Source organism: Gymnodraco acuticeps, unplaced genomic scaffold, assembly GCF_902827175.1.
Source record: "Gymnodraco acuticeps unplaced genomic scaffold, fGymAcu1.1, whole genome shotgun sequence".
NCBI classification, from domain to species: Eukaryota; Metazoa; Chordata; class Actinopteri; order Perciformes; family Bathydraconidae; genus Gymnodraco; species Gymnodraco acuticeps.
Genome location: NW_022991937.1, coordinates 133,556 through 188,755, shown reverse-complemented (window position 1 = coordinate 188,755; position 55,200 = coordinate 133,556). Strand labels below are relative to the sequence as shown.

Genomic DNA, 55,200 nt, shown 5'->3' with positions numbered 1-55,200 from the left:
TGATAAATTAGACAGAACTGGCCTGTCTGTGAGCACATTTTATGTTGGTTTGGTTCTTCTGATAAAGGTGTGAATATCTAAATAATATACCAACATATGCTATTGTCATTAGTTGTGTCCCTGTTCTTAAAGCTAAGGCATTGCTAAATTAACAACTCTTGGCTTACAGAGTGGTAACATGAGACCGATTTTTATATATAAAATATAAATGTATTTTAATTTTATAATTTATTTTAAATATTAACAATATAATAAAATAAATGGAAATATATACACCGGCAAATATTTTAATATAAATACCTTGTGTGTGTGTGTGTGTGTGTGTATAGCTATTGCTTTATCTGATTAATGTTATTTTCATATGAAAGTCCATGATTATAAGTATGGAATATCATAACTACATCTTTGATGTTTATAAAAAACCAAACCGTTTGAAAATTGGTTGAAAATTGAGCAAGCTATGGTTATTTAAATAGTAAACCATAATGTTATGAATGAGAGAACTCCCTGTATCAAGATGGCGGCCAAGGCAACGTCGGTCTCCATTGGCCAGCAGCGCGAGTGAGTCATCTAGTGTTTATATATATATCTATGTGTCCGACGATCAGCTGTGCAGCGTCATCACAAACGGACGTCGCTTCACGTGACTCCGGAGGAAAGGACGTCCCATTGCTCTTAAAACTCATTTCCCTGCTTCTCGTGGTTTCCTTGCATCCCTCCGGTCCCTCAATGCTTCCCTGGTGGGAGGGACTAGTCACAGGGAAACGACGCAAGTGAGGGAAGCAAGGATTCCATTTAACCGAAGTGAGAAGAGCCCTGGCTCGACTGCGTTTTCCCAAGTGGAGGCTGGCTTGACCGCAGTCAGTTTTTCCATTCTCCCTTTAAGAGCTGACAGTAGCTCTGCTCAGATGGCGTAGGATGACCGTGCTATGATTACATCCAGGATGTTACTCACATGATCGACGGACAAATATTGTGTTAACTTTAACGGGAATCTATGGAGGCGTCATAATGCACGGTGTTTCTCCAGCAGTGTCAGTATTCTTATCGGTGTTTACGTTGATTCAGAGCCCAGTCGAAGGTAAGCTTTGCAAGCTAATAGCTAATAATCTCGATGTTTCTTCAAAGAAAATGACTTACCGAGGTCCAAACATGCTAGGGGGGTTCAGGGGATACCCCCCGAGATTTTTGGTATTTTCATGATCTAGTTAGGTGCTTTTTAAGTCCTGGGGGGGGGGTCACAAATTGGATAATATATTGATTTCAACCCATGTCAGTGGGCTGACAATGTCAGCATCAATTATTTTTAAAGTGTAATACATAAGAATCAGTTGATTGTTACTATTAATGATCTGGACATGCAGAAGAGGCTAAAATGATCACAACACATTGTCAACATTCATTTTCCATGTCTCTCTCCTTTCCATAACCTGCAGCCTCTCTTCCATTGTCTTTAGTCTCTCTGTCTTCTTCCTGTTCATTACTCTCTCTGTCCTCTACTCTTTCTCTTTGTTCAATCTCTCCCTCGTTGTTCACTTGTTGCTCCTCCTCACTTGTTGCTCCTGCCAGTGAATTAAAAGCAATTCAGCTATTTAGTTCATTTCACTCGTTTGTTTGCATTCTTTTTTTAAATTTAAATCTGTTTTGTTTGATTCTCAAAAGAGAACAAAGATGTAAGGAAATGGTGTTTTATACAATTGTATGTTATTATGACATCATAACTGCAATAGAAGTATGTTTTAAAAGTATGCCTATTGTTATAGATAAATAGATGAGCTTATTAAGCCTACATTATTTTGGTGTGACCTCAATGGTAGATACGGCCATGTCTACACGTTACGCTATAGGTACGGTAGAATAAAATACAGAGCTGCTTACACAAAAACAGTTCAAACACGATAGCAGAGCGCATCTTACATATCGAAGGAGAGAACAAAGAGGAGCTGCTTTTAACCTGCTGTATTGGACCACACTTTAATTAATCAGTAAACACCTTGTGGAGCACATGCCTTGTAACAATAGAGATGAGAAAACACGAGGAGCAGAGGTGGGAGCTGGGAAGTAACTGGTACATTTACTCAATCTGTACTTGAGTACAATTTAGAATTACTTTTACTTATTGTACTTTAAGTTTATTTTGATGCGTATGCTTTTGTACCTTTTACTTGAGTGACTTTTTTAATGCAGGACTTTTACTTGTCACTGAGTATTCCTACACTCTGGTACTTTCTACTTTTACTCAAGTACAAGTTCTGAGTAGGCTACTCCTCCCAGAGAAGTATTTATTTAAGCAAATTCAACCACATACCGTGATGAGGTGTAGTGAGTATTTACTTTAGTACTTTACATTTTCTTAAAAGATACATGTTCAAACAAAGGCTCTATCACTTCTCCCACCTTTTTATATATAATGGCTCTGCATGTTGTCCCATCATATGAACTTTTAAAAAAGCAAAAACTAGGAGAAAAGAGAAAGAGGCACAATAAACGCAAAACAATGCATCTACATCTTTGTTCAATAATGTTACGTTACAGCTGACACGTTTTCATATTTAACTTATTCTTTCAGCTGGGAATCTGTATTGTTCATATTGACTGAAATATGATTTCTTTTTTAAAGTAACTAGTTTAAATGCCTCTTTTTAGCCCATTTCAATTATACTATTATTATGACATTTAAATGAGTACTAGGTCAGCAGCATACATTGCTATAGAAATATAGCCAGGTTAAAAAGAGCCCCCTCATACCATGGAAAACTCTGGCTTCCGGCTCATCACGGAGCTGCCATCCATGGAGGATCTTTACTCCCAGCGGCTCAGGAAGAAAGCCCTGATCAAAGACCCCATCACCCCAGCCACAAACTGTTCTGTCTGCTGCCATCTGGCAGGCGGTACCGCAGCATCCGGACTAAAACCACCAGACTCAGGGACAGTTACATCCCACAGGCCATAAGACTATTAAACACCTGAACTTTGAAACAACATCCATAACATTAATCTACTTAGAAACTATTTATCTAATATATCATATTCCAATAATTTGTATATAGACTCTTATTGCACTATTTCACTTTTTTTTTTACAATTTGTCTTTTTGTATTTACTTGCACTATTTTGTTCTGTTTTATTGTGTTGCACTGTTGGAGGAGCCTGTGACCTAAGATTTTCATCCTCATAACTACACTGTAGCTATGTTCGTATGACCAATAAAAGCCTTGAACTTGAACCTTGAACCAATGTACCACACAATCCTGCTCACCTTGCTTCATAGGAGAGCCCTATGGTTTGTACCTTCTGTTTTATTTTTTGCCTAATGAGATTTTATGCATCTTGCAGCGCTTCAGGTGATTGGAGGAAACGTCACCGTTGTGCAAGGAGGGACTGCCAACTTTCCCTGCCAACTTATCGGCGCTACGGAAACACTCAGCCAAATTTCCTGGCAGAAGAAGACCAGAGAAAAACCTCAGAACTATAACTTCCTTACAATTTTGAAGACAGGACCAAATTATTTCAATGGACATGATGACCGTTTTACATTTATTGGGGACTTAAAAGCCAAGAATGGATCCCTGCAGTTATTTGGAGTCACATTGATGGACGAAGGCACCTACACCTGCATCTTCACGCTGTTTCCCAGCGGAATTCACAAGACTGAGATACCTCTAAATTTGCTTGGTAGGCTATAATACACTGCATACAAACATTACTGAGAGAATACAAATGTGACTAATGTTTATACCTCTATGGTTTTATGCTGACTTATTTGTGTATTCTTACCCTCCTAGTGCCTCCGGTGATAATCCTGAAGGATGATCATCCTATTTTGGGTAATGAAGAGGTTTCTCTTGTTACCTGCACGGCTGTTGGTTCAAAGCCTCCTGCAGAAATAAGCTGGCTCACTGGTGCTCTGGCAGGAAAAGTGAGAGAATCAACCACCTCCACCCTGAACGCTAACAGTACTACAACCACAATCAGCTCGGTGCTTGGAGTACCTACCAGAGAATTAGACGGTCAATTGGTCAAGTGTGTTGTCACCAGTGCAGCCATGATGAATGAAGAAACCCTACCCATCACCATACAGCTCTACTGTGGGTATACAAATACTGTCTTACATTTCTAATTCTTTATCATATTACCATTTTCAATCTAAGGATTCATTAATTAATAATATGAAAACCAGGATGTTGTCAGTGGCTTTTGCAGATTGGGCCTCTGACTTGGTTGAAGGCCCAATCTCCAGCAATGCTGGAGATTAGATTTTTAAAGGACATAGAGTATTACGCTCATTTTCAGGTTCACGTTTGTATTGTGTGCTTCTAATTAGGGCTGCACGATTTGGGGAAATAATCTAATTGCGATTTTTCTGACAGATATTGCGATTGCGATTCGATTTGCGATATTTGTTTTTAAGCGACCAAACGGAAGTGTATTGTAAAATGCGGCCATATCTCCGGCTAGGAAGGTCGTATCAACGTGCTCCCGTCTCTAGCACCCCTGCAGCCCGCACTATGAGTGAAATAACTAAACTTACATGAAACTTCCGTTGGGTTGCTTTAAAGTCAAGCTTCAGTTTAAGATTCACCCTGTAATAGATGTAAAACATGTGATGGAGCATTACTAACCTGACTCAGATGGTTTGTTTCACCAAACCATCTAGGAAAGCTCCATTGGAAGCCATTTGGAAAGGGCAGGCACTTTCAAAACTACTTGGCAGGTGATTGGATCAATCTGTCTATCACCTTCTATCATGGGCCACTTCTGATTGGTTAACAATGGCTGGAACATGTGGACCACAGCACTTCTGATTGGTGTGGATGACTGACACACAAGAAGAACAAAAAAAAAAAATGTAAAAAAAAATCGCAGGCTTCGCGATTTGATAATCGCATCATTTCAAATTGCGATTTCAAATCGATTAATCGTTCAGCCCTACTTCTAATGTGACATGTTTTTTTGTTTAGTTTTTTCCCATACTGTGCTGCAATACCTCTTTTCACCCTCTGTCTGTCACCAGAGCCCGGTCTACTCTGATTGGTTAGCTGGCTGGCTCTGATGTAATTGGTCAAGAGATGTCCCACCCCTTAGCCTTAATGTCTTGGAGCGCTAGCCAATAGAAGCATATAGTGATGTGATGACTACTGTATGTGCTTAGGTCAAAAAAGAAACTCTGGAGATAACTTAAATATTTGAGCCTTTACAGACCATTCACATGCACAAAAATGCAAATATATATATATATATAACTTCAGTATATGGATAACCCCAAAAAACACAATAGGGCCTCTTTAACAAGACTCTACCTTCTCAAAAGTAATATCATTTGTTTGTGCACCCTAATGATTCCACAAGAGAGTCATTTAATACTGCTTCTATACTTGGCCATTAAACATTTAAAAGCTTTTCAAATAATGGCTTTTCTGGCATGGGTGTGTTTCGTTTTAATGTTCCCTCTGGCTTCATTAAGACATGTCAAGACATGAAGTGGTAGCCACAGAACTCGTGCAATACTTGGCCCCTGAGGTGTGAGGGAAATGGAGACTACATCATCCACAGGCTGCATCAGTGAATTCTACACTTATTTTGCAGCTGAAGCCTTAATAAATGACCATCATGTCCGCTTCTCATTATAATTGTTTTTTATTTTATTTACATGATATACTCAACAAGCTTAAATTGGATATTTCACTGTCTATTTGTCTTGTCTTCTTTCCATTAGTCAGGCCTCATGGACAGGTAACATTAATTAAGCTCAAACAAGCGCTTTGTGGAAAGTTTGTGTAGTTGAAGGACTTTGCTAAAGTAAGACTTAAATTATAAAAATGTTCAAATCATTAGGTCAGAGTTGGTGCAGGTGTTTTTTCTTCAGTGCTTTTTCCAAATTGCCTTCCTGATGATGATGTTTAGATACAATTTTCTATTTAAAAAAGAAGACACAATGTGAACTGCTTTGAACCATCCACATGTCTAAATTATGTATTACTCTTTCATTGTGACATCCCTGCAGTATGAACTCTGCCCTTGTCTCCTGGTTTCTGAAAATCCCACAAAGCTGTATTTTTCCAGTCTTGAGCAAAGCTACTTTACTTTGAAAATGTAATAACTGCGGGTTTTAAACTTGGTTTCTTAACATGTAATAATGCTTGCACAACTGCTTGCTCTCTACAATACATTTTCAAGTAAATTATGGCATGTCTCTTCATTTGCAAAGCTTTCTATCAGGCCTTGTAGTTTGCTGTTCTACTGGCAATTATTTCTACAATGGAAGAACTAAAGTGACACATACTCTATAATGGCACATATTGTGTTCAACTAATCAAATTAGTCAACTGCAGTATTTTGAGCGGTTAGATTTCACATAATGTACAGACTGAAAGACAACTGAACATACCATACTTCTTCTTTTTTTGGCTGCTTCTTTAAGGGGTCTCCATCTTCATCTGCTCTGCCAGCCACTTGCATGTCTTTCCTTACCACAGATATAAACCTTATCTTTGGCCTTCCCATTTCCTCTTGCCTGTCAGCTCCATCTCCAGCATCCTTCTCCCAATGACCCAAGAATGTTTTCAATGCATGTTTCCAAACCATCTCAATCTTGCCTCTTTGGCTTTGTCTCCAAAATGTCTAATCTGAGCTGTCCCTCTGATCATTCCTAATCATGCCAATCCTCGTTATTCATCTTCAACTCTGTCACCTCCCCCTCTGCTTCCTGTCTCTTGGTAAGTGCCTCTTCCATCAAACCATACAACATATCCTTCACCTTTTCCCAACTTCCTCTTAAAATATCCCACTTTTTCATTCGGATATCAATGCTTTCTCCAATAAAGACACAATGCAACTCCTTCTGACCCTCTACAATTCTCCATAAACATTCTCAAAGCAAACTTGCATCTGTAGCGCTCTTTCCTGACATGAAAACATGCTGCTGTTTTCTGATCGACTTTTCATTTCATTTAATCGTTTATTTGAATCGGGACAGTGCACATTGATGAACACTTTAAAACAAAATAATGCTTACAAATGTAAATGAGCCGGATTTTAGCTTTGAGCTAATTTCCATCCATAGTCCCGTCACATACAACATATAAGAACATGACATTTATATACATAGCAAAAATAAATACATGATATGCAGGAAGAGCATAAGCAGCATACAAGCACTTACCACATGGCAGTACAATGTAGCAGCTCCGACATAAAGTGCAAGATAAGATCAAAGTGCCACATAGAGTGCAAGAGGAAATACCCCTGTAGTGCATTTAGCGGTGATTACACGTCTGTTTGTTGTTCAACCATTCTTTAAGTTGACCTTTAAAACTATTGAGAGTGGGACAATCCCGTATCTCAGTTGGGAGGCTAATCCACAATGAGCTGCCTTTAATGGAGAGTACATTTTGTCCAAAAGTGGTCCGTCTGCGGTGGACTTCACAGTCTCCTCTGGTTTCTGACCTAGTGCAGCGTCAAGTGTGTTTTTTGTGGATGAATTCCCCTAAGGGAGGGGGGGCCAGTCCATGTAAACATTTATTAAAAAAACTCAAGAAATTGTGTTTTTCAAGGATGGTACAGTGGTGGTATGAATGTGGCTTTCTGTCAAACACCTTGATAGCTCTCTTGTACAGCTGTTCTATGGGTTTCAGGTTTGTGGCACAAGCAAAACAACTAAGCTTCCTAAACACATTATATCTTAACCTTCCCTTTCTCTTCTGAATGATCAACTTTATACCGCTGCAGTTTCTACTGGTCATATTTCCATTGTTGAGGTCTACTAGAATAGATTTAAATTGTGCAATTTTCCAAAATCACATTGGTTTCTCATACAGCATCTCTGTATAGTATGTGTATTCACTCACAAGTCCTAAACGGCTTGTTGGAGCTCCTGCCCCCCCCTTCCCTGTGAGCCCAGTGTGCTCTGATTGGTCGGAACGTTGCGAGGCTCATTGCTGCTCGCCGCTGCTGTGAGCTGCTGCGAGCTGCTGTGAGGAGCGGGACAGGCTTCCGGGTCGGCGATACAGCGAAAACAAGCAAAACTCATCCTGAGCACACACAAACACTCACAGCCGAAGTAAAAACAATAAGTGTGGCTTGATATTGAGTAAGAAAAAGGTTTATAACGCTGTGAGAATGGGTCTGCGGAGAGAATGGGTCTGCGGAGAGAATGGGTCTGCGGAGAGAATGTCTCTGCGATCCCAACTCGTCTATTACCAGCGTTCAGGGAGCTCTATGCAAGTCAATGGGGACTCCCTGTTAGTTAGCCAAGGGATCCTGGTGTGTGAGGTGCTCCGCGGATTGGTCCATTCAATAAAATAAAAAATACATATATGCTCCAAAGTCAATATGCTTTTGAAGTGCATCACATCAGCTTCATTTAGCTGAGGTAAAGTGTTGTTACAAAACCAGAGTGTAACATCCATTGGAGCCCTTTAGGGGATTTATCTTTGAATCATAATATGTTCTATTAATTTCCTGAAAAATGTAAGGATATTTTAGTTCATGTCAAATGATAAAATCACCTCACTTGTCTTTTCAAGCCAAGAACTTTTTTTTGTTTTGACAAAAGAGCAAGATGGCGCAGACAATTGGAAAGACAGGGACACAAATAGGTTAAAGAAGGTGTTTAGAAAAATATCACTCGTCACCGGCTTGAGCTTCAATATCAGAATTAGGGCTGCACGATATTGAAAAAAACTGACATTGCGATTTCCCCCCCCCCTGCGATATAAAAAATACAGGAATTGAAGAAAAGACGGGTTTTTTTTGTCCGCAAACCATCCTTTCTTGAACTTTAATGCTATACAATTAGTATTTTTTTAACAATATTTAACCGGATGAAGGATTTTAGTCACGGACGTCTGGATCTTAAATTATCAGAGCAACAAGCTGAGCTAGCTCCGTTAGCAGCGCCGAACTGCCCTGGAGAAACACATGAAACTACTTTATTCAGTGTTTTGTAGTGCCGTGAAAAGAGAGTCGGAGGCGGTGTATTAAGAATGGAGTTCCAATCTTTATTATCCATTACTTTCAGAGAGGTTAACACATGCACTGCTCTGCCTGATGAGCTAGCAGGAATGGCAGCTAAAGCTACAGGTGTTCCCCACTAAAGGGTCCGTGTGGCAACACAATAAGCAAGGTGAATTATGTCCAATAACGTGTCACCACAGTTTTTACTTTTAATCACCAGGTCCGTTTGCTTTGGAGATTTGATTGTGATTGGTGGTTTGCTGTGCATGCAGACCCTGCATGTCACTTACTCAAGTACCCCTGACATGAGCCACACAAGTTTCCTTTTGTAGAAAGCAGCAGAAGGATTGTAACATGACGTGTTTGAGTTCATTTGCTTACTTAACATCGCACGTCCTAAAAAAAAAAAATTATTGCATTTTTTATTTATTTTTTAATCGCACGTCCTGCCATATAAATATCGTGCATGCCCATATCGTTGCGATTATCGTCACGACTTGATATATCGTGCAGCCCTAGGATACATGTATTTATTATCCTTGCAAGAATGGAAGTAGTCATCACACACAGAGCTGCATGGGACAAAGTTCCCAGAACAGTGTCCTTCACATGCTTTATATACAAGACAGGGTGTTATTCAGTCACAAGATACATGTATACCGGTTCAAAGCAGTATTCGCTTAGTTCAGATTAGCTAAGGCCCACGTAAGCAATAAACATGACAGTTATATGCCTATCTCCCTAGGGGCTGTGCCGTCATGTTTAATCATTGGAACATAGTTATCGTATGTTCAACAGTGTCTCATGAGCTTCATCCATGTAATCATGCATCCGGTTACGTACACAGCTACGTAGGGCCTTTGTTATCATGTTCCCAACAGAAGGTTATCAAAAGAGAAAATAATAATGTGTATTAAAACAGCTAATGGAGAAGATGAGTCGATGCAAACAACAAAACAACTTTAAAGTGTTATTTGTCGAACAGTTCCGTGTACAAGGATTTACTGTCTCAGTGGAATTCCCCCACCCACATCTCTATTTACCAGTGGCGGCGGGTCATTAGGGGCAGGTGGGGCACAGCCCCACCTAGTGTCAGAAGAAAGTATTACAAATAATGATTACAAAAAAATACTAAAAAATAAATAAAAAAACATATAAAATATATTTTAAGGTCATGTTTAATAATCTGATTCGTCTGTACATTTCTGTTTTAGTCTGTGTTCTTCTAACTAGTGTCTAGAGTGCCGTTTTGAGCTGTTTAGAGCCATGTGGGACAAAACCCGATCCTGCCCCTCCCTCTCACAGTCTAAGTGAACGGTGATTGTAAAAACTACACTGCGCATGCTCAGAGTATTTTTCTATTTAATGTGTGTGGCAAAAAAATAATGACCGTAGGGGCATAGTGCTCCCATCCCCACCATACGTCATCTCACATAATTCAGAATTGATTGGCTGTAAGTACTCACGTGTACAGTGCTGCGAAACGTCACGTGTAGTTTGAAGAGGAGACGAGAGAGCAGCATATAGCTAACATCACCAGCGATTAAAAGAAGTAAAAAACTGAAAGAAAATGAATGAAGTTGACCATTTACTGGAGCACACATTTGAGACACTTAGTCTCGGAGAGAAACTGGAGGTAAAGCGCCTCGGTGCCCACCATCCACCGGATTTCCAAATGGTCCAGACTGCGGGCAAAGTTAAACGTGGGTTTAACGCTGAGTGGTTTGCTAAAAAGAAATGGCTAACGGCGAGCATCCAGAAGAATTCCCTCTTTTGCTTTCCTTGCCTGCTTTTTGGTGAAGATCAAGGTACTTGGTCGAGGACAGGTTACAAGGACTTAAAGCATCTTTCGGAGAGGACAATGAAGCATGAGAGCAGCAACAGTCATTTGGAAAATGCCGTAAAATTGGGATTACTTGGAAGGGTGAATGTTGCAGCTCAGATTGACAGCGCCTACAGACGCGGCATTGATTCTCATAATAGGAAGGTGGAAGAAAACAGGTACGTGCTTGGTCGGATCATCACCTGTATTAAACTGTGTGGGAAATGTGAGACAGTACTGCGGGGCCACAACGAGTCGGCGGACTCTCTGAATCCAGGGATATTCAGGTCAATTTTCGAGACAATGTGTGAGGGCGATTCCAGGCTTCAACGGCACTACGAAGCTCAGCTTGTTTTCAAAGGGACATCAAGCACCATACAGAATGAACTCTTGGACTGCATGTATGATGTGTACAGGGAGGAAATAGCCAAGCAAGTGGACAACACATCATTTGTTGCCGTTCAGGCCGACGAGACAACCGATGTCTCCTGTAAATCGCAAATGGTGATTGTGCTGCGATACATTATGCCTGACCTCACAGTTACAGAGCGTTTTTTGGAGTTTGTGGAATGTCCAGGGGGTGCATGGGCACCTGGTGGTATCCACGCACCAGGTCCACCTTGGAAAACACCCCCGTACCGGCCAGATGCGCCGAAAAGTCCTGAATGTGCGGCACCGGATAGCGGTCAGGCGTAGTGGCGTCGTTGAGTCGGCGGTAATCCCCGCACGGGCGGAACCCGCCGTTCGATTTGGGAACGACTTGCAGGGGGGAAGCCCAAGGACTGTCTGAGCGGCGGACAATGCCCAGGCGCTCCATGGTTGCGAACTCCGCCCTCGCTACAGCCAGCTTAGAAGGGTTCAACCGCCGGGCCCTGGCGTAGACAGGAGGCCCTCCGGTAGTGACGTGGTGTTCCACGCCATGCTTAGTGGTAAGCGCAGAGAAGGTGGGTAGCGACAGGTCTGGAAACTCGGCCAACAGTCTGAGAAACGTGTCTGCACCTGACAGCGAGCCTGACAGCTGCGCTGCGCTGCCAAGTGTGCACACGAGGGAAGAAAACGTTAAGGCATCAACCAAACGCCTATTCTTAACGTCCACTAAGAGTCCATGAGCACACAAAAAATCCGCTCCGAGGAGGGGAAAAGAAATGTCCGCTGTCACAAAATCCCAGCTGAAACGCTGTCCTCCGATGCACAAACACATAGGCCTCACGCCGTACGTGCGAATGGGACTGCCGTTAGCCGTCGTCAATCGCGGTCCGTGCCCCCCACGGGCGACGTCTTCACTCGACGCTGGAACTACGCTCCGTTGAGCGCCCGTGTCACACAGAAACAAGCTCCCCGAAACATTGTCGCTGACGAAGAGGAGCCTGCACGTGCCGCCGACGCTCAGAGCCACTACTGAGCGCCGGCCCCTCCGTTTCCCGGGGGTTTGTAGCTGCACGGAGCGATGCATCTCTTCGCCCTTGTCCCAGTGCTGGAATTGGGCCGGTACTCACCGGTACGCAGTACCGGCACTTCTGGTTCTGACCCATGGAGTACCGGCACTTCTTGCTCAGTACCGGCATGCTGGCGGTACTCCGGTACTCATGCACCGTGCCAGTACTCAACACTCTCCCGCCGTTCTTATTATACATCCATATATATATATACAGCCGCCCGGTACTCAGTAGATGCGTCATGAGGTGCCGAACGGACATTCTCATCGCTCTAACCGCTGGAGTTTCACAGCGGCTGTCAGCTGTTTACTCCTGTCATTCAAACAGAACGTGCTGGAGAGGGGGCGGGGCTTATCTTCTCCATGTAAATACTGTGGTGGAAACGACTATGTCAAAATTAACCTATTTGACCGTGATTTAATAGTAATACACGTTTCAAAATAATAATAATAATAATGCCGAAGTAACAACATACGGAAAACTGTTAGTAAAACCATGTTTTAATGCTTTACAATTTACATACCTAGATGCACGTGTGTTGTGTTTATGCAGTGCAACTCCCACCCAGTGGGTGGCTATGTAGAGTGATAGAACAGAGCAGGCACGCCCCAGAGAGAAAGAAAGCAAGTCACGTCACAAATTAGCATTTCTAAAATGTTAGCGTGGATTAATAAAAGTGCAAAAAGACAGCGGTTGTCCCCGGAAGAAACTTCAAATACAGAGAATGCTGTGCCTGTGTTGGAAATTGTGTCTGATGGGGAGCTTTCTTTGGTTGATCCTCCTGCTCCAAGTTCTAGTGCATTAGCATTAGCACTAGCTCCGCCGCCTCCTCCAGAGCCTCTAACGTTAGCTGCTGCTGGCTCAACTGCCACCACCAACACCGGGCAAAGCGATGCACCTGACTGCTGGACAACGGACAAGGTGCAATATTTTTGCAAGACCAATGCATGGCTCCTTCTTAAAGATAAGAAGCTAGGATGTCGGATATGCAGAGATGTCAAATCTTTGGGAATACACACTGGACAAGGACTGAAACTGTCAACTGAATGGGGTGAGTGTGCAGTGTCTCATTTCGGTGTTGACAAGGGCAAACAACAAGCTAGCCTGAGAAAAAAAATCAAAGAACATAAAGAATCACAAGCCAAAGCTGCTGACATCCTTACATCTGCTTCATGTGAAACTATTCAACATCAAGTGCAGTCTATGCATAAATCTGAATTAGACACCACTATCAGAGTTGTTCGAACGGCATATCAAATTGGCAAACATAGCCGGCCATTCACAGACATGCCAATTGATTTGAATGTACAGAAACTGAATGGGCTGAACGTGGGCAGGGTTTTGCACTCCAATAAAACCTGTGGCGAAATCATCGACCACATAGCTCATGAGCTGAAGAAAAAAATGGCAAAAGACATTACAGAAAACCAAAGAAAACTCTGTTTTGGTCGATGAATCTACCACTATTAGTGGTAAAACGGTGCTTGTTGTGTGTCTACGCTCAGCATTAGCTGATGCTGAGCCCGAAACGTTTTTTTGGGAGCTGATCGAGTTGGATGGAACAACGGCTGATGACATCACAAAGGCGTTAATGGAGTGTCTTGGAAGAGATTTTAACGAGGACTTTTTAGGTCAGTGTTTCGTTTCTTTTGCATGTGATGGGGCTTCAGTCATGCTAGGGAAGAGAACAGGCGTTGCTACCCAGTTGTGTAGTAAATTCCCAAGCCTGTTTGTGTGGCACTGCTCCAATCATCGTCTAGAGCTGGCAGTTGGGGATGTGGTCAAGGAGGTCTCAGGGCTCAATCATTTCCAGATCTTTTTTGACAAACTCTATTCCTTGTTCCATGCCTCCCCCAAAAATCAGAGGCAGTTAGCGCAGTGTGCGCAAGCAGTCGGACAGCGTCTCCTGGTGATAGGGCGTGTTTTGTCCATCCGCTGGGTGGCTTCAAGTGAAAGGAGCGTCAGAGCAGTCTGGGAAAACTACCGAGTGCTTCATGATCACTTCACAAATGCTGCAAACGACACGAGCAGGGATTCCAGAGACAGAGCAAAGTACAAGGGCCTGGATGATGTGCTCACATCTGCAACGTTTGTCAGCAATCTGGGACTGATGTACGATGCGCTCACAGAGCTCAGCGACCTCTCTCGGCAACTCCAAAAAAGAGAGATGACACTGCCTACAGCAGATAGGCTCTTAACTCGATAAATACGAGTTTTTGAATCCATGGTCACCATGCCTGGCCCACACATGACTACAGTTCATACAGCTCTAGCTGAGAAGTCCTTCAAGGGTGTTGCCCTGCGTGAGAATGGCAGGCTTGTACAGATTCATGCAGGTCAGTTTTTCCGCAGTATGGTAGAGAATCGGAGACACAGAATGACTTCCACAACCTCCTCTCATGTCAGCACAAGAGAAATCCCATTACATGGCCGGGAGGCCCGGGACAATCAGCTAATCCAGGACATGAAAGTTATCCATCCTGGAAGTTGGCCTGAAGAGGAGTTAGACGTACAGTATGGGGACGTAGAGGTGCTACGTTTGTGCGAAGTGCTGAAAGTGGACAGAAGAGAGACTGTTCAGGGCTTTCGCGAATACAAGGAAACCAGGGCATCCCGTACACCTGCTGCCATGGAGCCTCTACTGAAAGCAGTCCGAACCATCGCTGTCTCCACTAGTGAGTGTGAGCGGGCATTCAGCTGCATGAACGATATCCTTACTGCAAAAAGGAATGCTCTCTCTGTCAGCCGACTGTCCAGCCTGGTTTTCATTAAATGTAATTGACCATCACTAGGACAGTTCAATCCGGAACAGTATGTGAGGTCCTGGCTGGCAAAGGGAAGGAGAAGTGCTGATGAAAGAGCCTGTCCAGCTCCAGCCCCTGATACTGATGTCCCCAAGGCCTTCTGGAGCCTTTTCTAACAATGTGAAGTATATTGCAAAGCAGCTCACCCAGTGAGAAGACTTTTGGCATAATGTGCCGATTTGTACAGATCCTGGAGATAGAAGGACTTCAGACCAACCAGGGAGTTATCTAATCAGCTTGGTGTTCAATGTAACTCTTTACCATGGCTCAGACTTTGTTACTTGCAGTTACAGTTTCTCATTTTAGATTGTGCAAATTTTGCATTTGTTTTTACATGTTCTTTGTTCATGCTCTTTATCATTTTTCTGAGTTGGAAAGTTAGATTGCATCATAGTTTACTTTATACATATTTGTATTCTTCAGTGGTGAAGTATATTGCAAAGCAGCTCAGCCATGTGAGAAGACTTTTGGCACTTTTTCGTTTTTCGTTTTCTGAGTTGGAAAGTTAGATTGCATTCAAAATGTACAGAAATACTTAATTTTGTTAAAGCTTTTTATAAAAAATGCTTCTGACCAGAGCTTTGTTTCCTTGTCATTAATGTTGAACACCACCAGAGGGGCTCTCACCTGAAAGGTCTCTGCTTCATGTGTCTTCAGCAGAAGATCTAGACTTTGATTGCTATATTTTCAGTTAATATTGACCTTACTGAGCTTTAGCCATATCCGCTGCCTATCATAAAAAATGTTAAGTACAGTGAACCTTTCTAAAATATACAGTAGTAAAGAGACAAACCCACCAGCATTATAGTAGCCAAATTCTTGTTTGTGGGCTGTATATATAAAATTGACTTGAAAAAGTTGCTGATTTTAGAGTACTGGCACCTTTTTCATTCCAATTCAAGCACTGCCTTGTCCCAAAACGTAAGTGGTATACGCACTCTCCGGCGTCTCCACGCCGGCTAGCCACAGCCGTGTCCGGCCTCCGTCACGCTTTCTTGACTGCCGGTGGGCCGCTGAGCGTCGCGGCTAACATCTCTGCCCCGGGCTGTTGCGTAGCCAGGAAAAAACGATCCGCTTCCTCAGCCAAAGCACGGGGCTCCGTGACAGGCGTGTTGGCCAGCGCCGTCTGTACCCGGGGAGGCAAGTGACGCAGGAAAATCTCCGTGAATAAAATCCGGGGATCTTCCCCCCCTAGCAGATTTAGCATTTTCTCCATTAGCTGGGATGGCTTGCTGTCTCCTAGGCCTTGAATGTCAAGTATCTGGCGGGCCCTCTCCTTAGCAGATAAGCTAAATGTCTTAAGGAGAAGGGCCTTAATCGCCTCATATTTGCCATGATGTGGGGGGGGCTGCGATGAATCCCACCAACCTGGACGACGTGGAGCTCCCCAGCGCTGCTACCACATGGTAGTATTTTAGGTCCCCGTCACGGACCTGTCGGCAGGCGAAATGTGCCTCCACGTGTGCGAACCATGCCTCCGCGGCGTGCTCCCAGAATTCCGGCAGCTTTATGAAAACATCGCGCTCAGCCATGTTCGTTAATTTTCCGGAAACTTTCTCGGAAAAGTCGGGGTCACCAGTGTAGTGCCGTGAAAAAAGAGTCGGAGGCGGTGTATTAAGAATGGAGTTCCAATCTTTATTATCCATTACTTTCAGAGAGGTTAACACATGCACTGCTCTGCCTGATGAGCTAGCAGGAATGGCAGCTAAAGCTACAGGTGTTCCCCACTAAAGGGTCCGTGTGGCAACACAATAAGCAAGGTGAATTATGTCCAATAACGTGTCACCACAGTTTTTACTTTTAATCACCAGGTCCGTTTGCTTTGGAGATTTGATTGTGATTGGTGGTTTGCTGTGCATGCAGACCCTGCATGTCACTTACTCAAGTACCCCTGACATGAGCCACACAAGTTTTCCTTTTGTAGAAAGCAGCAGAAGGATTGTAACATGACGTGTTTGAGTTCATTTGCTTACTTAACATCGCACGTCCTAAAAAAAAAAAATGATTGCATTTTTATTTATTTTTTTAATCGCACGTCCTGCCATATAATATCGCGCATGCGCATATCGTTGCGATTATCGTCACGACTTGATATATCGTGCAGCCCTAGGATACATGTATTTATTATCCTTGCAAGAATGGAAGTAGTCATCACACACAGAGCTGCATGGGACAAAGTTCCCAGAACAGTGTCCTTCACATGCTTTATATACAAGACAGGGTGTTATTCAGTCACAAGATACATGTATACCGGTTCAAAGCAGTATTCGCTTAGTTCAGATTAGCTAAGGCCCACATAAGCAATAAACATGACAGTTATATGCCTATCTCCCTAGGGGCTGTGCCGTCATGTTTAATCATTGGAACATAGTTATCGTATGTTCAACAGTGTCTCATGAGCTTCATCCATGTAATCATGCATCCGGTTACGTACACAGCTACGTAGGGCCTTTGTTATCATGTTCCCAACAGAAGGTTATCAAAAGAGAAAATAATAATGTGTATTAAAACAGCTAAGATGAGTCGATGCAAACAACAAAACAACTTTAAAGTGTTATTTTTCGAACAGTTCCGTGTACAAGGATTTACTGTCTCAGTGGAATTCCCCCACCCACATCTCTATTTACACAAAACACTCCTGCAAGCCTGCAGCTTCCTCTGTCTATTGTTAGATACTTGGCTTGCTTGCTCGGTATCACGGTGAGACGTGAACATGTGACGCTTTACCATTGCTGGGAGACGTGAAGATGTCACGGTTTCGTCTTTTCAAAACGTGAAAAGCGTGACAGCTACACGGTATTGTTAACCCATGTTAACCAGTGGAGAAATAACCGGAAATACCAAGCAAATGCTACCCCGACGTAATGATTTATTTTTTAATAGTTACACTCGATTACAGCGATTTTCTTGTTGCCCCAGCTGGTCGACACCTCTTTTAGCATAAACAAAGGCTACATTAATGTATTAAATCGATGTTAATCCATGCGTGTGGATGTGGAATTAACGGACGTGACGTTGTGTGATTGAGTTGCCAAGCAACAGCTTCGGTTCATGTTAATATACAAACTATTCAACTACAACCGTAGTTATATTTAAAAACATGTTAGAAGGCCTCACGAAATACTTTAATGCACATTAAAATGTAAATGTGAAGGAATGTGTGTATAACAAAATACATCGGTCATTAAACGAAACCGGAAACAGAGGTAGGCAAGATCCTCAGCTCGATGATTGGATGGTTATCCGCAATGCATGCTGGGATTTGGTGTTTATGTGATGTGAAATCTGAAAACGTTTTTAAAAAATACAATAATACTTTATTCCGAGTGTGCTTGCTTTTCTCTTTGAAAGTCATCACATAACGGCATTGTAATACACGGTTCGGCTGCATTAAATATTACATATCTGCCGTAATTCTCTATTTATAGAGCCCTGCTGAGAAGACTTCTGGACAAACAGGAGAACTGCCGCCAAAACTGAATACGTGACGTTGATCATAAATATATAAGCAATTATACAACATCTTACATTTATTTTCACACAATACGTCTCCTTGCAGTATCAACACTAATTCGGCTGACTTTTATATTTGATCCAATTGGTAGATAGGCTGTATTTACACCATAACCGTGCAGAGCTGATAGAAAGGGACACCTGGTGGTCAAAGCACGTTATTGAATTGTATTATTTTATTATTAGATATTAATAGGAGGATGTGCAAAACAGACAAACTAATAAGGCTTAATTTAAACATTAAAGAGTACTTTAGGTTAAGGTCTTATTTTGAATAAGAAAAAAGCTTTAAGAAGAATATGGAGGGATGAAACCCTCTTGAAACCGCAGGTCCTTCCTTCCTGCAGCGGTCAGACTTTACAACCAGCACTGCCCCTTGTAGACCCTCCTAGACACACCACAACACAGACTATAACACCCCTTGCTGCTAAATACAAACCAACTTTGTGCAATATGTGCAATATATATGTGCCATTAATAACTGTGTAATTTATACCTGGCCACTAAATCAATATATATGCCGTTTTGTTTTTGATCTGTATTTTTGAAAATGTTGTAACTTTTTATCTTTTTTTTAGCATATTGTTTAATATATTATAACTTAGTACTTTTTTAGCATATTGTTTATTTTATTCTAACTTAGTACTTTTTTAACGCATGTAAGATATGCAACACTAAGCTGTCTGTGGCTCTTTCCTGCTGTAACGCTGCACATTTCCCCTCTGTGGAACTAATAAAGGTATTCTGATTCTGATTCTTTAATGGTCACACATGCAGAGCACACAGCACACACAGTGACATTTGTATCTACAGATAAATATTAAGCCTGACAAAGTACTTAACGTCTAATATATTGCTTTCCTGCAATGTTAACTATGTTTAAGCACTTATTTGTTTATTATTTGTTTATTATTAAACTGATATTATACATATGTATTATACTCTTATAAGATGTATGTAGATAGTATAAGAAATGTGCAGAATGACAGTTTAATGGTGGAGTATAAACACATATTGATAGATGTCTTGTAATGCACTGTTGAGGAACCTGCGACCCAAGTTTTTCATTCATTGCATAACTACACAGTAGTTGTGTATAATATGATATGTCAATAAACCTTAGCTTATAAAATCTTGAAATCTTGAAAGGGATGTTCAAACTAGTCATTATATACAGCCTTTAATGAACTATTAGTAGAGAATAACGAGTAATGAATATACTTTATAGAGATCCTATTAATATCTAATAATAAAATGCAATAACGTGCTTTGACCACCAGGTGTCCCTTTCTATCAGCTCTGCACGGTTATGGTTTAAATACAGCCTATCTACTAGGGGTGTAATGGTACACGTACCGAAATTATTCGGTACGGGCCCTTCGGTTCGGTACAGGTGTGTACCGAAGTGTACCGAACGAATATAACGTTAAACGTAAAAAATTGAGAACGTGAATAACTTTTTGGAAGTAATCTCAGGTGCTGCGTCGCAGCATTCAGAGTAATTTGCTCACATTGGGTTCAACGCGTCATAGAGCGAGCAAGTCATTTCATTGGATGAGAGGCATACTATGAGAGCTGGTCAGAGGGATGCGTTCACATGTAGTCAGTAATTTGAGGAACTGTCAAAAATTAATGGCGAACGCAGATAAAGTTGAGCTCGAAAATCATCCAGCATCATTGAAGTCTCCGGTTTGGGAACATTTTGGTTTCGCAGTTACGTACAAGGATGACGGACAAAGACAGGTGAACCGAACCAAAGCTGTTTGTCGGCATTGTTCAACTAAAATTGGTTACGCGGCTGGCAATACATCAAACTTGCACACTCTTGAAAAGGCATCACCCGAACGTGAATATCACCGGTACCAAAAGAAAAAAGACTGAAGTGCAAACCCAACTCCCAATAGCATTTAAGCCTCCACCACTCACAAAAAGTTCAGACCGAGCCAAAGCTATTACAAACGCCAAATATCCTTATGTTGCCATGTTAGCAAAGCGCTACCTGGCTGTATCTGCTCCCTCTGTCCCTAGCGAGAGGGTTTTCTCCACAGCAGGAGACATTGTTAGTGCCAGCAGATCTGCCCTTTCGGCAAGTAATGTGGACAAGATAATTTTTATTTAAAAAAACATGAAAATACAATGACAAGCAAGTCCTAATGTCAAACTGGCTGCTTAGGTGCTAGTACAGTACAGTTCAAATACAGATTATTTCAGTTCATCGAAATGCTGCACCTTAATGTTCATTTTATTATATTTTGTATTTATTTGAGTGAATATTCACAGTTTAATAATAATTAAAAACCCAAAACTAATAGTTTATGTTTTGTGAGTACTAGTACAGTAAAGTTCAAATACAGATTATTTCAGTTCATCGAAATGCTGCACCTTAATGTTTATTTTATTATATTTTGTATTTATTTGAGTGAATACATTATTCACAGTTTAATAATAATAATAAAAAAAAATATATATATGTTTTGTTTTGTGAAAAAAAATTCTGCTGTACCGAAAACGTACCGAACCGAACCGTGACCAAAAAACCGAGGTATGTACCGAACCGAAATGTTTGTGAACCGTTACACCCCTACTATCTACCAATTGGATCAAATATAAAAGTCAGCCGAATTAGTGTTGATACTGCAAGGAGACGCATTGTGTGAAAAGAAATGTAAGATGTTGTATAATTGCTTATATATTTATGATCAACGTCACGTGTTCAGTTTTGGCGGCAGTTCTCCTGTTTGTCCAGAAGTCTTCTCAGCAGGGCTCTATAAATAGAGAACTACGGCAGTTATGTAATATTTAATGCAGCCGAACCGTGTATTACAATGCCGTTATGTGATGACTTTCAAAGAGTAAAGCAAGCACACTCGGAATAAAGTATTATTGTATTTTTAAAAAACGTTTTCAGATTTCACATCACATAAACACCAAATCCCAGCATGCATTACGGATAACCATCCAATCATCGAGCTGAGGATCTTGCCTACGTCTGTTTCCGGTTTCGTTTAATGACCGATGTATTTTGTTATACACACATTCCTTCACATTTACATTTTAATGTGCATTAAAGTATTTCGTGAGGCCTTCTAACATGTTTTTAAATATAACTACGGTTGTAGTTGAATAGTTTGTAAATTAACATGAACCGAAGCTGTTGCTTGGCAACTCAATCACACAACGTCACGTCCGTTAATTCCACATCCACACGCATGGATTAACATCGATTTAATACATTAATGTAGCCTTTGTTTATGCTAAAAGAGATGTCGACCAGCTGGCGCAACAAGAACATCGCTGTAATCGAGTGTGACTATTAAAAAATAAATCATTACGTCGGGGTAGCATTTGCTTGGTATTTCCGGTTATTTCTCCATGGGTTAACAATACCGTGTAGCTGTCACGCTTTTCACGTTTTGAAAAGACGAAACCGTGACATCTTCACGTCTCCCAGCAATGGTAAAGCGTCACATGTTCACGTCTCACCGTGATACCGGGTTGAATGTATCACCTTGACCAGGGGCGGCGGGTGCTGTAGGCTAGGGAAGGCTAAGCCTTCCCAAATATTTGTGTAACTGCATCCTGGTAAAATAAAAATATAATGTCTTTTACATTAGCGCTGCTATGCAGCCACCTGTGCCCTGTACCACGAAGCCAGTTCAACAGACCCTGGATATGCTTGAGTTATCTTAACTAACCCTAACAAACGAGATCTCGCTAAACGGTCCTACGGCGCTGGTTATCAACTCGGTAAATCAAGCCAGGGTTTCTCTCTCCAGCTGAGAACGCGTTCACGTGAAAGGGGCGGGGTTAGCTACATTTGACCAATCACAAACAGGGACAAGTGTACTGACAGCGCAACATCATACTTCATTAATGAAAAGTAAACTAATATTAGACAAATATGAACTTTAAACATCCATGATGACTTAAACATATAATCCAGGATACAAGCCACATAGTTGCTGCAAGGAGAATACAGAACAACTCGTTAAAAAATAAACTACCGAGTGTTTGAAAGCGTACAACAGTTTTATGATACTGCCCCATCTAAAACACGAGGGGATCTGACTTTATTACATTTGAGTTGAGTGTTTCGTCAACTTAATGTGTTGCTTAAAATAATACGTCTGCATACAGTATATGTGACAATGTAACTAAGTGTTGCACGGCCAGATACGGCTCGAGAAGCTGACTCAGATAAGGAAATATTGTGATATCGATGATCTGATTGATGATGTGATGTCAGTGTGATATGAATGATAAGTGCGACACGTCGGCGTCTTCTCTGCATACGGCAGTTTAAACTGCATTTCCTTTTTCCTGTAATATGACTTGATATATTTAAACTCCGCACACTGAGCTCTGATCGGTTAGCAGGTGGTGCTTTCACTGAGTTGATCTCTTTTCTATAGACGCCGGAGGCGGGCAGCGTAAGATGAAAAAAAAAGTTATGTAGCCTTCCCAAACCTGAGCCTCACGCGCCGCCTATGACCTTGACCTTGATTTGCACAGCAGCCTCTCTGTGAAAAGTCAACAATAATCTCTCACTGCAGCTAAAGTAGTGTAGATAAGAGGATTCAGCAGTTTAGAGATCCATGAGGTTTAGGTTTTTTAAATCCCTTAAATCAGGTGCCTTAGAAAGCATGATAACAGTGTAATGGTTCAGCTGCAATTAGTACGTTAAAGTTAAAACAATGACCGCTTATTCTCTCTCCCTGTTTCTTCCAGTTCCACCGATGGAAGTGACCATTCTTGAGAATTCTGAAGGCTCCTTTATATGTGAGGCTGAAGCAAATCCACCTGCAAACATCACCTGGAGCAGGTACTGTCGTCTGAATAAACTGGTTTCGTTAACAGGATCTTAATCAAACAATATATTGTAATATGTTTAACCTTGAAGAACTGTGTGGTTTGTTGTTCTCACAATCTATGGTCGGATGGTAAGAGTTGTGCAACTAGCCAAATGTATTTATAAATAGTGTGTTGTAAAATTTACATTTTGGATTATTGTTTTAGCTGTATTGAACCTCCATGGTGCTCCAATAAAAAGCATTGTCTAAAGAATTCAAAACTCTAGAGACATATCCCAAAATGTTTGAATGGCAGTAAAAGTACATTTTAAAAGGTTAATTATAATGTGTAGATAGATATATGCTTGCAGCTGGTCAATAATGCGCTCTCCTTTCAGCTCTTGTTTCTCGTTTCTAACCCGAGGCAATATTTGTTTCCAGAAAGACGACACATTGTTTGCATATGGTTCACAGGTGGCTCCACTGTCCATATGTTGACTCCATAAAACCATTATCAGTGCAGACTCGTTGTCTCGGAAACGGAGCTTATCATCATGTCCTGTTGAAAGGATTAGTTCAGGAGAAGATTGAAGCGTCATGGAAATTATTTTGTCAGCAAAGAAATTAGTTTTGTTTTCCAGCAAACTCCACCGGCTGATGAATTTATGTGATATCAGCAGCATCAGCCTTGGTTATAAGGTTGTTGCTAAACTAAACTATAATCTGTGCTGGTCAGGAGTGAACTTGGAGCCTCAGACTTTGAGCCAACATGTTTTTAGCCAACATGGGTATCAGTCCTTAAAAAATAGACGAGCCAAACTACACGAGACGGAGTACAGAGAGGAGGTCCGAACCCTGACATTAGTGGGGGAGAGAAGGCTGCGGCTGTAACACTCGGTGCCAGGATAACAACCTTCATCTCACAGCAGCAACACACAGGAGCTGATTGTGGAGGTTCAACATAGACTCTAGAGGCCTGTACGACGAAGCCGGATTTTTACCTGAGCTAACTTCAGGTAAAACTCTGGGTTTCCGGTCCTACGACGCTGGTTCTCTTTTTAGCGGGCTAGATCTCCTCATCTCATCATAATATCATATATTTCCTTATCTGAGTCAGCTTCTTGAGCCGTATATGGCCGTGCAACACTTACAGTGTCACATACTGTATGCAGAAGTATTATTTTAAGCAACACATTAAGTTGACGAAACACTTTAGTCAAATGTAATTAAAGTCAGATCGTGTCTGAGACAGACGGGGCAGTGATATCATAAACCTGTTAATGTATGCATTCAAACACTTTTTCTTTTACCAGCTGTATTCACCTTGCAGGTGCAGCTGTGGCTTTGATTCTGGATAAAGTGTTTAAGTCATGGATGTTTAAAGTTTAACGTCTTCATATTTGTCTAATATTATAGTTGACTTTTGTTAGAGATTTGGAGGGATAACTGGTCCGCTTTTCAAATCTCCGCGCGTTCCTATGAAGCTGGTTATAATACAGGAAGGAATCCATAGCTACAAAGTAACCGTTAACAATAATCTACTTTAATGGCAATATGACAATGCAATACAATCATTACAATACAACATGATATATTACAGTTATATTGCAATGCTTAAGGAGTAATGCCGGCTTACTCCTGCTCCAGTCCGCATACTACAGAGCTACTTTCACCCGAGGGCAGCATGTGAAGAAGAGGCCGAACGCCAGGGATCCACCGGAGATATACCAGAGTAAGAAGGAGGGGTTTGGTGTTAGGTCAGCTGGTCATCTTTTCAGGTCATCTCATTGGGAGACGCAACGCAGCAGGAAACCAAACAGGCTCACTTTACAACAAAAGGTCTCAAGGCCTGCATACCTACACCTCCCCCACAGAGCCATAAAACCCTGTTTACTCCAACCAGCCCAGAATGTTTATAGCCATTTGTAGTCCTTACATTTATGAAAGGATAAAACAGAGAAATCAATATAAAACACAAACACAGGTATTGTTTGAACAGTATTCACTTAACTGCTACTATTGATAACCACCAGAGAAACCCAAGAGACCTCTCTTAATATCACAAACACTGCAGCTAGATCTAAGTTGAATGCAAATCAGGACATGCTCTCACCTTCCCCCATCTTCCTTTGTCCTCAAAAACACATGTCAACAGGCCCCAAATGCAGCTCACAGTTTTACCCAAATTATTCTCATTTTAAGCTTATCCATAGTTTGCTAACATGAATAAATACAAATATAACTCTACAAATCCCCCTTTTTATCTCCTTCTCCAGAGATAAACTTAGACAAGGCATTTTGAAATATACCCACGGTCATTCTTTTCTACTGTGTCCGTAAATCCATCCGAAGCTGGTATTCAGAGTACTTGAAACCTTCATGGAGACCGAACACCACTTTCCATGGCAGTGAAGGAACCATGAGGGGGTAGCTGAGTGCTAGAATCATCAGCCCCCCCCCCCCCCGAGGAATAGCCCACAAGGACAGCTAATAGGGAGGGGGAGATGCAGCTTTCCCTTCACGGGTAGAACTGATCAGAGCAAAGTAGACTCCTCTGCTGCGCCGTCCCGGCTTGCCGTGTCTTTGTCTCCCCAAATCCGCTGACAGCAGCTTCTGGGCTGCCTGCTAGAGAGATGTCTTCCTCCTCCTCGTCCCGCTGATGGCGGCTTCCGGGTCGATGCTGTAGAGATGTCTCCAGGGTCCTCCTTCTCCGGCCCGCTGATGATGCCTCCCGGGTCGTCTGCTGTAAGGATGTCTCCAGGGTCCTGCTCCTCCAGTCTGCTGCTTCCGAGTAGTCCACGTCTGCCAGGGCCACGTCCGTCCTGATGTCGTCCCCTGGTCCTAGTAGGTGGTTTCCCCGCCGCACACTGGCTCCCGTGGTACGAGCTGTCCCCCTTTTCTCCCAGGCAGACGGCATAAGAGGTCCGCTGGGTCACTCGGTCGGGGTCGGAGAGCCTGGGGTTGAGCCACTTTGTCCTCGTGCTTCTCGGGTCCCCCTTTTGGCGCCGGTGACCTGTGTGGAGAAATCTGATACAACTCCCTCAAGCCTACGCTCAGCTGTTTTGACCCACTTGGAGCCTGTTGGTGGGGTGTCTTGAAACAACAGCCGTCTGTGAACAGGTTTTCCAAATTAATTGTAGACCTCCTATCTGCCAGTGCAGCTTCAGAATCTTAATACTTGGATTGTGCCAATTAAATAAGAACCTCAACATCTTTAGGTAAACTAAATAACATATTTCAATAGCTCTGAATTTCTGACAAGCATCTGTGTTTATTTTTAAATGAAATCCTTGAGATCCTATTTAAAATCCAAATATAATATGAACTGCTAATGTTTCTGGTAAAGAAACACACTAATGTTATGGATTCAAAAACAACCAAAATCACGATGCTAACAAAGTGAATGATTTCCTGGTGATACTGCTCTTACCTGTCAGTGCTTAGATATTATCACGCTGAAAAAATGAATACAGAATTCCAACAAACTGTCATCAAATGTCTTTCTATTATAAATTTAGATTAAATGTATATCCCCATAATGACCTAAATAATAAAGTATATGGCTCTTACTTCTTTACCAGGCCAGTTACAGGATGTTGTCTAAATTAAATTCTGTCTCAATACACTACTATGTTTTAGCTTTAACTGTAATATGTTCTTTCTACATTTCAAACCTCAGTTGCTCTAATGTCTGTTAAAATATTACAAAATTGTTTCACTATCACAGGTCAACTTCTTCGGTTTCACAGTAGCCCCTTGGCCACTGCTTCTTTGTTACCTGTTATAATTCAAATCAATATTTAGAAACATCTCAACATTCATCAAACAGTATCTTATCCCCAGATATGGAGCAGGTTAATTACATTCAATGCTCAATCCTTAAAAAATTTAAATTGTGAATTTTACAGCCATGTTGACATTTATACATTATACTTACTCACTCCCCCCTTTTTACACATGAAATCATGTGTAACAAAAGCCTGTAATGGGAGGGGAACAAAAACTGTCAGGTAATTGGTTAGGAACATAACGAACATTATTATCATTATTTCCACAGTGAACACTTCAGTGAAAAGAAGTGTTCCTCTCCGTCCTTCAGGCCTAAAAGAAACAGAATCTTCAGCTTTTACATTTGCAAACCGCCAACTCATGTGAGAGGAAAATATCACATGTGCGGTTTCCCCTTTTTGTGGAATTTTTAGGAAACCTCTCGTTTCCCTTGGAGCTCCAAAATAATATGTTAGTCCAAAAACATGCTTGGTTAGTTATTGTTTTAGAATCATGCAGTTACACTGATCACATGCCGGCATACATTCACACTCACACTGTCTGGTTGTCATGTCAAGTTTGGTCAGGTTCACCCCAGAGTCAGTCATCCACAGTGCCTTGTCAAGTTACACTGTCGGTCAGGGTCAAAGGTCAGTTGGTCTCCGTCTTTTTTGGCCATGTGTCGTGCTCTGCAGAGACTTTGACATTTCAGCATAGGCCAGTATCCTTTGTCTACAAAAATATGTCACGATTTCAACTATAATTTTCAAGATGATTCTCACTTGTCATTGGGACTTCCGCCTCCCACTTTTCCTGAAACTTGGTACAAAACTCACTTCCTTCGAGTACCACTACTAATTAAAATGTCTAATGATCTATTTCAGAAACTTTTGTACAATAACTATTATCTTGAGTCAAAACATTACTAGGATCTGCGTCGCTTTGCATTTCATAGCTCATTATAATTCTGGTCTACTTAAAAAACAATGTTAAACTCTTTAGCAGTGTGTGGAACCCGGGTGTCTGAACATGCAACAATTACTCCCTCCTTTATCAAGGATTTAAAACCGAAGTCTGGTAATAACTATGCCACAATGGCGAAATCAACACTTTAGATTGGAATTTAATATGTGGCTTGGCACTAGCCATTAATACAAACAAAGATTTGTCCTATAGAGTGGTTCCTAAAACTATCCTTTTAATGGTGATCAATATTGTAACCAATGAGATTGCTACTTCATTCACACGTGAATAAAAATGTCTTAAAGAATGATTTGTTAACATGATGAAAATATTGAAGAATATGGTTCTACTCTGTCAGTGTGTTTTAGGATGATTATCATTTTACTTTAATAGTTTCCTCTTTACTGCTATTTTTAATTTACCAAATGATTAATAAATCTTTCTGTCTTTACGTATTTATGAAGTTAATTCAAGTTATTTAAATGTGCGTTTCGTGAATAAGTGTGTTTATGTGTAACTCACTCATTCCCGTTCTCCTTTCCTCCTCCCCTGGTTTTCTCAAGCCGTGACCCCGGCCTCCTCACTTCTAATCGACCATGCCAACTCCTCTGATTCTGTCTTCTCTTCAGTCCATCAGCTGTTGAATCCATCCACTGTAACTTTTGTAGGCAGCCATTGGCCCAGTCACATCTGCAGCCCCATCATGCCACTGTTGTTGCACTCCTCCTTTACAGTCTCTCTGCTGTTTTTATGGAGGGCGGATTCTGCTCTCATGTCTATTGTGCCAAATCTCGCGGCGCAGTTTGGAACTTCATGTCCTTTTTGAGGGACCGATGAGAGTATCTCTCTGTATGTCAGCATGCTGGTTTGGTTCTGGATGCCACAGGTGGAGATAGTTCTGGCTGCAGCCTTGATGTAGTCTTGTTGTTGTTGTTGGTTCAGCTCTGGTTCTCTGTCTGTACGATGGAGAAGGAGGAGTCTCCTGTTGGGTTAGGTCTCGTTGTCTGCTTGGAGGGTCGGGATCAAAGCCTTTCTAACTCAGAGGGGGAGTCCAGGTCCCGGTACACATTACCTATAAGAAGTCTAGTACACTGATGTTAAATAAATCTAACCCTTTCCACTCTGTCTCTTTCTAATCATACTATCTGTCTTAGTTGTTAAATGCCATCTAAACAACATAATTAATGTCTACTTATGATATTACAAAAACTCACTCCAAAAATTGTTTCATCCATTGCTACATATTTACCCAACACAACTCTGAAATACTTACATGTTTCCAGCATCACATATTCCACACACTATGAAAGAACATCTCCATATCTTCTCTCATTTTAAATCCCACTGTTACTTCGAACAATAGTAAACCTGCAGAGCACACCAATCGGATCACAGTAATGAAATTTGAATCAAGTGTAGGCCTATGTCTTCTTTCTGAACATTTATTTATATTGTCTACATTTGCAAACAGTTCGAGTGTAAAATGTGTTTTGCACAATGTATTTACACTCTACAGATTCTTGAGTTTACTCATCTCCTGGTGCTGTCGTTGTAAAAAATGTTCAATCCCTAATTGTTTTGTACCAGTTTACCAAACAATACCGGCCAGCAATGTAATGATTAAACTCTAAGCTCGCATAAGTTTCAAGGGTGTGATACCCCCTTTCAGCAGCAGCAGAAGTTTCAAGGGTGTGATACCCCCTTTCATCCACTAGATGGCAGCAGCAGAAGTTTCAAGGGTGTGATACCCCCTTTCAGCCACTAGATGGCAGCAGCAGAAGTTTCCAGACAAAGGGAAACGCTCTACCTTGGTTTAATATATAACAGACCTCTGGCTTTAAGCTTTAGCATTGGTCTGTTATTTAAACCCCAGTTTTAAACGGCGACTCGATCTGATATATCGAGTTTTCAGGTTTTGCCGTGCAGGATTCAAACCTCGCATTCACACAAACTGCACCATTTCTACGCCACTCAGGAATAAACACCTGCAGATCCGCGCCAAACTGCTCTATTTCACGTCACGCAGGACTTTCGTCTACCTGTCGATCCACGTTTACGTTTTGTATATAACTTTCCTAACATAGTAAAATATGCATTGTATATTCCATTTAAACTATAAAAACACTGTGAAACGCCCACAGACAATCCTAAAGTTTTAGCGTATCCAATTACAGACAGGCGACTTTCATCGTCTGCTTACCTTATTTGCAAAGTTGCAGAGTCCTGCTGATTGTCTGAGATGTTTGAAAGCGTCTGAATTCTTCCTCCGCTTCGTTATCTCTAGACGTCAGGGTCACCATTTTGTTAGAGATTTGGAGGGATAACTGGTCCGCTTTTCAAATCTCCGCGCGTTCCTATGAAGCTGGTTATAATACAGGAAGGAATCCATAGCTACAAAGTAACCGTTAACAATAATCTACTTTAATGGCAATATGACAATGCAATACAATCATTACAATACAACATGATATATTACAGTTATATTGCAATGCTTAAGGAGTAATGCCGGCTTACTCCTGCTCCAGTCCGCATACTACAGAGCTACTTTCACCCGAGGGCAGCATGTGAAGAAGAGGCCGAACGCCAGGGATCCACCGGAGATATACCAGAGTAAGAAGGAGGGGTTTGGTGTTAGGTCAGCTGGTCATCTTTTCAGGTCATCTCATTGGGAGACGCAACGCAGCAGGAAACCAAACAGGCTCACTTTACAACAAAAGGTCTCAAGGCCTGCATACCTACACCTCCCCCACAGAGCCATAAAACCCTGTTTACTCCAACCAGCCCAGAATGTTTATAGCCATTTGTAGTCCTTACATTTATGAAAGGATAAAACAGAGAAATCAATATAAAACACAAACACAGGTATTGTTTGAACAGTATTCACTTAACTGCTACTATTGATAAGCACCAGAGAAACCCAAGAGACCTCTCTTAACCTCACAAACACTGCAGCTAGATCTAAGTTGAATGCAAATCAGGACATGCTCTCCCCTTCCCCCATCTTCCTTTGTCCTCAAAAACACATGTCAACAGGCCCCAAATGCAGCTCACAGTTTTACCCAAATTATTCTCATTTTAAGCTTATCCATAGTTTGCTAACATGAATAAATACAAATATAACTCTACACTTTTCATTCAGGAAGTATGACGCTGCGCTGTCAGTACGCTTATCCATGTTTGTGATTGGTTGAATGCTCCAAATACCACCCCTTTCATGTGAACGCGCACCTAACTAGATAGGGCAAAGCTGGCTTGAGTTAACGAGTTGATAACCAGCGTCTTAGGACCACTTAGCGAGAGCGCCTTTGTTTTGGATTAGGTAAACCGGGTAACTCAAACATATCCAGGTTATGTTGAACCGGCTTTGTCGTACAGGCCTCTGGAAGCTTGCGCTATTTGTATTTTTATTGTTGTTTTTTTATATATTTGTCTTATTTATGTCTTGTAATTGCACTGTTGAGGAACTTGCGATGTAAGTTTTCATACATTACATAATCAAACCATGTTTGCGTAATGCGTATGTGTTATGACAATAAACCTTTAAATCGTCAAACTACATTGGCCATCTTCCATCAGAAAAATCTGAAAAGTTTATAAAGGCAACATTTGAGGCCAGTGACTTGCTCGAAAAATAAGTGGAAAACCACAATTTAGGGTGAGTAGCTAAAGTATAGCCTAAAATATGTAGATTAAATTAGGGAATGTCTAACAGTGAAGTTAGTGTGGTTGTTACAATAGGAAGATAGCAGTGTAGATGACCAGCAGGGGCGCCGCCAGGGATTTTGGGCCCCATGAAAATATATTACATTGGGCCCCACCACCAGGCCCAGGCCACGCCAACCAAGCACAATTGCTGTAACCACATCTCTAGAACCCAACCGACTCATTTATGCTTTAAATAACTCTACCTGTACAGGCTTGCATCTATCTTGTAGTCCAATACTAACTGCACAATATTTACTGACACTGAGCGTTGAAAATATAACACTGTGCAGGTTGCAAATTCTACTGCAACATTCTGCTGCAGTAGAATTCACTATTTGATATACCACTAACATTCCTGATAATAGACCTCAATAGTCATCTTTTATGGTGTACATGCCTTTTTAATAAAAAATTTGAATCAAAATAAATATAACTTAAATATACATGACCTCTTAAATTAAAATAAAGTGAACATTGACACCAATATTATCATTTATAAAATGCTATAACAAAAAAAATAACATAAGCAGCAGATTTTTTTTATTAAATATACATACCAACTACAAAATAAACGGGTATTAAAGTGTAAACGGACAACAAAACGGAAATGGAAGTGAAAAGGCCCGATGGTGGCGCTAAATCAGAGCCTATTACCTGTTCTCAGTCTTTTTCTCATCATGCATCTTCTGTGTAGTGATCCAATGTCGTTACCATAGCCTTGCCCTTTAACAGTTATTACGAGCCCTTGCTCAGCCTTACTCACCAAGAGCCCAGCGCCTAGCCTTCTTACAGGCAAAGTCACTGATCAAGTCCTTTAAGTCCAGCTTTCTAGCCAACTGGCTTTAAATGGACAGCATGGCAAGACTGCAAAGCCTTATGGGGGGACAGGGTGCGGAGCCTAAAGATGGATCTGTTGGTCCTGGTACCAGGGGGGAGGGACAACTGATTTAGTATGAATAGCTGCTAAAAATGTACCTACATTTATTAAATGTCAGCTAAAAGAGGAGTGAAATGAAAAACCTCAGCATTTTCTGTGAAGATATTAATAGTAGGCTACTTAATGTCTGCAAAACATTACAATTATTATTTACAATGAACTAAGCTTAGCTAACAGACTAATTTCCACCACTCATGGACCACACCCACCTTTTCTTTTGAAAAACTGGGTGACATACTGTCGCCCTTTAGTCCCTCTCTCTTGTCTTTCTCTCCTTTCTTTTCTTTTTTGAAAGCCTGACTTTGTTAGTCGTTGAGACATCGTACACACGTAACTTAAGTACTAGCATCCTTGCTCACATGCTCTCACTCTCTGCCAGAAAGTGCGGTGCCGCACAGCGTTTGGAGGCAGGACCAAACCATTACATGTAAATAGAGGGGGGTGTACAGAGGCTTTGGATAATTAACTTTTGGAAGAAAAAAAGTGAAATGAATCGTAAGTTTGGTGAGTACATTATCAATGTAACGTTATATTAATGTTAATTATTGATGATTGATGAAAGGTTACTTTTTGGGGCCCCTGTCAGTCACGGGCCCTTAGAATCGTCCTAACTTTTCACCCCCTTACGGCGCCCCTGATGACCAGCACTAGCCTATGTTGTTTATTCACAGGCTACTTTGTCCTAACTTGCTGAAACAACAAATGTTGATTGAACTTTATTCCTCTTTCAACCTGTAAGATCTTGTTAATGTTTGATTCCAACAATGTTTTGTTTTCCCTACAGTTGTTGCCAAGCTGCAAGGCGATACGTTGATGTATTTTATTTCCCAATGTCATTTAAATACCAAAAATACTTGTTGTTTTAAATCGTGTGAAAACGAGTTATCCTCTCTGCCCCTCTCCAGAATCGACCTCCCGTGGCCTCAGTCTGCTGTCAGAGAGGGTGCAGTGCTACGGCTCAAGGAAATGACCCCTGACCTTAATGGCCTCTACCAGTGTGAAGCATCTAACCAACATGGAAGTAAACAACAACAGCTCTGTGTGTATGTGGCTTCAGGTAAGGTCTGTAAATATTTTATTGGGTTTTTGCATTTGTTCTTAATTCTGTGTTTTTGTTTTTGATTGTTTTGTGGATGTATTGCTGGAAAATGAATTTATGTTAGAAGTGTAACCTATGGAGTACAAAGGAGAAGCTTATACAGCTAGTCCTGGAGTTGAATCACAGCATGTATTCACTTGGATAACTCCTGGATCTTTCTCTGTGGAGCTATTGTAGCCATGACTACCTGAAAGGTCAGACCAGGACACAAAATGGTGTTTGTGGGCTTTGGAATGTTTCGGTATCCGCCCAGGAGCTAAAGGCATGTCCGTTTCACCCTCCCATCCCTGAGAATGAGACTGTAGAGTTAGAAAATGCAATATGGTTTACTTTCAGCCAACACTCCACTGCAGGAAATGATCATGAGGTCTGAGGAAACATGAAGTTTTATCTTTTGAATTAATCTGTTTCCTATTTCCTAACTGCTGTTATCTTCAAGGTAGACGTTCAGTTACTGCTTTTAGGAATCAGGCAAAAGCAACAGCCAAATGTTTATTATCACAAGTATTTCTCAAATAAAATAGAAAAATTAAATATAGTGTCCCAGCTGAAAGGTGCTAGCTTTATGAATACAAGATGGGATATAAACATGTTGATAAAAAATGAAATGAAGAAATGAAATGATGTCTGGAGAAGTGCTCAGTCTATCTCCAAGAATGTCTGTCCGACTGTTAAAAACATTATGAAGGTCTCATTGTGTCTCATTGTGGTAGGCGGGGGAGAGTTGGGATAGATATATATTTTTTAAATCCTCTAGAGCAGAGAGAAGAGCTGTGGATTATTGTTATTGATTAATGCATCAGTGTTTCTTAGGGTCAAAAACACTAAACTCACAACTTAAAATGAAAGCGTTTAGTTTCTTTGATAAAAGAGCACATGTTCAATGTGAAAAGTGACAGTAGATGAGTTGCTATTTGGTGCTATACACTGAGGAAAAACACATTTCTATTCATTTTATTTTATAAGTTTGATCTAAATAGCTTTTTCTCCTGTGTTTATGACCTAAAAACAGCTGGAAAACATAGATAAATATGGGTACTGTTACTAAGTTTAAACAGTAATCTGTGTGGCAAAAATGTTTTGCTTGATATTATAATAACAATTTAGGCCACAAGAGGCTGACTAGCAAACAATTATTCAACAGGAAAAAATCACATGGCAAAACCTTTTTTCACATGTAGACCTTGTTTTTTAACTCTGTTACGGTAGGTCATAAACACAGGATAGACAATTATGTAGATCAGACTTAGGAAGTCGATCACCAGAAACTTATTTTCTTAATTCCCTTTCAGGGCTTCCATACTTGTAATGAAAGAGGAGTAAATGTTCCCTCTCCAGTTTTCTCTAGTTTAACCCAGAGCTCCTAGTCTGACTTGATCAGTTTGACCGCCAGAGATATGCCCAGCCTAAAATAAATACATTTAGAATATATTAGGCTTTAAGTTGGGATCAGATTTGGTTAGATGGCTTTTTTATAAACTGCCAGTGTTGAATTCCTGTTTCTCTATATACACGTTTGTCTGTCTCTCTACAGGAAACTGCACTGCTTGTCGGGTCTTATTCAGCCTTTTCTTCATCCTGATTGTCGCTGCTGTGGCTGCAGCAGGGTACCTTTACAAATCTGGAAGGATTCAATGGTACTAATAAATACAGATGTTCTACAAACACTTAGCTGCAATACACATTTTATCTGCCAATCATACAGGCAATTACTGTTTAACTATGTATATGTGTTCTTTAATATTAATTGGTGGTTAATTATCCAGGAGCAGAGACAGGCAGCCGGTCTCAACGAATTCACCTGAAGAGGAGCAAGTTTTATAAGAATCCAGTCAATAAAGTATGTATAATAGGTAATTTGTTCAATTTAATTTTGTGAAATCTGCGTTCCTCAAAAACAACTATCTAACCTTTTTTTAATGCGGTTAGTGTTTAAAGTGTTACATGTGTTTTTTTTCTCTTTTTTAGATGCTCTTTTATAAAATACATTTACACTGTTGGCATACTCATTTAAAAAGTGCTTCTTCACTTAAATGTTTTGTATTGTCTGCCACAGGGAGCTTCCTGAAGTCCATGGGAGTAGCAGGGTGGAGTGCAGATGGACTCTCCTCGGCATGTTTCCCTCCTGACTCAGCTGTTAGAGCAGGTGCTGCTGTCCAGGTGCTTTGTATTGTAATGTCCTATGATAACAGCCTTTACAATTATATTTGGTTTATTTCTAAACAAATAGATGAAGTTTTTCCCAAAAGAAGAAGTGACATGGGGAATGTATTTAGTGAAAGTATTTTTCAAGCTAAAAAGTGGAAGCTTCAATGAATGTTTACTGTCTATGGCTGACTGAAATGGAAAGTTTGCATGACCGATTAACGCGAGCATCTTGCATCAGTGTTACCTGAGAACTGGCTTTAATCTTGATAGGCTGCACTATCAGTAATTGCTGTAACTGCCACGATACTTCCCTTCTGGTTTTCTCCCCGTTACGCCCCTCTCTAGGGGTAGAGAGAAACAACATACACCAGTGTGGAATTGGTATAATTATAGGTATTTATTTATATATAATAGTGGTAACAAAATAATAAAGGCATACAGCCTGGCACAAAGTACAAAGGGCCAAAATACCGGTTGACAACAACCAACAGAAAGAGAACTCCAAAAGAGAGTCTAAGATTATACAAAGTATTGAATAGTACACAAAAAGGGAAACAAAAAGCTAACTTTTAACGTGGTATTAATTAATAACTGCAAAGGCTGTAGGAAACACAGCTGCTACTAATCGACAAACGCTAACAGCTAAGCTACCCTGGATACTACACATAGCTTTCACAATCTACAGTGGCTCTCAGTTGATATACAAAGAATGAAGGCTCTCTACGGGCAGAGTTTGTTGCATCTGTTCTGGGCCACTGTAGAGAAATGACGGACTCATAAGAGGCTCATTCTAGGCAAACAAAAAACAGTTCTTAATTTCAGGTTACACCAATGAGAACTTGGATACTATAATCAATTTCTCCTATTGGATCCCCCTTAATCCTTCACACTGTTCGTTTCACTGTTGCTCAAAGCAGAGGATTGTAAAGAGTGTTTACAACCACACAAGATACAACCTAACAGGCCAAACAAAATATTGCTGAGAAATTTCAATACTATTTCTTGATTTATTTAAAATGTTTTACTAAGCTGGACTTGATGTGTTGTTTTTGTGTTTACAATGTTGCCAGATAACTGACAGACCAATCTTTCCTCACACACAGTGTATTTAATGATGCGTTTTCCTTATACCAAATGCGTACAGTATGTAAGAGAATACCGTCAGTGTTGAGATGTTACAAAAGAACATGTTCCTTTCTAAACCCCTGATTTTATTTGAACCAACGCCTAGCGTAAACATTTTATTTATCTGCTCAAGATCGATTGGATCAATGCTCTGAAGCCGCTATCACATTAAACACAGCCTTATCTGTGAGCTGCTGAACTTCTAAGCACCATCACATTTCATGGAATTGTTGACTACTACGATTATCTACTGAGTGCTAAAACATTTGCTCTGCTTTGAAACTGTCGCTCTGACAATGTTTTAGTTGTGTTTAAGTCAGCCAAGCTCTTTGTTATCTTTGAATAGGTGTATAGCATCCTCCAATGTTATGGGTAAACAAGCTTAAAACAGAAAGACCCCAAAGTCAGCAAAAAAGGAATGAATGATGTTTTAAGTTCAGTGAAGGTCAAAATGAAGAGCTGACTTGCGAAAACCGTAGAAAAATATTATTATATTATTTATAAAGTTGGACTGCATCTTCATCTCCTAAATATATTTGATAATTATCAGTTAAACAAAGTATAAAGTGTTTGATTGGCTCTTAGTGAAATCATTAAAGCCATCATGTTGGCATACATCATAATGGGAGGTTACTTGGGTTGTACAGGTTATGTTAAGTTTAAAAAAAAAAAATTCCTTAGTTAAGATTTTAAAAGTTACAAAATTCCTTTACATAAAAGTAGTCCAAGGGACATACATGAACCGGCCTCTGATTTATCCTCCGTCTTGTTCTCCATCTTAAAATGATAACCTTTGGCCTACATCCTGTGTGCAGCGGATGTAGCGATATCTTATTGTTCTATTAATACCTATCTGTTACAAACATAGAAAGTCCTTAAGGCTTCATCTCCTGGGGATTTTTTAATATCTATGCCAATGTTATTTGTATTTAAATTAATCAAATAGCTGTCCACACATTTCACACAATACCAAGCTCATGGTATTTCTCACACTCGAGTGACAAAAAAAACATTCCTAGATTTCATTTTAGACTAGTTTTCGTCCTTAGATTAATAGTCCACGATTTTACTCATGTTTAGTTAAATATATCCTTCTTCGTTGTAGTTACACGTGTGTTTTTAATATGTTTATCCTGAGTGTCTGGGTTATGGGTTATTTAGATTGTTCCTTATTCCCCAAATTCTGCTACACAGCGCTTATTTTGACAGACATTTTTTTATTTGTTTTGGAGGGGAGGAACAATAAATCCGATCTACTTAATTCCCCCTATTTCTTGCACACATATTCACTCTTATTTCAATTGAAAATGTAAATTATTCGTGCGTAAATCAAAAATGTTTTGTATTTTGTAAGAAATACATCTGAACCGTGTCAAAGACATTAAAATACGGAAACCTTTATTAAATAAAAATATGAAGTATATAATTAAGCCACTAAATGAATGCACTCTGCCCGCCATTAGTATGAGCGTAAACTATAGCTATGTTCGTTGGTCAAGTTATTTATGATGATCGATATGTTCATTATGAGAAGTTTTGTTTTGGGGGTGGGGGTGGGGGGTTGCAGTATCGTGTCTGCAAATACAAGTATAATTTTGGTGTACTAAGGCAGCTATTTCCCTTTTCCTTCTCATTATAGAATATCGGCTTTACGTTTTATGCAGATTTTACTATTTCAGTTGCTGTTTGTGATTCACATTCCTTTAATATTTTTAGATTTGTTTGTTATTGTGCAGTAACATTAGAAGTAGTTAATAAAAGTGTTGGATCCAAATATTTTGATCATTTGCTGTTTACCATTATCTGTTTTGCGTTAAGTCAATGTTCAGAGTGTCATATACTTTTCTTTCAACCTGTATGGAAATAAACTTTACAAATCCCTCGAGTATTTCTGTATTTAGTGGGTACACAGTGTTGGGATACAGTGTACAGTTAAATACCGCTGCAGTCTAGACAGAGTAGCTGAACAGACTGCAGCTCCCTGGTGGGAGAGAGGAATGTGCGGAGCCACTCCTTTAGAAACAGAAGCTCCCTTGGTTTTTCACTGGAAGTAGTTGCTTTATTTAGCTCTGACTCTGTGTAAGTCTCATACAAAGGAACTTTTCTATTCCTAAAAAGCACAAGGTCCCCTATTATACTGTTTTTCATCATAGGTCTCAGATATATACAAAAACATGTCTCTGAAGTGTTTTGCTCGAAATACCAAACAGATCATGCATTGCAGCCAGGCTTGGCTCTATACAGCTTAGGGCCAATAGGAGACCTCGGTGCATTCTTTCCCCTCCTCCTCATTAGCATTCTGTGCATTCTAGTGTGACTAGTGCGCATTTGAGACCCACTAGTACTACTAGTGAACATTTTAAGCCTCACTAGTTCACTAGTTGACTTTCAATGTATCTCACTAGTTAACTAGTAAAGGGCAAAGGCTTCACTAGTTAACGTGTAGACATTTTGAGCCCCACTAGTTAACTAGTAAGGTCAAAAGAGGCGTTAACTAGTGAACCTTTTGCATGTACTAGTTAACTAGTGAGTGATTCTGGGTAGTACTAGTTAACTAGTGCAGAAAAATGTATGCCACTAGTTAAAGGTGGGGTAGGTAAGTTTGAGAAACCGGCTCGAGATACACTTTTTGTTATATTCCATGGAATGCTCTTAACATCCCGATAGCAATGAATATCTTAAGTGCTTTGACAAAAAAACCCATAAAATGTCATTTGTGGAAGCCGTAGCGCTGTAAAAAGCACGACCAATCATTTTAGCCGGCCCGGCTAAAATAACTGGATGGCCTACCTGCCTGTCAGCCTTCCATCTGTGCACAAACTTATCTCGTGCCCTCATTGGTCATGTGCGCATTTGTGTGTGTTGGAGGAGGGGCTCTGTAAGAAAGTGGCAGATTTTTTCCGGCTGTGTATTTTCCAATTCTAGCGCACTCGAGCTGGTTTCTCCAAAATGACCTACCCCACCTTTAACTAGTTCTGCTTATTTTTTGTACTGTAACTAGTTAACATGTCAGAGCTTTTGCAGCACACTAGTTAACTTGTAAGACTTTTAGTGTCACTAGTACGGTCAGGGGGCCACTAGTTCATCAAAAAGCTTACAAGTTGGGACTTTGGTGCTACTAGTGATTTGATGTAGAAAATAAACGTATTTAAGATACGTTCATAAGAAACGTAACGTGGGAGAAAATATGTTTCTAGATTAGAAGATATGTAGAAAATAAACGTATTTGAGATACGTTCATAACGAACGTAACGTGGGAGTAAATACGTTCCTAGCTAAACGTAATTCAGAATGCAGTTTAGTTCTGTAGGAACGTAATTTTTAGGAGACAGGGTTGCATAGCCGCCGTGAAATTCCTACCCTGATTGCAGCATCCCATAAACCCCTCTGTTTCAGCCCTGTTTCAAAAGTGCTGATTCTCTATCTTTTACTTTAGATGAAAATAAGGTGCCACGCCCCTCTGAGAGATATTTGGTTAAAAATAACACAATAGTTACCTTGGCTGGTTATTGGCTAATGGTTACACAAGCCAAAACATCGTTATGACATAAAGTGGCCAAAATCTGATCAGCTCATTTTCAGACAGATTTTTATATAAATGGATCAGGACAAAAAGAGAGAGAATCTTTTTTCCTGAAACTTTCAGAATCTCTTTACACAGAGGAGACACATGTTTATGTATAAAAGACATGAACAACTGGATTGTGCACAATAGGTCCCCTTCCATTTCAATAAGTGTGACACTGTGGTACGAAAATAAATTAAAACTCTTAAAGCAGAGATTCATATTTTTACAATGTTATTACAATAACTGCATGAACATTGATCGTGTCACTCACATTATTTCAATAGTAATTTTCAAAGCTCATTTTTTACTTTATTTTAATACTCCATGCTGACTTGCTAACAGTCTTCCAATTCAGTTATTTATTCAACACATTACCGCCTCCAGCTGTCAACGACAGAACAAAGGAAACCAGTGGCAGGATGTGAATGTGCAAAATTCAAGGTGTTACTTTGTGTTGTTGTGGTGCTGTGCAGGAGAAACCAAACTGGGACCCAGTACAAGAAAAAAACTCAGAGGCGACTTTTAATAACTTTAATTAAAAGCCTGGAATTTGGGCGTTTCCTATAAATGGTTATTAAAGAGCCAGACATGGTAATAAAAGACGCCATTGAGTCGCGCATGGTGATCTTATGGTCGCAGTATCACATGACTGGTAAACTCCCTTAAGCTTTACTACCATTATCTACAGAAGCGTACAGAGAATCTAAGCTTCATGGGATATGTGTGTGAGCTGTTGAAGCTTAGCTGCTCTTCAGGACTCCCTTTGATATCCTCATCAATCATTTTTTTTTCAACAGTTTTCTTTGTATTCACATCTATCTGCTGAACTCCTCATAGTCTTTTTGGTAGCAATGTACCTTTAATGAACTACATTCAAAATGTTAACATAACAGTTAAATAATATACAGTACAGGCAAAGGCAGAAAACCCAGTGGGCTTTTTTTTTTAAGCCTCGCCCTAAATAATGTTAGAATTCACAATTTTATAGACAACACAAGATTAATATACAAGAAATATTAGGAATTCAATACTGATGGCAAACCATAACAACAGCATATTATATTAACATATAACACAAATGTATAAAAAGAAGGACATGTATGTGTATATATTATGGTTATACATAGTGAACAACTGTTACAAAAAGTAGATAAATAGTTTTTTTCTGTGGTTTTTGTAACACTTAATACAGGTACGCTATTCTGACAGGCATTCCCTAATTTGGTTCCCCTAAATCTGATTGTGAACTGGGGAAGAGGGCGTTCAGTTACGCTACTCCTGAAGCATGGAACCAGCTTCAAACTGAGCTGAAACTCAGAGAGCTGGTTTAAACAGACTACAAGCTACTGACTGACCTTGAAGCAGGCCGCTGTGTCTGTAAATGCTTTGGATAAACTTGGTGTATGACTGTGTTGTGATTGTGTGTTTTAAAATGGTCTGTAACTGTGCTGTAACCATTCTTGGGCCAGGACTCTCTTGTAAAATAGATTTTTAATCTCAATGAGACCAATTCTGGTTAAATAAAGGTAAACCAAAAAAAAAGGAAGGGTAGAAGGTGTTGTTTCCCTCGGATCCACAGTGCTGTAGCGTCTTCTGGCACATTGTTTTCATCTTCTGCCTTCATTTAGAGAAACAGCCACAAGGCATATGTTTTCAACAAAAAGACTCAACAAATAGACGATCCTCTACCTGCTCAGTACTGAACCCCTCCTCGTCTAGACCTAGTGAAAGGGAGAGGCTGAATATAGCCATGTTGTTGTCGTATGACATCATTTTCCAGACAGTTTTCATAAATAACTTCTTCTGGCTGCTGTTAAAGAAAAAAAGGACCAAAGTCATTTACGTTTTGTCTTCCAGTACAACTGGTGCCATCTCTGCAAAACGTATTACATAACAGTGAATCATCCTAATGACAAATAATTTACCATTTCTGAGGTGCGAGAACAGTTCCTGAAAGAGAAAGACATTTTGTTTATGTGTTGGAGTATAATGCCATTAACCCCAAATATGTGTGTGTACGTTATAAGATGTTAAATAAATAAGTACTGGATGCAACTTACTCTGCATGTTGTTTATGACATCGATACAGAATGATTAAAGCCAGTATCAAAATCAAGCAACACACACAAGGGACAACAACTGCCGCAACAATCATCAGCTTGTTTAGATTTCCAGGTACCGCTTCCTCTGGGGGAATAAAAACAGTTTTAAAGTTATTATGAGTCTGATATGCAGTTACATTTAGCTCAATGGAAAGACAGGGTGATTCTGTGTGTGTGGCATCATTGTTTCATAAAGGAAGTTGAGGCTGTGGTTGCGACTCATGACATTACATTACTAATATTGTGTGCATTGACGGAGTTATACTTTAAAATCGACAATCTCAGAAAATGTGTAAAAGAAACTCTATCTAGTAGCAGTAGCATACAATGGTTGTCTCGGTTTAAAATCCAACATTCCCCCTGTTCCTGTTTACATCCTATTTCCTTTGCTCTTTCCTTAAGGGTTACTTATACAGTATGTCCTTATAATTTAAGACGTATTAGCTCACCAGTGATTTTCAGCTCCCATTTACATTCGTCAACTCCCAACACCGTGCTGATCTCACAGGTGTAGTTCCCTTCGTGAGATTTCTGGACTCTTTCTATGACCAGGGCGTACGGGCGGCTCTCTGACATATTAATGTTCAGTCGTTTAGCTTCTTCACTCTTGTGTAAACTTTCCTTTGGCCTGAAACTGAAAATGAGCACTGTGTTCATCTTCCATGTCAGCTGATTGAGCGTGCTGTTTGAAATGATGTTACAGTGCAGGATCGCTGGGCTGCCCACCTCCCTCGAGATGTTGTTTCCTTCTGTGAACATCATCGAATGTAGATGAATGATTATATGTTTACTCGAACCGTGTGAGCAATATTGTGGGTATATTTAGGTACATATGTTAATTCATTTTATTGCCAAGAGATACATGTACAAACATAGAATTGGTATAGATCTAATAAAGACACTTTAAACCATTTCAAACTATTCCTGTACTATTCAAAAAGTCAGCGCGAGGGTGTTGTAAGGGATTTTTACCTGCTGGTGAGAAAATCCAGAACATGCAACAAGTCAGAAAAAAGGTCCAGTTGATACCCAAATATTTAGAAAAATCCTCCATCACACCTTAAAACAAAGATAATTTCACTGTTAACATCATGTTAATGTGTATGTAATGTGGAAATATAACCAATGGTATGTTGCCTATTGCTGTATGTAGAAAAGTATACCTCGCTGACATTACAAAACGTTTCCTACTGTAAGTGCTCTGGCCAAAAGAGGTAACAATTCAAATCAATACATCACAGACAGGCAAACTAAATAAAAATAATAAGCCAATTTGTGTTACAGTGTCAAAATAATACAGGGGTTACATTTTTTATAATAGATTAGACTGCTGGTAAGAATCAAACGTCCTGTAAAGTAACTACTGACTTACCGGTAGTGAGTATCTACATCTGAAGGCTACGAAGGCAACAAATAGTAAACTATATTCATATGAAAATAAAAGGAACTCAAATGTGTCTGTATGACGGTGTAGCTGTCGTGCAGTCAGGTTTAAACCTGGCCCGGCCTCCTACACACCAGAAATAGTTTCCGCACAGGAAGTAATGGCTGTGGCCGTGCTGACTGACACAAGTGTGTCTGAGGTTGAAGAGCACCTTATGAGCCTTTATTTTCAAAGACAATGTATTACAGGATATGGGGGAGGATGTATTTAAGTACATTCGCTGAAGTTTAAGTACAGCTTTGAGGGCTACATTTTATACTTTAATTTCACTACAATTTAGAGGGAAAAGTGTACTTTTGTTTACTCCAATAATTCTATTTCATACCTTTAGTTATTTTGGTTTAGTTACTAAATGTAATAAGTTCAGCCTTTACCAACTAAAGTGATGAACACATTAATTGTGAATAATTATAATCCAGTAAAAATGATATGTTTCTGAAATTGACAATTCTGAATAATGAGTACTTTTACTTTTGGTGCTTATACTTTTCAATACTTGAATGATCTTAAGTGTGAATACAGGACTGTAACTTGTAACACAGTACTTTTACAATACTTTTACCTTAAAATGTAAGTAAAATATCTACTCTGTCCACCCCTGCTCATGAGTGATAGACACTAAAGGTCACATTGTATAGGTTCCTTTTCTTTTACATCCAAAAAGCAACACATTTATAAAAGTACATCTTCATGATTGCGGACACTGTCGACATTGAAAATGCAAACTAAGTGGTTTTCGTTTGAATTGATATCATCATATCAGCTCATAAAATGAAAATGAAACAGAAATGACAGTTTGCATTTTCATTTTGAAATGTATACTGTAGCTCTCTCTCAAAGCTTGTTGTGGAGTATATATTATGGGTCTCAGATATATAAAAATCTATAAAAAAACATGTCTATGATGTGTTTTGCTCAAAATACCAAACAGATCATGCATTTTAGACATCCCTCATATCCCTCTATTTCAGGCCTGTTAGAGAACTGCAGGTTTGGGGTCCTTAGCTTGAAAGAAAAAAAAAGAGGAGGGGGAGCTAATGCCCGCTCAGAATTCTACCAGAGATTCAGCTCAATGCTACCGTGATTAAATGCCATATCATGTTCCAAACCACATCAAGGATTATTTCTGAAACAGTATGGATCTGAAATGCTTTTTCTCTTGCGGGTTTACCACAAGGTGAGTTCCTTTTTTTATTTCCTGCTTCTTACACATACTCTCTCCAGTACAGGTTAGCTCTGTGTGTTAGCGATGCTTGCTAATGTAAACAAAGGCCATATTACTTCAAATACACGTCGGGCATTGTTTCTGATAGTGCCGTGGGTCCACATTGCCGATATTAAGTCATGTCGGACGCAAATCTGGATCAGCTCCGTTGTACCCCCGTTTTTAGAGATTTGGGTACGGAGGAAAAGAGAGAGGGTTTGTTTTCAGACGCTGCGTGAGTTCCCTGATACACCGGGGACACATACAGTATGTATGTATAAAATACATCAAAACGTGCATTTTGCATGATAGGTCCCCTTTAAAAGCTGATGTGCAGAAGTCACCACTCCACCGTAATGCTCTCTGCCCAAGGTTGTCTGGGGTTTCTGCAGGACACTCTTAAGCAGGAGAGGCCACAGTGAAGTCAACAACCCAAGTCACAACAGGCTGACACCCAGTCCCTTAAAATGCGATTACAGCCGTGAATCACCATGTTTTTTTTTTTCGTAATGTAAATGTATCCAAGCAGCTGGCCTGCTGAAGTTCCTTATTTGACACACCCACTCAGCTCAAGAAGAAACTCAAAGGATCCCTTTCATTGTGAATAATGATAGCCTGTAGTCTTGATTCAGTCTGTTTACCATCACGATATCCTTCCACTTGCACAGTACTCCAAAGTCCTCTTTTATTGAATGGATGGTCTTTCACATACTCCCATGCAGCAGTGAAACAAGTGAAGGGTCTGTTATCAACCAGTGTTTATTACTACATCCTGTTTATACACTTTAATCTGTCACCATCATGTGTTCCTCTAACTGGAAATAATGAGTCAGCCATCGTGATGTCAAAAGTAAACCTGTTTAAAAAGGAAATGTACAAGAATGTTTTTTACATTAATACAAATACATTTTAAAAAAAACCTATTGAACAACTATTAAAATGTTGTGTTGCCTTTACTTTAGAATTCAAGTTATAAATCTATCCAAGACACATTTGTTACATAAGGAATGGAATTTGGATAATATGGTGATTTCATTTGGTTAAATCTTAGCTACTACTTGATTACTACTACTTGACAAAGGAACAGTGAAAATAAGATGTTTTCTCCCTCCCAATGGACCGCACAGCACTTCATTGTCCGATACACATGAAATATACTGAACTTTCAACCCTAGTTTGACAAGAAAATAAATAGATATGTGTGTCCCTTTAGAAGCTGATATCTCTAAGTGATTTATCATGCCAGCCTAAAGTTCCCTGCGGGTGATGGAGAACATGTTGGTTCAAAGGCTTTTCTCAGAAATGACTTCAGCAGAAGTTTGTGGTTGACTGAGTGAAAACTCCAAAACACACCTTGAGAGGCCTCTCACATTAATGACCTTAGATGGTGCTCCGGCCATGCATAGTGAAGTGTGTTTTAACATTTTTGCTAATTTCCATTAACTCAATAGTTGACACATTCCAGCAATATATTTAGTTTGCTGAAGGCTCAATCTTGAAGAAAAAGGCTGCGTCAAACCAAAGATTAGAGGGCAGTGATCACGGGGTTTAACTTGTCGCTCGGCCAGAAACAAAAATAACCCAAAGCTTAGATCTTATTTTGTCGCTGTGTGCTCTATTTCTTTTCTGAGTAGACTACTTGAGGAAAACTCTACATTCTTAAAAGCAAACTATTCCCCTAACTCTTTTGTGTTTTTGCGTCGATAAAGAGCACACGATCCATCATTTGAAAAAGCCCAGGAAGCACCAACAGTAGTTTACATGTGGCAGTTGCTTGTGGCTTTTGCTTTTCCTGTGTGCCGGGCCAAGCAGTTTGCTACATATTGTGAACTCAAATACACACACAGGTGTCCACATTTGCAGAGTATAGATGTGTATTCCAAACATAATACACTATCAATAAAACACCAAAAGGGCAATAGATATTGGTTTTCATTGGTGCCTAAATAACATGTTTAGTTGTTTATTTTTGCATGTTTATAGTGTTTTGGAATGTGCAATTGGCAGATAGTGTAGCAAAGACAGTCTAATGGTAACAGCTTTAAGTGTATTACTATGCAAACTCTGTGTAGAGCAGATAACGTGCCTGATGTGACGCACTTGATAAATGTCATGGCGACAAGTTTAAATGTTTTCAGAGATAGAGCTTCAAGTATTCCAGTAGTGCTCAAGCATTCAGAGAAAAACGGTAACTTTTAAACCAGCCGAGAATGACTCGTCTAGGAATATAAATATGTTTCACAGTGCTGCCCCATAGTGGCGATAGGCGAAAATAAACCTCTATGCTCTTATTTTTTTTACTTTTAGTCCCGGTGGAGCATGCGTTATCGCTGTTACAAATCCAAAGTGTGATAAACGCTCTCCCTTTGCTTACATTAGATTTCTCCCACAGTCCAAAGACATGCAGATTAGATCAAATGGAAATGCCCTTAAGTAAAAGTAAAAGTACCAGAGTGTAGGAATGCTCTGTTACAAGTAAAAGTCCTGCATTCAAGAGGTTACTCAAGGAAAAGTACAAAAGTATTAGCATCAAAATATACTACCAATTACCAAAAGTAAAAGTACTCATTATGCAGATTGGCCCATTTCAGAATAATATATATGATACGTTTTGATTATAATTATTGATCATTAAAGTGTTATCAAAGCTGGTAAAGGTGCAGCTAGTTTTAATGACTTTGTATACTGCAGAGTAGCTTGTGGATTTACTCCAGGTGAAACTAAAGTCTTATTTTTAATGTTGATTATATTTCCCATCATTAATCCAAATCTGTAAAATAACTAAAGCTATTAAATAGATATAGTGGAGTAAAAGTACAATATTTACCTCTGAATTGTAGGAGGGTAGAAGTAGAAACAACATTAAAATACTCAAGACATGTACGGCTACCTCAACATTGTACTCAAGTACAGTACTTGAGTACAATGTACTTAGTTACTTTACACCACTGCTCGTCTGTCATGTTATCATTTCTGTCTGTGACTAAATAATATCAGTGTGCTCATTTCCTAAAACCAAACTAGTTAATAGCAACATCTTTAGAGAGCTACAGTTGAGTAGAAGTCTGTGCTGGAAGGTAACTGAGTACATTTACTCAAGTAATTAACTGAGTACTTAGTTAGAATTATCAGGTAATTTATTTGAATTATGTTATGTACTTTATACTACTACTCCTGTATACTACTGCTACCAATACTCCACTAAATGTATGTGACTGCTTTAGTTACCTGATAATTCATCAAAATACAATCACAACACCTAACATGCATTATTTTAGGTTTAGATAACATGAGATTATTAATATGTATTAATACAGAGTTTACCTAAAAGTATAACTAATGCAATATTAATGATGCTTACACAATAATGCACCAAGAATTATGATGTATTACTACTTTTGGTACTCCAAGCACATTTTGATGCTATTTCTCTGCACACATTTTTACTTTTTTCTTCCAACAAAGTATATGTACACTGTGTGTTTCACATAACTTAAAGATCTTGGTGCTTCTTTTAACAAATATATAGACTTTTGGACACTGTGTGTATGTGTGTATGAGTGTGTGCATGGATTAAAAACTAAAAAGTCTAAACTGCCATGGAGTTGTGTGCAAATGCCTATAAATGTTTCTTCCTACCAATCTTTAATAAAGCCACCGTTCAAAACCCCATGACTATACAGCATTGTTACTTCCTTGTGTTAATTATAAGTCTAGTTCTGCATTATTATGTGTGTGTGTGTGTGTGTGTGTGTGTGTGTGTGTGTGTGTGTGTGTTGTGTGTGTGTGTGGGTGTGTGTGTGTGTGTGTGTGTGTGTGTGTGTGTGTGTGGTGTGTGTGTGTGTGTGTGGTGTGTGTGCATGTGAGCGATGCATGTGTGTTTGAGTTAACTTTGCTGAGAAACAACACAACACAACACTTCTTGACCACGTGTGACTTTTTATTGCGTTGGTTCACATTCCAAAAAAGATACTGCCACACATCTATCAGCAAAGAAGACTACAAGTTAGTAAAAAGTTTTTTTTGTTCTTTTCAAAGATTAATCATGTCTTCTTACAAACATACAGGCAATGCAACAGTCTTACAATACAAAAAATCATACATTACCAGTGATATCGATCGTACACAAGGACCAGCATGATGCTCTAACTGTTAAATGTTTAAATGTGTTTAACAACAATTTGGTGATTCTTCAAAGGCTCTTTTTGATTTCACAGCATTGGATCATGGGAAGCAAGCAAAACGATGGTTGGGGGTCACAATGGGGTCAAAGCTGCCTTCTCTCTGAGTTTCTTTAGAGCCATTTGATCATACCCCCAAAACCAACAGTGTCTGTGTCTGTGCACACAAAGGTATGCGTGTAAGACTTTCCTGTGTGAATGTGTTCATGTCCGCTAACATGCACCTGTATGCCTAAAATGTCAATACTTTAAATAGCCTACTTTGCTGCATAATGAAGTCATGTTTAATGTGTGTGCTAATGGGGGTGTATACAAAATTGAACTAAAATAGAAAATAAAAAAAGCAAATAAAACATAAAATTCACAGAGGTCCCAGAGCAAAATAAGCACTTGCTACAATCTTACAACATTAGAGAATTTACATTTACAGATAAGGCACAGTAAATCATACAGTGGCAGCTGTTTGAATAAACAAAGCCAGAGAATGTGAACGTAAGATTGGTGATAAACCTAAGGCATATTTTAAAGCTTAACACTTTTTGTATTAAAGCACTTGCCAATGATTTGAAAATAAATTAATCTTTACTCAGATAAATGCATGACACCACAGCGTGGGATTTTTCAAGGGTTGTAAGATTAAATAAATATTGTAATCACAATTATAACTTGTGTGATTCCTCTAAAAATTGACAACTGAAAACAGCTGTTGTTATGTACATGATCAGACATAGGATGGGGCGTTATGTACAGAGGGAGTTGCCCCTATTTGTTTGTTTTTCTTTGATTTGGAAAGCATGTCATCAGTTTTGTTATTTTCTTGTGGGGTAAAACCTGCTATGTTCACTTAAAACCAAGTAGAAAGATTTTTTTTCACAGCCGGGTCAAGGATGCTTGTTTTCATTGATGAGCGCGGTTTCTTTTATTGTCTGGCCTCCAACAATACTTTGTGCTGATGCTGCATGATCTTTATCGCCCGGACGCCTGTTTGTACAGAACGAAAAGAGAGGATTTGGCCTGAGGTCGCTGCTATAGTTCATTCTCTGATAGGGCAAAATGAGCCCCGCTCTCTGCCATGGACAACTTATATCACAGTTCTACTTAAAGGCTACAACACATAAGCAAATCTAAAATGAAGAGATGCAGAATCACATTGAAAAAGACATTCAACATGTGGTCTTTTTTGTTGTTTTTCCTCACTAACTCAGCTCTGGCTGTGCTACCTGGTATATAAACATGGAAAGGAGAGAAATGCTCTGAAGTTGATGCACATCTCTCTTCACTTTAAAGAATCCTGTGTAAATGGATGCATATGAGGTGTTATGAGGGTTAAAGGCCTTGCACAGAGTCTAAACCTCTGAATGTGCAAAAGAAGGTATGCTCTTCTCAACCTGAAAATGGACTTTTCTTCCTCTTCCCAAAGAGCTGTGTACCTGTTAATGTACCGGCGCTTAATTGTGTTATTTGTGTATGTGAGAGCCCTTTCACCGTGCCGTGTGCTGCATTTGCAGTATGTCGCTGTCTGAATGGGAATGAACGTCAGTGCCTAACTACAGCGAAATTACTGATTTGCAGACACACAAGTATATTATAACTCTCTCCCCCCTATCTACTCAAACCCCCTGTAATAAATGTCTAATCCTCCATCGTATATGATTAAAACTCTTTCAATAGAAAAAGATGTTTCTAAAAATTGAACATGGATTTTCATCAAGTAAAAACATTTCCCCCCTGTATGTGTCCTTTCCACATTTTTTAAATATAAGAACACACTTAATAAAAAAAACCTACTCCGCCCATCTTTAACCTCTACTTTTTATATTTCATTTTTATCACAAACACGCAGATTTTGTTGAATTGATGCCAGTGTCCTAAACGTTTTAATCTATCCCTGTTGATTATGTTTTTCATCCATCGGTTTTTGACCTGCCTGTTCAAGAGTGTGCATTGTCTTGAGTTTAATGTGTGTGTGCTCTCTCTTATGCTGAACATTGGGTGTGTGCAGGTGTACATGCGCTCTCTCTCACGGGTTCATACGGTGAGATCGTCTGACCTGGCCCTGCTGCTGGCTTTGCTCAGTCGGCTCAGCGGTCTGGTGTCTTCTATCGTATCCGTGGCCTCCATCCCTGCCTCGGCTGGAGTTACCCCCTCTACCTCCACATCCTCATCCACAACCTTCTCCACTCTCTCGGCATCCACCTCTTTCGGCTGCTCCTCCTCGACCTCTTCCTCGTGTAAAGTCACCCCCGCTGTCTCCGTGGTCTGGGCGTAGGAGGGCAGAGTCTCGTCATACACCTTAGAGATGACCCTCATGGGCACCACCTCCTCCGCCTTCTCCTCTAACCCCGGGAAGGGTGGGGCCCCTCTGCCAGCCTCCATGCCCACTTCAGCCAGTGGGTAGAGGTGAGAAATGGGAACTTTCTCCTCCTCCAGCAACCTGTAACCTTTGGCCCTCTGCAGGGAGGGCACAGCCAGGGGGGGCAGGCTCTTCCCTTGTAGCGGCAGCGGGGCCGATCCCTCGCCTAGGGCAGGGGACGGGGCCGGCTTGCGAAAGACAAAGCGGATCTTCTTCAGGCCCAGGTGACTGATCTCCACAAAGTTGAGGAAGAGAGAGACGCAGGCCACAGCCAACATGAAGATGATGAAGACGGTCTTCTCCGTGGGGCGGGACACGAAGCAGTCCACCGTGTTGGGGCAGGGCCAGCGGCTGCACTTGTACAGCGGCAGGATTCGGAAGCCGTACAGGAAGTACTGGCCCACCACGAAGCCCACCTCGAACAGTGTCTTGAAGATGATGTGGCAGATGTAGGTCCTCAGCAGGGTGCCCTCCAGCCTGAACTTCTTGCTCCCCTTGGTGCTGGTCTCCTTGGTGGTGCGGACACTCCCCTGGTCGGGGGCCAGAGGGAGACGCTCCTCGCTCAGCTCCTGCTGTCGGCTAAGTTCTGCCTCCTCGCGCTCTTTTCGTTTCTCCTCCATGTGGACATGGTGCACAGCGTGACCCACGTATACCAGAGACGGTGTGGAAACAAAGATGATCTGCAGCACCCACAGGCGGATGTGGGAGATGGGGAAGGCCTCGTCGTAGCACACGTTCTCACACCCAGGCTGCTGTGTGTTGCAGACATAGTCAGACTGCTCATCGCCCCACACGAACTCCGCCGCCGTGCCCAGGATGAGGATACGGAAGATGAAAAGCACCGTGAGCCACACCCGGCCGATCACCGTAGAGTGCTCGTTAACTTCCTCTAAAATATTACCCAGAAAGCTCCAGTCACCCATGATCGGTCCGTAGCACTGCAGAATGAAGGGTGGGGTAGGAAGGGACACAGAGGGTGAGAAAAACAGGGAGGGTGGGGCAGGCAGGTCAGAGAGAGGGAGGGGACAGAGAGGGCCAAAAGTAAGGAATGTAGGAAAAGTCAAACTTGTCAAATCAAACTCTTTACTTAGTTTTATTCGACGATACGTGATTCTATTATTATACTGAAAAAGTTTTAAACTTTTAAAAAGTGGTTTTCACGTCAATTTTTTTAGATACAATGTATTTTGGGCAAAAGCTCGATTAAACATTAACATTTAGGCGTTGCATTGATTTGGAAGGCTACTTATAATCAATGTAAACACAATTTACTATTTCGAGCAATAAGAGAGAAACCAAAAAACAGCTTGCTCTAGCTCTTTTAAAAAATCCACCCAAAAAGGCCAAATAAAAAAAACTATAAAAAGAGATCAATAAATGACAAACAGTCCCTTCTTCTGTAAGGTATGATATAGGTTCAATGTAATCAAATGGGCAACTTGCCACAGCTGCGGCTCCGGCAGAAGTTGAGTCCTGTCCCGTTCTCTTGGCACCCGGCAGGGAAAAGTGAACTTTGCTCTGCCCTCTTTCCCACCTAAAGCCCCGTCCTTGTCGCCCCACTGAGCAGATGTGAATGAATCGGCTCTGATGGTTGGTTTTTAGTTTGCTGCAATATTTAAGCTTGGAGCCAGACGGCCTTTATTTGCCGGGCGACGTGTGGTGACGAAGGAGACAATAGGATCAACAGAGCCAGAGCGGGGATGTATGGGAGCAGGCCACAGGCTCCCATACCAACATGGACACAGTACAGGCCACCGAGTCCACTGCAGAGCAGCTCCATGCACGCATTTCCTCACACATATGTATGTAGATGCATAGATACATTGGATAAAACAACAACAGCAGCTGATGTGCCTTCAGTCACTGCCCAACATTAGAGCAGAGAGGCAGGTCAGCGACAAACTATCAGCCCGGGGAGGGAGAGTTTATGTCCTCTTGGATTTACTTTGGACATGTTGTTTACACAGCCACTCAATGCAGAGAGCAGGAGGTCATTTAAATTTTCGATTTAAAAAAAATAATGCTCTAATGTTTAGCCGTGTAAAGTACTTTCTGGTTTTGTTAAGACAAAGTGGTCGCCATCTATTTCTTATTTAATTTAATTTATTCAATTTACCCATTCTCAAATACATACAAGCATGATCCAGACTGAGCTGTCTCAAGAAACACATTTGATTTCTGATATGCAGTGTACACGTTTTTCTCGATCTGTAAACCTCAACAGCCAAAGGAAGAATACCAGTTCTTAACTTTGATGAGCTATAACATAATTAGCAGTCAAACTGTTTTTAATATTCATATATTCTCGTTTATTTTTTTTAATCATATTTAAACTATTTAGATGCTTTTGCTGTTATACAAATACATGTATCTCATTTGATGTGCTTTTAAACATTTAGCATCTGGATTTTTCATTTTCAGAGAAGCATCGCTTAACAATCAGTAGTGTTATCAAACTAACATTTTAAATGGGTGGATAACAGAGTCCGCCTCGGTGTTCATGTGTGCGTGTATCATCATATCTGTGTCACTTGGCTGGAATGTGAAGAATGTGAACCATTGAGTGAAAGCGCACGCTGAAACCTCCCTATTATTGAGGTTGGTCAAACTTTCCCGGCTCAGGGAAGAAAAACATCTAGCAGCAGTCTTTGATCTCTAAAATCATAGCACTGCTGTTTGAACAGAGGAGAGCTACTGCAGAGCCTAAAGAACACTCTTTTCTGAGTATATAAAAAACATGAAACTTCGTTCAACTCAGTTATTTACTATAACTGTGGCTCATTATACTAAATAAAATCATAATGCTTGATAATGTCTATTTATATCATATTTTATACTGATGTGTAATAATAGTGTGTATAATTTTAAAAGGTCCCAATTGGGTTGTATTAGGTAGTGTCGTTACTGTTTTATGTTCAACTCTTAACTGGTGACTCATATTTACCATATTTCATCTAATTTTATTTTTGTTTAAATTCTTTTCACACCTATGTTTGAAAAAAATCTAAATATATGAAATGTCTAAAACATATATATATATATATATATATTTTTTTTTAAACTAAATTAAACATTTAGGCTGGAAGGATTACTACATTTATAATAAAAATCATACAAAAATATGTATGATATAAAATACAATTTTCCCAATAAAAACATCTGGTAAAATTATTTAAACAGAAGTATTAATCATCTCCTCACCACTGAGGACAAACCTCTGCTGATAAAATACTGTAAATGAAAATGGTCAGACAGGTGGTTTAGTATTGAAAGTTGCTACCTT

At 40.2% G+C, this 55,200-nt stretch overlaps 3 protein-coding genes across 5 annotated transcripts; 1 reads left to right on the top strand and 2 right to left on the bottom strand.

Annotated features, from left to right (window-relative positions):
* Nucleotides 1-665: 665 nt before the first annotated feature.
* Nucleotides 666-38,946, top strand: si:ch211-214p13.3 (poliovirus receptor homolog). Of its 2 annotated transcripts, none has more exons than XM_034200357.1 (8): nt 666-1,081; nt 3,337-3,675; nt 3,786-4,088; nt 23,259-23,352; nt 33,599-33,750; nt 35,327-35,429; nt 35,559-35,645; nt 35,849-38,946. In XM_034200357.1, exons 1-7 carry the CDS (start codon nt 1,012-1,014, stop codon nt 35,614-35,616), a joined length of 1,119 nt encoding a protein of 372 aa, XP_034056248.1. In that variant the 5' UTR covers nt 666-1,011; the 3' UTR covers nt 35,617-35,645; nt 35,849-38,946. The 2 variants fall into 2 exon arrangements, with proteins under 2 accessions (XP_034056248.1, XP_034056247.1); XM_034200356.1 differs by having other exon boundaries at nt 667-1,081; nt 35,559-35,632.
* Nucleotides 38,947-41,150: 2,204 nt separating this feature from the next.
* Nucleotides 41,151-44,324, bottom strand: LOC117535787. The gene is made up of 6 exons (XM_034200344.1): nt 44,108-44,324; nt 43,708-43,794; nt 43,185-43,484; nt 42,694-42,820; nt 42,559-42,583; nt 41,151-42,443 (listed from the first exon to the last, which is right to left on the bottom strand). The coding sequence occupies exons 2-6, from the start codon at nt 43,787-43,789 to the stop codon at nt 42,327-42,329; spliced, it is 651 nt and encodes a 216-aa protein (XP_034056235.1). The 5' UTR covers nt 43,790-43,794; nt 44,108-44,324; the 3' UTR covers nt 41,151-42,326.
* Nucleotides 44,325-49,302: 4,978 nt separating this feature from the next.
* LOC117535803 (gap junction alpha-8 protein-like) lies at nt 49,303-53,646 on the bottom strand. 2 transcript variants are annotated; one of them, XM_034200366.1, is made up of 3 exons: nt 53,361-53,646; nt 51,615-52,855; nt 49,303-50,545 (listed from the first exon to the last, which is right to left on the bottom strand). In XM_034200366.1, the coding sequence occupies exons 2-3, from the start codon at nt 52,838-52,840 to the stop codon at nt 50,446-50,448; spliced, it is 1,326 nt and encodes a 441-aa protein (XP_034056257.1). In that variant the 5' UTR covers nt 52,841-52,855; nt 53,361-53,646; the 3' UTR covers nt 49,303-50,445. The 2 variants fall into 2 exon arrangements, with proteins under 2 accessions (XP_034056257.1, XP_034056258.1); XM_034200367.1 differs by lacking the exon at nt 53,361-53,646 and having other exon boundaries at nt 51,615-53,202.
* Nucleotides 53,647-55,200: the final 1,554 nt, after the last annotated feature.

Excerpts from the sequence above, each read along its gene's own strand:
- si:ch211-214p13.3 (XM_034200357.1), top strand. The coding sequence starts at position 1,012 with ATGCACGGTGTTTCTCCAGCAGTGTCAGTATTCTTATCGGTGTTTACG. Across the intron at positions 4,089-23,258 it reads CATCACCATACAGCTCTACT|TTCCACCGATGGAAGTGACC; the intron begins GTGGGTATACAA and ends TGTTTCTTCCAG. Across the intron at positions 23,353-33,598 it reads GCAAACATCACCTGGAGCAG|AATCGACCTCCCGTGGCCTC; the intron begins GTACTGTCGTCT and ends GCCCCTCTCCAG.
- LOC117535787 (XM_034200344.1), bottom strand. The coding sequence starts at position 43,789 with ATGGAGGATTTTTCTAAATATTTGGGTATCAACTGGACCTTTTTTCTG. Across the intron at positions 42,821-43,184 it reads ATGGGAGCTGAAAATCACTG|AGGAAGCGGTACCTGGAAAT; the intron begins GTGAGCTAATAC and ends TTATTCCCCCAG. Across the intron at positions 42,584-42,693 it reads TGTCATAAACAACATGCAGA|GAACTGTTCTCGCACCTCAG; the intron begins GTAAGTTGCATC and ends TTTCTCTTTCAG.
- LOC117535803 (XM_034200366.1), bottom strand. The coding sequence starts at position 52,840 with ATGGGTGACTGGAGCTTTCTGGGTAATATTTTAGAGGAAGTTAACGAG. Across the intron at positions 50,546-51,614 it reads AAAGCCAGCAGCAGGGCCAG|GCGTCCGGGCGATAAAGATC; the intron begins GTCAGACGATCT and ends CTGTACAAACAG.